At 50.0% G+C, this 53,460-nt stretch overlaps 1 protein-coding gene across 1 annotated transcript; it reads left to right on the top strand.

The window, feature by feature from the left end:
* Window positions 1-14,633: 14,633 nt before the first annotated feature.
* Window positions 14,634-52,634, top strand: abcg1 (ATP-binding cassette, sub-family G (WHITE), member 1). Its single transcript, XM_055645242.1, has 15 exons — window positions 14,634-14,814; window positions 18,208-18,432; window positions 31,315-31,432; window positions 33,488-33,620; window positions 36,421-36,471; window positions 38,029-38,174; window positions 38,947-39,070; window positions 40,429-40,543; window positions 41,171-41,319; window positions 42,129-42,230; window positions 43,579-43,747; window positions 47,638-47,738; window positions 48,357-48,515; window positions 49,603-49,721; window positions 51,083-52,634. The coding sequence occupies exons 2-15, from the start codon at window positions 18,213-18,215 to the stop codon at window positions 51,309-51,311; spliced, it is 1,935 nt and encodes a 644-aa protein (XP_055501217.1). The 5' UTR covers window positions 14,634-14,814; window positions 18,208-18,212; the 3' UTR covers window positions 51,312-52,634.
* The last annotated feature ends 826 nt before the right edge of the window (window positions 52,635-53,460 follow it).

Raw genomic sequence — 53,460 nt, 5'->3', positions numbered from 1 at the left:
AAGAAGAACCAGATGGGAGAGGAGGGATATTGGGAGAAGGCAGGCACGGGTTATTGATTGGGGATGATCAGCCATGATCACAATGAATGGCAGTGCTGGCTCGAAAGGCTGAATGGCCTCCTCCTCTATTATCTATTGTCTATTGAGGCCTGGCAACATCCTCGCGAACACAGGTAACATCCATGGAACCTTCCTATCCACGCACCTCAGTTTCAGTTTAGTCTATTCTCACGTGTACCAATGTACATTGAAAAGCTTTTGTTGCAGAAAGACAAACCATGTTTGCAATCCAGGCATTTACAGTGTATAGATACATGTTAAGGGTATAACATTTAGTGCAAGGTAAAGCCAGCAATGCCCGTTCAAGGATAGTCGGAGGATCACCAATGAGGTAGATAGTAGTTCACAACAACTCTCTGGTTGTGGTGGTTTAGGGATACAGCGTGGAAACAGGCACTTCGACCCACCGGGTCCGCGCCGACCAGCGATCCCCGCACATTAACACCATCCTACACCCACTAGGGACAATTTTTACATTTACACCGAGCCAATTAACCTACAAACCTGCACGTCTTTGGAGTGTGGGAGGAAACCGAAGATCTCGGAGAAAACCCATGCAGGTCACGGGGAGAATGTACAAACTCCATACAGACAGCGCCCGTAGTCGGGATTGAACCCGGGTCCCCGACGCTGCATTCGCTGTAAGGCAGCAACTCTACCGCTGCGCCACCGTGACCGCCCTCAGGATGATTCAACGCCTCAAAGTGTCCTCGTGATTTTCCCAAGATTCTAGCAGCGGCTTTACCTTGCGCTTCCAACCCTCAGATCGCCTGGATTTAGTGAGGACTCACCATTACATTGGGGCTGGTGGATCGCAAGCCATGCGATGGCGATGAGGCCCGCGCACACCGCCAGCTGAATGAGGAAGAGGCTGGCGAGCAGGAGCTCGAACCTGCTGAACGCCCGTCTGTCTGCGGAGGTCCCCATGCCGGCGTTGCACGTGTAGAGAGGCCGCTGGCCGCACTCTGCTGTCGTCCGGTCAGCGCTGGAAGAGCATCAAGCAAGCAGTGGCTTCGCAGGTGAAAGCGGGCCGAGGCGGTGAGCAGTTCCCATCAATTGGACTCTGGTCGTTCACACCCAAGCTCATCAAGGGCACTTTGAACTCGGGTTCTCAGACCAATTGCAGCGTTTACAGGATGCAAGAGGTCAGAGGGTGGAACGATTCAAAGCCTTCCAAAAAGTGAGCTTATCTGTTGCAACGTGCGCGGAAAGCAAGCAGTAAAAATGTTAATCATCAGCTACGCACCGTGGTCATCCGGAGAGGTGAGGTGCGTGCGTGCATCGATGCTAATCCTTCTCCAGTGTCCTGGCGACTTTAAATGTGAGGTTATCCATTTTGGTAGCAAAAACAGGAAGGCTGATTACTACCTAAATGGCGTCAAGTTAGGAAAGGGGGAAGTGCAACACTATCTGGGGGTCTTTGTTCATCAGTCTATGAAAGTAACCAAGCAGGTACAGTAGGCAGTGAAGAAAGCGAATGGCATGTTGGCCTTCATGATGAGAGGCGTCGAGTATAGGAGCAAAGAGGTCCTTCTGCAGTTGTACAGAGGGGCCCCTAGTGAGATCACACCTGGAGTATTGTGTGCAGTTTCGGTCCCCTAATTTGATGAAGGACATTCTTGCTATTGCGGGAGTGCAGTGGAGGTTCACCAGGTTAATTCCGGGGATGGTGGGACTGTCATATGCTGAGAGAATGGAGCGGGTGGGCTTGTACACTCTGGAGTTTAGAAGGATGAGAGGCTATCTCATTGAAACATATAAGATTGTTAAAGGCTTGGACACGCTAGAGGCAAGAAACATGTTCCCGATGTTGGGGGAGTCCAGAACCAGGTGCCACAGTTTAAGAATAAGGAGTAAGCCATTTGGAACGGAGACGAGACAACACTTTTTCTCACAAAGAGTTGTGAGTGTGGAATTCTCTGCCTCAGAGGGCGGCGGAGGCCGGTTCTCTGGATGCTTTCAAGAGTGAGCTAGATAGGCCTCTTAAAGATAGTGGAGTCAGGGGATAAGGCAGGAACAGGGTACTGATTGGGGATGATCAGCCATGTTCAAATTGAATGGCGGTGCTGGCTCGAAGGGCCGAATGGCCTACTCCTGCACCTATTGTCTATTGATGGTGGAGGCAGAGATGACAGTGGTGTTTTGGATCGACACATGCATAATGCAGGGGATGGAGGTGATATGCATCAGGTGCAGGCCGGTATTGGCCGGTATTGCTCCACCAGGAATCGGCCGGTGGAACTGAACGTAGCGGGCAAGTTGGCGACACCCGCCATTCCTGTCCCTCCCATCACCCTGCCCCAAAATGGCTGATGTGGAGGAAGAGCTTCCTTCACAAAGCTCAGCCACTGTCTCCGCCTCCTCAAGCAACCAGACCAGCCTGGTGGGGAAAGGAAACGCAGCGAAAAACCACCGCCACGTAAAGATGCTGATCCCAACCGAGGAACAGCCGCCAGGTGTGACTGGACGATCCGGAAGTCCCTGGATAGGTTTCCTACCGGGATGGGCGGATGCAAGGCCAATATGAACACATGGGGCTGTGCAGATGTGGCAGTCACAGAATCTGAATGTGGAACATCTGTACAACAAGACAATAGACAATAGGTGCAGGAGTAGAGGCCATTTGGCCCTTCGAGCCAGCACCGCCATTCAATGTGATCATGGCTGATCATCCCCAATCGGTTCTCCGTTCAATGCCTTCTTCCCATATCACCTGACTCCGCTATCTTTAAGAACTCCGAGCGTCCATCCAGCCAACTGAGACAAAAACACACTGGACGGCCACCAAGTGGACACAGTAGTGGAGGCAACCTCATCTCCATTACACAGCTACATCTCTTCACCAGATAAAACCTGTCCAGGGTCTGACCTCTTCACCATGGGTGAAGCTCAACAGACTTGGTGCTGGAGTTGGGCGTTTCAACGCCAGCGTGTGGAGATGGGGGCTCCCTCCGCCAGAGCCCAGCCTGCGAATGCGGAGCAGAACGACAGACAGCCAACCATGTCATCTCTGGGTGCCCGCTCTACCACCCACCCAATGGAGCTGTGTCAGGGCCTGGCAGACATTGACGCCAACAGAGACAACAACCTGGCTGCTCAACACCCGGCTTGAGATCCAACTATTCCTTTGGTTTGTTTATGTTTCATTCGCAAGAAGAAGAAGAGGATCTGTACAGTCCATGCCACACCTGCTAAGATGCCCACTTCTTGGTGAACAATGCTGCCTGGAACATCTAGTGGTGGCAAACGAGAAGTCTGTCCACTGTGTATGACCCTGGCCGTACATTTGAAACATAGATGATGGAAACGAAAGAAGAAGATAAGAGTTAGTTGTCTTCATGTTCAACACAGACATCGAAGTTCACTCCGAGGTTCAGTTTCAGTTTAGTTTATTGCCATACATGTACCGAGGTACAGTGAAAAGCTTTTTAGTTGCGTGCTATCCAGTCTGTGGAAAGACAATAACCATATAACCATATAACAATTACAGCACGGAAACAGGCCATCTCGGCCCTACAAGTCCGTGCCGAACAACTTTTTTTCCCTTAGTCCCACCTGCCTGCACTCATACCATAACCCTCCATTCCCTTCTCATCCATATGCCTATCCAATTTATTTTTAAATGATACCAACGAACCTGCCTCCACCACTTCCACTGGAAGCTCTTTCCACACCGCCACCACTCTCTGAGTAAAGAAGTTCCCCCTCATGTTACCCCTAAACCTCTGTCCCTTAATTCTGAAGTCATGTCCTCTTGTTTGAATCTTCCCTATTCTCAAAGGGAAAAGCTTGTCCACATCAGCTCTGTCTATCCCTCTCATCATTTTTTTTTTATACACGATTTTATACAGAATATTACCATCGAGCCATTCAGAGTGTATAGATGCAGGATAAGGGAAGAACATTCAGTGCAAGGTAAAGCCAGTAAAGTCCAATTAATGTTCAAGAAGGAACTGCAGATGCTGGAAAATCGAAGGTAGACAAAAATGTTGGAGAATCTCAGCGGGTGAGGCAGCATCAATGGAGCGAAGGAAATAGGCAACGTTTCGGGCCAAAACCCTTCTTCAGACTGATGCGGGATGTGGGGGGGCAGGAAGAAGAAAGGAAGAGGAGGAGCCAGAGGGCTGAGGGAGAGCTGAGAAGGGGAGGAGACAGCAAGGGCTACCGGAAATTGGAGGTCAATGTTTATGTCGCTAGGGTGCAGGCTGCCCAAGCGGAATATGAGGCGCTGCTCCTCCAATTTCTGGTTGGACTCACTCTGGCCATGGAGGAGGCCCAGGACGGAAAGGTTGGAGTCGGAATGGGACGGGGAGTTGAAGTGCTGAGCCACCGGGAGATCAGGTTGGTTAATGCGGACCGAGCGGAGGATGTTGGGCGAAACGATCGCCAAGCCTGCGCTTGGTCTCACCGATGTAGATCAGCTGACACCTAGAGCAGCGGATGCAATAGATGAGGTCGGAGGAGGTGCAGGTGAACCTCTGTCGCACCTGGAACGACTGCTTGGGTCCTTGAATGGAATCGAGGGGGGAGGTAAAGCGACAAGTGTAGCATTTCCAGCGGTTGCAAGGGAATAAGCCGTGGTAGGGGATAGCAAAAGATGCAAGGGAAAGTGCCCGGGGAGGGGGTGGTGCGGGAGGGAAGGGAAGATTTGACCAGGGAGTTATGGAGGGAGCGGTCTTTGCGGAAAGCAGACACGGGGGTGAGATGGGAAGATGTGGCAAGTGGTGGGGTCGTGTTGGAGGTGGCGAAAATGATGGAGGACTATTTGTTGTATGTGACGGCTAGTGGGGTGGAAGGTGAGGACTAGGGGCGACTGCCCTTGTTCCGAGTGGGGGGGATGGGGAGAGAGAGCAGTGTTGCGGGGTATTGAAGAGAGTCCAATCTAAATTCCAATTCATGATGTGGCCAGTGGTGAGATCCCGTTGGAAGTGGCGTAAAATGTCGGAGGATTATCTGTTGTATCTGTTGGATTAACTGACAACAGATAACCCTCCAACATTTTTGCCACCTGCAATGGGATTCCACCACTGGCCACATCTTCCCATCTCCTCCCCTTTCGGCTTTCCGCAGAGACCGCTCCCTCTGTAACTCCCTGGTCAACTCATCCCATCCCACCCAAACCACCCCCTCTCCTGGCACTATTCCATTGCAACAGCAGGAAGTGCTACACTTAATAATAATAATATTAATAATAATAATATAATCATAATATATTTTATTGTCATTGCATATAAGTACATTCGTATGCAGCTTCCATCCGATGTCATGACATAAATAACTAATAAAATTTAGATTTAGATACCCCGAGAACATGGATTGTAAAAAGAACAGTAAAATAGTGCAGGAAGATTGTTCCCGATGTTAGGGAAGTCCAGGACAAGGGGTCACAGCTTAAGGATAAGGGGGAAATCCTTTAAAACCGAGATGAGAAGAACTTTTTTCACACAGAGAGTGGTGAATCTCTGGAACTCTCTGCCACAGAGGGTAGTTGAGGCCAGTTCATTGGCTATATTTAAGAGGGAGTTATATGTGGCCCTTGTGGCTAAGGGGATCAGGGGGTATGGAGAGAAGGCAGGTACGGGATACTGAGTTGGATGATCAGCCATGATCATATTGAATGGCGGTGCAGGCTCGAAGGGCCGAATGGCCTACTCCTGCACCTAATTTCTATGTTTCTATGTTTCTATAGTCAAAACAGTTCAAACAGACTAAAGTGCAGATCCAATCCAATCCAATCCAACTTTATTTGTTAAGCACTTTAAGACAACCAATGTTGACCAAAGTGCTGTACAAAAGAATAAACAAGACATCATAAACAGACAACATAACAGAACATAACAGTTCACATAAAGCGCAAAAATTACATATGAATTACAACAATAAATTAAAAGACATAAAACATGAGTTAAAAAAATAACCACGCAATAAAGCAATCAAAATAAGAAATTAAATCAAGTAAATAAAGTCGACATCTTACTGGGTATCAAAGGCCACGGAGAAGAGATGGGTTTTAAGAAATGATTTAAAAACAGACAGAGATGCGACGTGACCATCCGAGGGAGACAGTCCAGGGAGGATGGGGGGCACTCAGCAGGGCCTGTTCAGAGCCGCTATAGCTTTGGGAATGAAGCTGTTCCTGAGTCTGGAGGTTTACCTCCCCCCTTCACTCCGTCCAAGGACCTAAGCAGTCGTGCCAGGTGCGGCAGAGGTTCGCCCGCACAACTCTACCGCTGCGCCATCGTGCCGCCCCATGTTACCCTGCTTTCATATCCACTCCTCACACACAGTAGCCAATTTACAGAGGGACAACTAACCCGGTTTAGTTTAGTTTAGAGATATAGCATGGAAACGGGTCCTTTTGCCCACCGAGTCCAGGCTAATCACCTGTCCACACTAGTTCCACATTATCCTACTTTCTCGTCCACTCCCTGTGGGAGGAAAGTGGAACATAGATATATAGGAACATAGAAAATAGGTGCAGGAGGAAGCCATTCGGCCCTTCGAGCCAGCACCGCCATTCATTGTGATCATGGCTGATCGTCCCCTATCGATAACCCGTGCCTGCCTTCTCCCCATACCCCTTGACTCCACTAGCCCCTAGAGGTCCATCTAACTCTCTCTTAAATCCATCCAGTGACTTGGCCACCACTGCCCTCTGTGGCAGGGAATTCTACAAATTCACAACTCTCTGGGTGAAAAAGTTTTTTCTCACCTCAGTCTTAAATGGCCTCCCCTTTATTCTAAGACTGTGTGTGGCCCCTGGTTCTGGACTCGCCCAACATTGGGAACATTTTTCCTGCATCTAGCTTGTCCAGACCTTTTATAATTTTATATATATGTTTCTATAAGATCCCCCCCCTCATCCTTCTAAACTCCAGCACCAAGAGGAAACCCACGCGATCACAGGGAGAACGTGCAAACTCCACACAGACAGCACCCAAGGTCAAGGGCCACATTAGCACACAGAGGGTGGGGGGTTACATGGAAAGACCTGCTGGAAGAGGTACTTGAAGCAGGCACAATAACAATATTTACGGGCCATTTGGGCAGATGCATGGATAGGAAACGTTTAGTGGGATATGGGCCAAACTCAAGCTAATGGGACAACCTTAGATGGAGGCATGTTGGTCGAGATTTACAAGCTGGACTTGAGGACCTGTTTCTGTGCTGTTGTACCCTATGAGAACCAAGGCTCCATTTTGGGGTGAATTCACAGTAGCGCAGCGGTAGAGTCGCTGTTTTATAGTGCCGCAGGCCCAGGTTCGATCCTGACTACGGGTGCTGTCTGTACGGAGTTTGTACGTTCTCCCTGTGACCTGCGTGGGTTTTCTCCGGGTGCTCCGGTTTCCTCCCACACCCTGAAGATGTGCTGGTCTGTCTGCAGGTTATTTGGCTGCTGTAACTTGTAAACTGTATCCCCCTAGTGCGTGTGTGTGTGTGTGTGTGTGTGTGTGTGTGTGTGTGTGTGTGTGTGTGTGTGTGTGTGTGTGTGTGTGTGTGTGTGTGTGTGTGTGTGTGTGCGTGTGTGTGTGTGTGTGTGTGTGTGCGTGCGTGCGTGCGTGTGTGCGTGCGTGTGTGCGTGTGTGTGTGTGTGTGTGTGTGTGTGTGTGTGTGTGTGCGTGTGCGTGTGTGTGTGTGTGTAGGATAGTGCTAGTGTGCGGTGTGCTGGCTGGTCGGCCATCTCTAAAATCTAACGGGAAGTAAAACAAGGGGAACCCTTTGAGCCAATTCGTGGGAGAATGCATTATTGTTTCAAACGGGAAGTGAAAGTGAAGGGAGCTTGGAGTAGTGGGGACCAGTGGATTCGCATTTTAGCAAAAGGAAGGGCAACTTCCCGTTTAAAAATGCAATCTCACACCGCACAGAACCAGTGTATCTCCACAGCTTTTTGCTTGCGGAGATAGACCAACGTCAGGCTTTTTGCATTCCCGTACTTTACTTTAGAGGTACCGTGCAGAAACAGGCCCTTCGGCCCACCTAGCCCATGCTGGCCAGCGATCAACATGTGCACTAGGGGAACAGTTTAAAATTTTTACCGAAGCCAATTAACTGACAAACCTGCACGTCTTTGGAGTGTGGGAGGAAACCGGAGCACCCGGAGAAAACCCACGCAGGTCACGGGGAGAAGGTACAAACTCCGTACAGACAGCACCCATAGTCGGGATCGAACCCAGGTCTCCGGCGCTGCATTCGCTGTAAGGCAGCGACTCTACCACTGTGCCACCATGACCGCCCCCAAACAAGTATTTCTCTGTAGATAGACACAAAATGCTGGAGTAACTCAGTGGGACAGGCAGCACCTCTGGAGAAAAGGAATAGGTGACGTTTCGGGTCGAGACCCTTCTTCAGACCCTTGGTGCATGGGATAATAAATAAACTATTGAGCAACACCTAGGTACACAAAAATGCTGGAGAAACTCAGCGGGTGCAGCAGCATCTATGGAGCGAATTTCCTTCGCTCCATAGATGCTGCTGCACCCGCTGACTTTCTCCAGCATTTTTGTGTACCTTCGATTTTCCAGCATCTGCAGTTCCTTCTTAAAAACATTGGGCAACCCCTTGGCTGCTTGCTATCGTTTCACAACCTGTGACCTCAATAACGCAAGCCGATAAGCCCCAAAGCACTTATAAATGATGTAAACATTTGTGGAACCAAGACGGAATGCAGTGCCACCCAGTTAATGAGATCTTGTCACGTTCACCATGTCTCCACTTTGCATCTCCACCCGGAACGTCACCCATCCCTTTTCTCCAGAGAAGCTGCCTGTCCCGCTGTGTTACTCCAGCTTTTAGTGTCTATCTTCGATATAAACCAGCGTCTGCAGTTCCTTCCTGCATTCTCCACTTTGCATTCTGTGGGAAAGTCAGTGTTAATGCATTTAGTGTTAATGCATTCAGTGTTAGTACTTGCCTCCCACACCATTCCTTGAAATACCTTTGGTTAAAATGCCATTGCTTCAACCACCTCCATTCTCAGTGCTGGAATTCCCATCCAAAGCCTCTCCACCCATCTTCCTCTCTCCCTCCAGCATCACATTCCTCGAGCCGACTGCTCTAACTGCCGGACACAAGGAACTGCAGATGCTGGTTTACAAAAAAAAGCGGCACAGATGTGCTGGAGTAACTCGGCGGGTCAGGCAACAACTCTGGAGAACATGTTAGAAGAAGGGTCCAGACCCATAACGTTGCCCATTCCATGTTCTCCATAGATTAGTTTAGTTTAGGAAGGAACTGCAGATGCTGGTTTGACAATAGACAATAGACAATAGACAATAGGTGCCGGAGTAGGCCATATTTGAGGAAAACATTTTTCACGCAGAGAGTGGTGAATCTCTGGAATTCTCTGCCACAGAAGGTAGTTGAGGCCAGTTCATTGGCTATATTTAAGAGGGAGTTACATGTGGCCCTTGTGGCTACAGGGATCAGGGGGTATGGAGAGAAGGCAGGTACAGGATACTGAGTTGGATGATCAGCCATGATCTTTTTGAATGGCGGTGCAGGCTCGAAGGGCCGAATGGCCTACTCCTGCACCTATTTTCTATGTTTCTATGTCTATGTTTCTATTTGGCCCTTCGAGCCAGCACCGACATTCAATGTGATCATGGCTGATTTTCCCCAATCAGTACCCTGTTCCTGCCTTCTCCCCATATCCCCTGACTCCACTATCTTTACGAGCCCTATCTAGTTCTCTCTTGAAAGCATCCAGAGAACCGGCCTCCACCGCCCTCTGAGGCAGAGAATTCCACAGTCTCACCACTCTCTGTGAGAAAAAGTGTTTCCTCATCCCTGTTCTAAATGGCTTACCACTTATTCTTAAACTGTGGCCACTGGTTCTGGACTCCCCCCCAACATCGAGAACATGTTTCCTGCCTCTAGTGTGTCCAAGCCCTTAACAATCTTATATGTTTGAATGAGACCCCTCTCATCCTTCTAAAATCCAGAGTGTACAAGCCCAGCTGCTCCATTCCATCAGCATATGACAGTCCCGCCATCCCGGGAATTAACCTTGTAAACCTATGCTGCACTCCCTCAATAGCAAGAATGTGCCAAAGATTGACTCAATCTTGCAGCAAATGCAGCGCCGGAGACCCGGGTTCGATCCCGACTACGGCTGCTGTCTGTACGGAGTTTGCACGTTCTCCCCATGACAGTGTGGGTTTTATCCGAGATATTCGTTTTCCTCCAACACTCCAGGTTCGTAGGTTGATTGGCTTGGTACAAGTGTAAAGTGTCACTCGTGCGTGTAGGATAGTGTTAATGTCCCGGGGATCGCAGGTCGGTACGGACTCGGTGGGCCGAAGGGCCTGTTTCCGCGCTGGGTCTCTGAACTAAAATACTGGAGTAACTCAGCGGGGCAGGCAGCATCTCTGGGGAGAAGGAATGGGCGACGTTTCAGGTCGGGACCCTTCTTTAAAGTTGGAGTATGAATCTGAGGAAGGGTCTCGACCCGAAACGTCACCCATTAGTTACGGGCGATCATTGGTCTATGCGGTCTCAGTGATCCGGAATTCCGGTTTCTGGGGTGTATCTCCGAACGAAACCAAACCAAACTAAATTAAACTTAAACAAACTAAACTGTAAACGGAACTTAAATGTAAATTGCTGACTACCATGTGATTTTAATTTGCATTCTTTGTGGTATTAGTTTAGATTACTTGTCATCTAATCCAAATCTCACAGGGCTTGAGGCCAATCAGCCCTTTGCAACTATCCCAGATCCTTGAAGCAATCAGATTAGTCCCAGTGTCCCGATCCCCCGGTGCAGCAGGTGTTTCAATAGACAATAGATGCAGGAGTAGGCCATTCGGCCCTTCGAGCCAGCACCGCTATTCAATGTGATCATGGCCGATCGTCCACAATCAGTACCCCGTTCCTGCCTTCTCCCCATATCCCGTGACTCTGCTAATTTTAAGAGCCCTATCTAGCTCTCTCTTGAAAGCATCCAGAGAATCCACCTCCACCGCCCTCTGAGGCAGAGAATTCCACAGACACACCACTCCCTGTAAGAAAAAGTGTTTCCTCGTCTCCATTCCAAATGGCTAACTCCTTATTCTTAAACTGTGGCCCCTGGTTCTGGACTCCCCCAACATTGGGAACATGTTTCCTGCCTCTAGCGTGTCCAAACCTGTAACAATCTTATATGTTTCAATAAGATGCCCTCTCATCCTCCTAAACTCCAGAGTGTACAAGCCCAGCTGCTCCATTCTCTCAGCATATGACAGTCCCGCCATCCCGGGAATTAACCTTGTAAACCTACGCTGCACTCCCTCAATAGCAAGAATGTCCTTCCTCAAACTAGGGGACCAAAACTGCACACAATACTCCAGGTGTGGTCTCACTAGGGCTCTGTACAACTGCAGAAGGACCTCTTTGCTCCTATATTCGATTCCTCGTGTTATAAAGGCCAGCGTGCCATTCGCTTTCTTCACTGCCTGCTGTACCTGCATGCTTACTTTCCATTTCATTTTTTGCCACATGTGTGGTTTACTGTGCTATCTGCTGCCATCACATGACATGGAGCACCTGTAGCACAGCGGTAGAGTCGCTGCCTTACAGTGAATGCAGCGGCAGAGACCCGGGTTCGATCCTGACTACGGGAGCTGTCTGTACGGAGTTTGTACGTTCTCCCCATGACCTGAGTGGGCTTTCTCCGAGATCTTCGGTTTCCTCCCACACTCCAAAGACGTGCAGGTTTGTAGCTTCGGTGGCACTGTAAATTGTCCCTGGCGTGTGTAGCAATAGTATTAGTGTGCGCTGGTCGGCATGGACTCAGTGGGCCGAAGGGCCTGTTTCCGTGCTGTATCTCTAAAGTAAAAACTAAACTTAATATAGAACTCCATAGATGCTGCTGCACCCGCTGAGTTTCTCCAGCATTTTTGTGTACCTTCGATTTTCCAGCATCTGCAGTTCCGTCTTAAACACATAGAACAACATCCGTTCCTTCCCTCCAGAGATGCTGCCTGTCCTGCTGAGTCACTCCAGCTTTTTGTGTCTATCTTCGGTTTAAACCCAGCATCTGCAGTTCCTACATATTCATTGGGGTACTGATTGGGGATGATCAGCCATGATCACATTGAATGGCGGTGCTGGCTCCAAGGGCCGAATGGCCTACTCCTGCACCTACTGTCTATTGTGCATTGTCTACGTACATAGTACGATACGATACGATACAGGAACACCACCTCATATTTCACTCGGGCAGCTTTCAACCCAGCCGTGCGAATATTAATTTTTCTCATTTCCGGGTGCTCCGGTTTCCTCCCACATTCCAAAGGCGTGCGGGTTTGTAGGTTACTCGGCTCTCTGTAAATTGCCCCTGATGTGTGGGGAGTGGATGCAAAAGGTGGGATAACTTAAGATGAATGAATGGATGAATAAGTTTATTGGCCAAGTAGTCACATACAAGGAATTTGCCTTGGTGCTCCGCCCGCAAGCGACAACATGACATACAGTCTGAAGAAGGGTCTCGGCCTGAAAAGCCACCCATTCCTTCGCTCCATAGATGCTGCCTCACCCGCTGAGTTTCTCCAGCATTTTTGTCTACCTTCAATTTTTCCAGCATCTGCAGTTCTTTCTTAAACACATGACACACAGTGACAGGAATGACACTTAAAATATTAAACATTAATAATAAAACATTATCGATTAAATATGTGAATTAAATAAACTACCAGAGCAAACGGAGGCTACAGATTTTTGGTTGTTGAGTAGAGCTACTACTCGTGGATAAAAACTGTTTTTATGTCTGGCTGTGGCAGCTTTGACAGTCCGGAGTCGCCTTCCAGAGGGAAGTGATTCAAAGAGTTAGTGGCCAGGGTGAGAGGGGTCAGAGATGATCTTGCCCGCTCGCTTCCTGGCCCTTGCAGTGTACAGTTCGTCAATGGAGGGAAGATTGCACTGGTGTGAACGGGTGATTTCACACACTAGTGTGAAACTAGTGTGAACGGGTGATCGATGGTCAGTGTGGACTCGGTGGGCCGAAGGGCCTGTATGCACGCTGTCTCGAAACTGAACTAAATAATCACCAGTAGCACACAGCTAATCTGGCATCACCATAGACCCAGGAGATAAGACACAAAATGCTGGTGTTACTCAGCAGATCAGGCAGCATCTCTGGAGAGAAGGAAATTGCTAACGTAGGGATTCCAAGAGTGAAACTATTCACTTGCACAACCTACAACCCAGCGGGTATGAATATCGATTTCTCTAATTTCAAGAAACCCCTCTCTCTCTCTCGACCCCTCCCTCACCCTAGTCGTCGAACTAGTTTCAGTACCTATCTCTTCGTTGTCACCTCTTCCACAGCCAACAATGGACCATTGTGGGCTCCTTGGTCATCGGTGCTGGCTCTGATTTGTTCTGTACTTTTTCATACCTCTAGTTTCTCTCTCCACGACTTTCACTCTGAAGAAGGGTCTCGAGCAGAAACGTCACCCATTCCTTCTCTCCAGAGTTGATGCCGGTCCCGTTGAGTTACTCCAGCATTGTGTATCTATTTTCGGAAATCAGTATCTGCAGTTCCTCCTTACACGGGAACAGGCACTTTGGCCTCTAAACTCCATGCCAAAAACTAATCTTCTCTGGAAAAGAGGGGACAGAGGGTGGGGCGAAGAAAAGGGGGAAGGGAGTCGGGGAGGGGAAGGGTGAGGGGGAAGAGAGAGGGGGAGGGTGGAAGAAAGGGGGAGGGGGAGCGGGGGGAGGGTAGGGGGGGGGGAAGGGGGGAGGAGGGTGGAAAGGCGGGAAGGGGAAGGGGGGGAGAAGAGGGGGGAGGGGGGGAGAAGAGGGGGAGAAGAGGGGGGGGGGGGAGGGAGAAGAGAGGGAGGGGGAGAAGGGGGGAGGGGGAGAAAGAGGAGGAGAGAAGAGGGGGGAGGGGGAGAAGAGGAGGGGGGGGAGGAGAGAGGGGGAGAGGGGGAGAAGAGGAGAGAGGGGGGAGAAGAGGAGAGAGGGGGGAGAGGGGGGGGGAGAAGAGGGGGGAGAGGGGGAGAGGTAGAAGGGGGAGAGGTAGAAGGGGGGAGAGAGGGGGAGAGAAAGGGGGGGAGGAGGGGGGAGAGGGGGGGAGGGGGAGAGAGGGGGAGAGGAGGGGAGAGAGGAGGGGGAGGGTTTGAGAGGGGGGAGAGGGGAGAGGGGGGGAGGGGGAGAGGGGGAGAGGGGGAGAGGGGGAGAGGGGGAGGAGAGGGGGAGAGGGGGAGAGGGGGGAGAGGGGGAGGAGGGAGAGGAGGGGAGGAGGGAGAGGAGGGGAGGAGGGGCGAGGGGAGAGGGAGGAGAGGAGGGGAGGAGGGGGAGAGGAGGGGGAGGAGGGGGAGAGGAGGGGAGGAGGGGGAGAAGAGGGGGGGGGGGGGGAGAGGAGGGGGGGGAGAGGAAGGGAGAGAAAATGATGGAAATAGAGATGAGGATGAAGGTGAGGAGGGGCAGGGATGAAGGAGAAGCGGGAGGAGGCGGTCATTGAGGTTTGCCTCCGCCCATTGGACATGATGGTTGGTTGGAACAGATGCCAAACAGCCAGCAGCTGCAGAGGGTAAACAGACTGGACGAGAGAGAGATGTGAGACAGAGACACATTCTGTTTATGTTCTTGGTACCAGTCTCACCTGGTGTCCCTGTATCCTGCGCTCTGCTGCCCATTGGTGAAGGCAACCAAGCATCATTTTTGTTTAAAAAAAAAATAATTCCCATATAGTTTTCTTTTCTCTCCCCCAAAATTTCTACCCTCTGCTTAAAAATCCTTCAATTGCCACATTGCTGAGCCTGTGTGCGGGTGAGTTCTGTCATTTCTCTTTACTCTTTAGAGGTCTTTGTGTGAGAAAGGGGTCGATGCGTTGTTACCGACCCAGAGGAACAATCTCTTGGCAAACGTTGCAAGATAAGAAAACGCTGCCTAGCCTTTCATCACCCGTCTCTTCGATAAGCCAACGTTTAAATCAGTGTTGATTGTCTCCTCTTGGACCCAATCTCTGCACATTTGTTGTTTAAAATAAAGTTTCTTGCAAAAAAAAGCTTAAAATTGTATCTTAAAAATCCGAGGCGTCACATCGAGGTGAGTATCATCTTCCAATACAGTTAGCGAGCGCACTTTGTATTAATAGACCTTTGTTCATCTCATCAAAGCGTTGTTAATAATAATATATATTTTTAAAGTCATTACAATTTTGTGCATTGTTTGCAGATTTTTATTTCTCTTGTGTTTTGCATTTTCTGTTTTGATGCAACGTTGAAGTGTTGAATAGTTGGCAGGATTTTGGAAATCGGCTCTGATTATTGTTAGTAGGATAACCGCTCCATCACTGCTGTCGGTTTGGTTTTCATTGACCGAAAGTAACCCCCGCTTGGAGGCAGTGCGTTGCTTATTTTTATTTTAACCGCAAGGGGAGGCAGAACTGAGCAACTGGAAAATGCTGCAAGCGTTGATGTAATAATGTTTACTGTAATCAATATTAAACAAGGAATGATATTGCAAAACAATATTTAATGCTGTATTTATCCCCTTGTAGCTTCATTAAAAAAAAACCCAACCCTATTCTAAAGAGGTTTAGAAGCAAATGTGAGAGATACAAGGAACTGCAGGTGCTGGTTTACATAAATAAAGTGCTGGAGTAACAACCACAGAGGGTTTTTTTTAAAGCAGAGATAGACAGGTTCCTGATAGTACAAAGTAAGAAAGTCTGAAGAAGGGTCTCCACCCGAAACGTCACCCATTCCTTCTCTCCAGAGATGCTGCCTGTCCAGCTGAGTTACTCCAGCATGTTTGCTTTTTTAACCAGCATCTGCAGTTCCTTCCTGCACAGGGTGACAAAGGTTACAGGGGGGGAAGGCAGGAGAATGGGCTTCAGTGAGCGGTAGAATCCCAGAGTTGCAGTAGAGAATTTAAAAAATGGGTATAGTATAGATAGCACATGCTTGGTGGGCCGAAGGGCCAGTTTCTAAGATACGTGACTAATTGAATAATTACCTGATTGATTCCAGCGTGTGGCAAGAAATAAACTGCTGGAGGACACAAAGTGCTGGAGTAACTCAGCGGGTCAGGCAGCATCTCTGGAGAACTTGGATAGGTGACGTTTTGGGTCTTCAGATATCAATGATCCTTGGTCTCTAGAGATGCTCCCTGACCCGCTGAGTTCTTCCAGTATTTTGTGTCCTCTTGTGTCAACCAACATCTGGAGTTCCTTGGTGCTGGGGGAAATTCAGCGGGTCGGGCAGCATCTGCAGAGGGAAATGAAGAGTCAATGTTTCGGGGTCGAGACCCAACCTCTTGATTTTTGCATGCAGTCTCTGAACAAAGTCAATGGGTCACAAGATAGACACACAGTTGGTGGGCCAGGCAGCATCTCTGGAGAAAAAGGATGGGTGACGTTTCAGGTCAGAACCCTTCTTCCTACCGAAGATAGACATTGCAGCTGAGTTACTCCAGCATTTGATGTCTATCTTTGGTACAAACCAGCATCTGCAGTTCCTCCCTGTAGATCAAATGGGTCAAGAGACCATGAGTACTGGGAATGGTTAAGAAATTCTAAACAAACTATGCTATTGTTAGACAGCTGTGGAGGTCAAGTCACAGGGTGATGCTGAGTAGAAACAGGCCCTTCAGCCCAACTTGCCCACACCGGTCAACATGTCCCAGCTGCCCTAGTCCCACCTGCCCACGTTTGGTCCATATCCCTCCAAGCCTGTTCTATCTAGCTGTTTTTTTTTTTCAAATGTTGGGATAGTCCTTGGGTACTGTTTGGGGATGATCAGCCATGATCACATTGAGTGGCGGTGCTGGCTCAAAGGGCCAAATCGCCTACTCCTGCACCTGTTGTCTATTGTCCCTGCTTTGATTACCACCTCAGCCAGCTTGTTCCATGCACTCACCACCCTTTATGTGAAATTGATATTTTTATGGCAGAGTTAGGTAGATTGATGATTAGTACGGGTGTCGGGGGTTATGGGGAGAAGGGGGGAGAATGAGGTTGAAAGGGAAAGTTAGATCCGCCAGGATTGAATGGCGGAGGACAGTTGATGGGCCGAATGGCCTAATTCTACTCCTATAACTTGTGAACTTATAAATTGTCCCGAATAGCCTGATTCTTCTCCTAGAACCTAGGCACCTTTGAATCTTCAGAAGAACGTTGAACCTAATCGAGGGTCAGCTAGAGAGAGGGCTAGATAGGGCTCTTAAGAGATAGTTAGATTGGACTGTTAAGAGAGAGCTGGATAGAGCTCTTAAGAGAGAGCTAGATTGGGTTCTTAAGAGAGCTAGATAGGGCTCTTAAAGATAGGGCTCTTAAGAGAGAGCTAGATAGCGAATGGTATGTTAGCTTTCATAGCAAAAGGATTTGAGTATAGGAGCAGGGAGGTTCTACTGCAGTTGTACAGGGTCTTGGTGAGACCACACCTGGAGTATTGCGTACAGCTTTGGTCTCCAAATCTGAGGAAGGACATTATTGCCATAGAGGGAGTGCAGAGAAGGTTCACCAGACTGATTCCTGGGATGTCAGGACTGTCTTATGAAGAAAGACTGGATAGACTTGGTTTATACTCCCTAGAATTTAGGAGATTGAGAGGGGATCTTATAGAAACTTACAAAATTCTTAAGGGGTTGGACAGGCTAAATGCAGGAAGATTGCTCCCGATGTTGGGGAAGTCCAGGACAAGGGGTCACAGCTTAAGGATAAGGGGGAAATCCTTTAAAACCGAGATGAGAAGAACTTTTTCACACAGAGAGTGGTGAATCTCTGGAACTCTCTGCCGCAGAGGGTAGTCGAGGCCAGTTCATTGGCTATATTTAAGAGGGAGTTAGATGTGGCCCTTGTGGCTAAGGGGATCAGCGGGTATGGAGAGAAGGCAGGTACGGGATACTGAGTTGGATGATCAGCCATGATCATATTGAATGGCGGTGCAGGCTCGAAGGGCCGAATGGCCTACTCCTGCACCTAATTTCTATGTTTCTATGTTTCTATATGGCTCTTAAGAGAGCGAGCTAGATAGGGCTCTTAAGAGAGAGCTAGATAGGGCTCTTAAAGATACCAGAGTCAGGGGATATGGGGAGAAGGCAGGAACGGGGTACTGATTGGGGATGATCAGCCACGATCACATTGAATGGCTGTGCTGGCTCGAAGGGCCGAATGTCCTACTCCTGCACCCATTGTCTATTGTCTTGTTGCCGTTGCAGAAGGGATGGCGGATGGCAAGTCCGTGTGCGTCTCCGTCGACGAGGTGGTCTCCAACGGCACGGCGGCCCGGCAGGTCCCCCTCTTCCAGGGGCACCTGAAGAAAGTGGAGAACAAGGTGATGGACCCACACCGCTTCTCCTACCTGCCCAAGAGGCTGGCCGTTTCCATCGAGTTCCAGGACCTGTCCTACTCCGTCTCCGAGGGCCCCTGGTGGAAGAAGAAAGGTATGGACATTGGGGGAGGGCGCAGAAAAGCTGGAGTAACTCAGCGGGACAGGCAGCATCTCTGGAGAGAAGGAATGGGCACCGCCCATTCCTTCTCTCCAGAGATGCTGCCTGTCCCGCTGAGTTACTCTATCTTCGGTTTTTTTTAAACCAGCATCTGCAGTTCCTTCCGACACAATGGACTGTGGATGTTTAGTGCTGGGGTTGGATTGAGCTGGATGGACGTGGGATGCAACAGTGGGAAGTAGGAATATTGGATTCCCAACCCATTCTCAACTAATTGCTGGTAGTCACAAAATGCTGGAGTAACTCACCGGGACAGGCAGCATCCATGGAGGGAAGGAACGGGTGACGTTTCGGGCCGTGAAAGTGCTGAGTGACTGGGAGATAGAAACATAGAAATTAGGTTGTTCAGCACGGACTTGTAGGGCCGAGATGGCCTGTTTCCGTGCTGTCATTGTTATATGGTTATAAGGTGCAGGAGTAGGCCATTCGGCCCTTCGAGCCTGCATCGCCATTCAATATGATCATGGCAGATCATCCAACTCAGTATCCCGTACCTGCCTTCTCTCCATACCCTCTGATCCCCTTAGCCACAAGGGCCACATCTAACTCCCTCTTAAATATAGCCAATGAACTGTGTGGCCTCAACGACCCTCTGTGGCAGAGAATTCCAGAGATTCACCACTCTCTGTGTGAAAAAAGTTCTTCTCATCTCGGTTTTAAAGGATTTCCCCCTTGTCCTTAAGCTGTGACCCCTTGTCCTGGACTTCGCCAAAACATCGGGAACAATCTTCCTGCATCTAGCCTGTCCAACCCCCTTAAGAATTTTGTAAGTTTCTATAAGATCCCCTCTCAATAGTCTAAATTCTAGAGAGTATAAACCAAGTCTATCCAGTCTTTCTTCATAAGACAGTCCTGACATCCCAGGAATCAGTCTGGTGAACCTTCTCTGCACTCCCTCTATGGCAATAATGTCCTTCCTCAGATTTGGAGACCAAAACTGTACGCAATACTCCAGGTGTGGTCTCACCAAGACCCTGTACAACTGCAGTAGAAACTCCCTGCTCCTCTACTCAAATCCTTTTGCTATGAGATCAGGTAGGATGCTCAGCACTTCAACTCCCCCTCCCATTCCCAACCTGACCTTTCTGTCCTGAGCCTCCTCCATTGTCAGAGTGAGGCCCAACGCAAATTGGAGGAGCAGCACCTCGTATTTCGCTTGGGCAGCTTACACCCCAGCGGTATGAACATCGACTTCTCTAACTTCAAATAGCACCTTGCTTTCCCTCTCTCTCCATCCCCCTCCCCCTCCCCCTTCCCAGTTCTCCCCCACCAGTCTTATGCCCCTGTCCCACTTAGGAAACCTGAACGGAAACCTCTGGAGACTTTGCGCCCCCACCCAAGGTTTCCGTGCGGTTCCCGGAGGTTGCAGGTGGTTGCCGGAGGTTGCAGGGAGTGGAAGCAGGTAGGGAGACTGACAAAAACCTCCGGGAACCGCAATGGAAACATTGGGTGGAGCGCAAAGTCTCCAGAGGTTTCCGTTCAGGTTTCCTAAGTGGGACAGGGGCATTACTGTCACCGACTACAATCTATCTCTGTGTCCCGCCCACTCCCCCGACATCAGTCTGAAGAAAGGTCTCGACCCGAAACGTCACCCATTCCTTCTCTCCAGAGATGCTGCCTGTCCCGCTGAGTTACTCCAGCACTTTGTGTCTGCCTTCGATTTAAACCAGCATCTGCAGTTCTTTCCCACTCAACTAATTACTGATGTTGAGGGATGGGCTCCACAGTGGGTGGACAACATTTGAGAGACCACCTGATTATAAGGAGTCTATTTGTGTTATAGTGTGCACATCTATACATTGCAAAAAGTCTGTATCAATGTTATGCCCCTGTCCCACTTAGGAAACCTGAACGGAAACCTCTGGAGACTTTGCGCCCCCACCCAAGGTTTCCGTACGGTTCCCGGAGGTTTTTGTCAGTCTCCCCACCTGCTTCCACCACCTGCAACCTCCGGCAACCACCTGCAACCTCCGGGAACCGCACGGAAACCTTGGGTGGGGGGGGCGCAAAGTCTCCAGAGGTTTCCTAAGTGGGACAGGGGCATTACTGTGTACATGTTGGAATGTATCAGATAATGGGTTGATACAGATACAAAGACATTGCGGGAACAGGCCCTTCAGCCCTATTTTTGTTTAGAAAAAAAAAAAAAAGACACAAAATGCTGGAGTAACTCAGCGGGACAGGTAACATCTCTGGCTGGAGAGAAGAAATGGGTGACGTTTTGGGTCGAGACCCTTCTTCAGACTGATGTCAGGGGAGTTGGGGGAGGGGGGGATAGAGATAGAATGTAGTCAGAGACAGTAAGACAGCATCTCTGGAGGACATGGATAGGTGACCTTTCCAAAGACTGAAGAAAGGTCCCGACCTGAAATGTCACCCATACGTGTTCTCCAGAGATGCTGCCTGACCTGGTGAGTTACTCCAGCACTTTGTGTCTTTTTATTAGGTAAAGCAGCATTGACTGTTCCTTGTACCTACAGTGTCATTAAAAAAAAAATCAGCCTACATACAGTTCAGGTGGTTTATTGTCACGTGTACCGAGGTACAGTGAAAAGCTTTTGTTGCGTGCTAACCAGTCAGCGGAAAGACAACACATGATTACAATCGAGCCGTCCACAGTGTACAGATGCATGATAAGGGAATAACATTTAGTCCAAGGTAAAGTCCGATCAAAGATAGTCCGAGGGTCACCAATGAGGTAGATAGTAGTTCAGCACTGCTCTCTGGTTGTGGTGGGAGGATTCAGCTGCCTGATAACAGCTGGGAAGAAACTGTTCCTGAATCTGGAGGTGTGTGTTTTCACACTTCTGTACCTTTCTGCGCCGAATAGTGATCCCCGTTACACTAGCGCACGTTACACACTCGGGACAATTTATACAATTTTTACTGAAGCCGATTAAACCTACAAACAATAGACAATAGGTGCAGGAGTAGGCCATTCGGCCATTCGAGCCAGCACCGCCATTCACTGTGATCATGGCTGATCATCCACAATCAGTATCCCGTTCCCACCTTCTCCCCATATCCCCTGACTCCGCTATTTTTAAGAGCCCTATCTAGCTCTCTCTTGAAAGCATCCAGAGAACCTGCCTCCACCGCCCTCTGAGGCAGAGAATTCCACAGACTCAAAACTCTCTGTGAGGAAAAAGTGTTTCCTTGTCTCCGTTCTAAATGGCTTATTCCTTATTCTTAAACTGTGGCCCCTGGTTCTGGACTTCCCCCAACATCGGGAACATGTTTCCTGCCTCTAGTGTGTCCAAGTCCTTAAAAATCTTATATTTTTCAATGAGATATCCTCTCATCCTTCTAAATTCCAGCGTGTACAAGCCCAGCCGCTCCATTCTCTCAGCATATGACAGTCCCGCCATCCCGGGAATTAACCTTGTAAACCTACGCTGCACTCCCTCAATAGCAAGAATGTCCTTCCTCAAATTAGGGGACCAAAACTGCACACAATACTCCAGGTGTGGTCTCACTAGAGCTCTGTACAGCTGCAGAAGGACCTCTTTGCTCCTATATTCGATTCCTCATGTTTCAGTTTCAGTTTAGTTTATTGTCACGTGTACCGAGGTACAGTGAAAAGCTTTTAGTTGCGTCCTGACCAGTCAGCGGAAAGACGAAACACGATGAATGAGAGAGTGGGATAACACAGTGATCGATGGTTGGCATGGACTTGGTGGGCTGAAGGTTCAGTTTCCCTTCACACTCCAAAGACGTAAAGGATTGTTCATTAATTGGCTTCGGTAAAATTGTCCTTGGTGTGTGTAGGATAGTGTTCTCGTGCGGGTATCGTTGGTCGGTGCGGACTCGGTGGTCCAAAGGTCCTGTTTCCGCGTTGTGTCTTTAAAATAAACATATCTGTTTTAGACTGAAGGTAGGCACAAAATGCTGGAGTAACTCAGTGGGGCAGGCAGCATCTCTGGAGAGAAGGAATGGGTGACGTTTCGGGTCGAGACCCTTCTTCATTCTGTTTTAGATTATTGTTCCTGCCAGATTTTGGGGTCTTCTGCTTCTTGCATCATTCTAAAAATAAGAGCTGGTACCAAAGGCATCTTCTATTCTGGGAGGGATCGATGCTGTAATCAGGTGCAGTGCAGCATAAATGCATCACCGCAGCTGCTAGCGAGGTTACAAGCGGGCAGTGTACGATAGTTACCCTCCCGATATGCTCAACAGCAACTGATCAGCTTCATCCCTGTTGCCGGGGCGAAGAGATGCAGCGATGTATTTTGGGAGGAGAGGGGTTTGAGACAAGCGTGTGCGTGTGTCTCTGTGTGTGTGTGTGTCTCTGTGTGTGTGTGTCTCTGTGTGTGTGTGTCTCTGTGTCTGTGTCTGTGTCTGTGTCTGTCTGTGTGTGTTTCTGTGCATGTGTGTTTGTGTGCGTGTGTGTCTCTGTGTGTCTGTGTGTATGTGTGTTTCTGTATGTGTGTTTCTGTATGTGTGTGTGTGTCTGTGTGTGTGTGTGTGTTTCTGTATGTGTGTTTCTGTATGTGTGTTTCTGTATGTGTGTGTGTGCGTGTGTCTCTCTGTCAGTGTGTCTCTCTGTCAGTGTGTCTCTGTCAGTGTGTGTTTCTGTGTGTGTGTGTATGTCTCTGAGTGTGTGTGTGTATCTCTGTCAGTGTGTGTTTCTGTGTGTGTGTGTGTCTCTGAGTGTGTGTGTATCTCTGTCAGTGTGTGTTTCTGTGTGTGTGTGTATCTCTGTGTGTGTGTGTGTGTGTCTCTGTGTGTAAATGTAGGGGGAAGGTGAGGGCGATGTAGGCAGAGGTGGATGGGGAGAGGAATGGGGAGGGGGAGAGAGGGAGAGAGAGCGAGAGAGAGACAGACAGAGAGTGACAGACAGAGACACAGGGACCTGCTGTTATGACCAACAGGATTAATTTAACTGGGTGCCTGCACCTGTCAAACAGTGTACAACACTATTAGCCAGCCTGAAGAAGGGTCTCGACCCCAAACGTCACCCATTCCTTCTCTCCAGAGATGCTGCCTGTCCCGCTGAGTTACACCAGCTTTTTGTGTCTATCTTCGGTTTAAACCAGCAGCTGCAGTTCCTTCCTGCACACATCCAGCATGACAGGGGCTGATTCCAGCCCTGTGTTGCCCCCAGCCCTGTATCTGCTTGTCTCTCACGTACACAGGAGATCCTGCAACACTCTCTCCCATGCTCCTATTTTTAAAAATTATTTAATACAAATTCCGATTTATTTAAATCCCTAATCTGCTCGTCTTTCAAATTACTGGAAAATTAACCCGTATCTCTGGTGTGTACATAAAATACTTAATGGTGATGGAATATAAAACATAAATGTTATTTCTTTTGGTGTCACCCTTGCGGTGAAGGTGAGTTGTGTTATTGCACGGATATCTAAAGGGCAGGTGGTGTTCGGAGAGTGCTGGAGGAACTCAGTGGGTCGGGCAGCATCTGTGATGATGATAATAACACACTTTATTGTCATTGTACATACATACAACAAAGTTTCAATACACAATAGACAATAGGTGCAGGAGTAGGCCATTCGGCCCTTGGAGCCAGCACTGCCTTTCAATGTGATCATAGCTGATCATCCCCAATCAGTACCCCGTTCCTGCCTTCTCCCCATATCCCCGACCCCGCTATTTTTAAGAGCCCTCTCGAGCTCTCTCTGGAAAGTATCCAGCGAACCGGCCTCCACCGCCCTCTGAGGCAGAGAATTCCACAGACTCACCTCAACTCTCTGTGAGAAAAAGTGTTTCCTCGACTCCGTTCTAAATGGCTTGCCCCTTATTCTTAAACTGTGGCCCCCTGGTTCTGGACTCCCCCAACATCGGAAACATGTTTCCTGCCTCTAGCGTGTCCAAACCCTTAACAGTCTTATACGCTTCAATAAGATCCCCCCTCATCCTTCTAAACTCCAGAGTGTACAAGCCCAGCCGCTCCATTCTCTCAGCATATGACAGTCCCGCCATCCCGGGAATTAACCTTGTAAACCTACGCTGCACTCCCTCAATAGCAAGAAAGTTCTTCCTCAAATTAGGGGACCAAAACTGCACCCAATACTCCAGGTGTGGTCTCACTAGGGCCCTGTACAACTGCAGAAGGACCTCTTTGCTCCTATACTCATAGGCTCCAAAGCCACATTCGGCAAAATCAATAACCCCACTCTCACCATCGACGGCACCACTGTCTCCCCATCTCCCCAGGCCCGCAACCTTGGCATGATCTTTGATTCCACCCTCTCCCTTGAGCCTCACATCCGCCATGTCATTAAAACCTCCTTCTTTCATCTCCGCAACATCGCCAAACTCAGACCCTCTCTCACACCGCCCGCTGCTGAAAGACTCATCCATGCCTTCATCTCCTCCCGACTGGACTACTGCAACTAACTTCTCCTTGGCATCAGCTCCACCTACATCAATCGACTCCAACTGGTCCAGAACGCAGCCGCCCGACTCATCACCCACACCAAATCCTGGCATCACATCACTCCAGTCCTCAAACAACTTCACTGGCTTCCCATCTCCCACCGGATCACCTACAAAATCCTGATCCTCACCCACAAAGCCCTCCACCATCTGGCCCCCCCCATATCTCACTGCCCTCCTCTCCCCCTACCAACCCTCACGATCCCTCAGATCCACATCAGCCGGTCTCCTCTCCATCCACAAGTCCAACCTCCGCAGTTTTGGGGACAGAGCCTTCTCCAGGGCAGCTCCCAGGCTCTGGAACTCCCTCCCCCAACTGATCCGCAATTCCATGTCCCTCACCATCTTCCAGTCCCGCCTCAAGACCCATCTCTTCACCTCTGCCTATCCTTAGCCCCACGTCCCCGTCCCTTTTCATCTGTGCATGAATTGCCTCATATTGTGTTTTGTATTGAATTCTGTATTTACTTTGTGTACTAGTCATGTCTCTACTATTTATTTCATTCCCCTTGCATGTTTTTCCTCTACCTGCTAAATTTTTGTAAGGTGTCCTTGAGACTCTTGAAAGGCGCCCATAAATAAAATGTATTATTATTATTATTATACTCAACTCCTCTTTTTACGAAGGCCAACATGCCATTCGCTTTCTTCACTGCCTGCTGTACCTGCATGCTTGCATTCAGTGACTGATGAACAAGGACCCCCCAGATCTTGTTGTACTTCCCCTTTTCCTAACTTGAGTCGTAGACACTAATGGGACTGTCCCACTTGGGCGATTTTTTTTTTTTTAGGCGACAACAGGCGACTGCCGAAAAATGTTCAACCTGTTGTAACGTTTTCGACGACAGTGGGGACAATTTGTGCTGTTGTGGGTTGTCGCCAGGTGACATAGGTTGTCGCTGGTGCTGACTTTGGTGAATTCCATTGTCCTAGTTGCTGGCAGTCAATTAAGAAATCACCTATGTGGGACAGGCCCTTACGACTGGTCGTAGATCGGAGTCAGTAAAAATGTCGCTGTGCAGGACTGAGTGGGGTTGGCTAATCAACAGACAAGCATTATTTCCCTGGGTCTGCGATAAACACATCAGCGAGCTCCACTGAGCCACGAGTCCACGCGCAGTGGGATGGCACGCACAGTCCTTTATAATATAATAATCATCCCTCTCAACTATGCAGTCATAGCAATAATCGAAAACAAACGTTTGCAAAGCAAAGCAGAGGTGCTGTGTGAAGTGGGATGTTAGCCCCCCCCCCCCCCCCCCCCTACTGGGCAAAGGGTGACAGCCCAAGCCTCTGGCTGTCAGCGTCTAATCTCTGAGTCGGGCCGTTGGAGAGCGCGATCTATCCATTATTCTTCATTGCTTTTGTATTGATGAGCAGCTGGCAGTAACCCAGCTCCCAGCTGCTCTCTGGCCATATAACATACAACAGCACTGGAGTAACTCAGCGGGACAGGCAGCATCTCTGGGGAGAAGGAATGGCTGACGTGTTGCGTCGAGACCCTTCTTCAGACTAGTTCCCGTTAAGTTACTCCAGTTTTTTTCCGTCTATCTTCGGTTTAAACCAGCGACTGCAGCTCCTCCCTACACATGACAGTGCAGTGCAGGAATGTGTCCTTCGTCCCGCGATGTTTAGTTGAGAGATACAGGGCGGAAACAGGCCCTTCGGCCCACCGAGTCCGCACTGACCAGCGATCCCCGCACATTAACGCTGTCCTACACACACGATGGTCGGCGCGGACTCGGTGGGCGTTTCCAGGCTGTATCTCTCAACTAAACTCTGCGCGATGAGAGGAACCATTACTAAACTCTTCTGCAGTTGTATCGGGCTGTGTACAGTTTTACTCTCCTAATTTGAGGAAGGACATCCTTGTGATTGAGGCAGTGCAGCGTAGGTTCGCGAGATTGATCCCTGGGATGGCGGGACTGTCAAATGAGGAAAGATTGAAAAGACTAGGCTTGTATTCACTGGAGTTTAGAAGGATGAGGGGGGGGGGTTCTTATAGAAACATGTAAAATTATAAAAGGACTGGACAAGCTAGATGCAGGAAAAATGTTCCCAATGTTGGGCGAGTCCAGAACCAGGGGCCACACAGTCTTAGAATAAAAGGGAGGCCATTTAAGACTGAGGTGAGAAAAAACGTTTTCACCCAGAGAGTTGTGAATTTGTGGAATTCCCTGCCACAGAGGGCAGTGGAGGCCAAATCACTGAATGGATTTAAGAGAGAGTTAGATAGAGCTCTAGGGGCTAGTGGAGTCAAGGGATATGGGGAGAAGGCAGGCACAGGTTATTGATTTGCGATGATCAGTCATGATCACAACGAATTGTGGTGCTGGCTCGAAGGGCTGAATGGCCTCCTCCTGCACCTATTTTGTATGTGATGAGTGTTTGACAGCACTGGGCCTCTACTCACTGGAGTTTAGAAGGTTGAGGGGGGACCTCATTGTAACTTACAGAATAATGAAAGGCATAGATAGAGTGGATGTGGAGAGGGTGTTTCCACTGGTGGGAGAGTCTAGGACCAGAGGTCACAGCCTCAGAATTAAAGGGTGCTCTTTTAGAAAGGTGAGGAGGAATTTCTTTAGAGGGTAGTTAATCTGTGGAACTCATTGCCACAGAGGGCTGTGGAGGCCAAGTCATTGTGCAGTATATTTTTAAGGCAGAGATAGACAAGTTCTTGATTAGAACGGGTGTCAATGGGTTATGGGGAGAAGGCAGGAAAATGGGATTAGGAGGCAGAGATCAGCCATGATTGAATGGCGGAGTGGACTCAATGGGCCGAATGGCCTAACTCTACTCCAAAAACGTGAGCTTTTGAACATAATGAGAAAGGACACAAAATACTGGAGTAACTCAGTGGGTCAGGCAGCATCTCTGGAGAACAATAGACAATAGGTGCAGGGGTAGGCTAATGGGCCCTTCGACCCATTCATGGCTGATCACCCACAATCAGTACCCCATTCCTGCCTTCTCTCCATATCCCCTGACTCCGTTATCTGTAAGAGCCCTATCTAGCTCTCTCTTGAAAGTATCCAGAGAACCGGCCTCCACCGCCCTCTGAGGCAGAGAATTCTATAGACTCGCAACTCAAGAACATGGTTAGGTGCTGCCTCGGGTCGGGAACCTTCTTCAGACTGATTGTGGGGGGGGGGGGGGGGGGGGGGGGGGGGGGGGGGGGGGGGGGGGGGGGGGGGGTAGGACAGAAAGCTGGATGAGAGGAAGGACTGGCAATATACCCGTTACTTGCCAGGCTTTGTCCCGAAGAAGGGTCTCAACCCGAAACATCACCCATCCATGTTCTTCAGAGATGCTGCCAGACCCACTGAGTTACTCCAGCACTTTGTGAATTTTTATTTTGCAAACCAGCATTTGCAGTTCCTTGTATCTCGACTGATCAAGGAAGGGATCATTTCTCATTTACTGTCGAGCCCCCACCATTCTGCTACAAACTGATCCGTGCGAGACGAAATGGGAGATTGAAGAACTGAGTGTTTATAGTTCAGTCTAGTTTGTTGTCACGTGTACCGAGGTACAGTGAAAAGCTTTTGTTGCGTGCTAACCAGTCAGCGGAAAGACAGTACATCGAGTACAGTACATACAATCGAGCCATTTACCATATCATGTACAGATACATGATAAGGGAATGACGTTTAGTGCAAGGTAAAGCCAGCAAAGTCCAATCAAGGATAGTCCGAGGGTCACCAATGAGGTAGATAGTAGTTCAGCACTGCTCTCTGGCTGTGGTGGGATGGTTCAGTTGCCTGATCACAGCTGGGAAGAAACTGTCCCTGAATCTGGAGGTGTGCGTTCGTTTTCACACTTCTGTACCTCTTGTCCGATGGGAGAGGGGAGAAGAGGGAGTGGCCGGGGTGCGGCTGGTCCTTGATGATGCTGCTGGCCTTGCCGAGGCAGCGCGGGGTGGAGATGGAGTCAATGGAAGGGAGGTCGGTCTGTGCGATGGTCTGGGCTGCAACTGTCCACAATTCGCTGTAATTCCTCGCGGTCTTGGATGGAGCTGTTCCCGAACCAGGCTATGGGCGCGAGTTATTAAACTATGCACTCTATGTGCAGTGACAGAGAGTCAACGCCACTGGGTAGGCTTTGGAGAAGTGGGTCAATGACCTGCAGTGACCTCCAGCTGTCTGCCTCGAGCCAAGAGATTATTGGAGTTGGTATTGGTATTGACTTATTCTTGTCACATGTTCAGTTTATTCTCACGTACATGGAAGTAGGGCGAAAAGCTTTTTTTTGCGTGCTAGCCAGTGAAAGAAGGGACTATCCACAAGCCGTCCACAGATGAAGGATACTCGCTAGAATTTAGAATATTGAGGGGGGATCTTATAGAAACTTACAAAATCCTTAAAGGGTTGGACAGGCTAGATGCAGGAAGATTGTTCCCGATGTTGGGGAAGTCCAGAACAAGGGGTCACGCAGTTTAAGGATAAGGGGGAAATCTTTTAGGACCGAGATGAGGAAAACATTTTTTACACCGAGAGTGGTGAATCTGTGGAATTCTCTGCCGCAGAAGGTAGTTGAGGCCACAGTTCATTGGCTATATTTAAGAGGGGGTTAGATTTGGCCCTTGTGGCTAAAGGGATCAGGGGGTATGGAGAGAAGGCAGGAACGGGATACTGAGTTGGATGATCAGCCATGATCATATTGAATGGCGGTGCAGGCTCGAAGGGCCGAATGGCCTAATCCTGCACCTATTTTCTATGTTTCTATGTTTCTATGATACAACATTCAGTGCATGGGGCGGCAAGGTGGCTCAGCGGTAGAGTTGTTGCCTTACAGCGCCAGAGATCCGCGTTCCATCCAAACGGAGTTAGTATGTTCTCCCCGTGACCCGAGTGGGTTTTTTCCAGTTTCCCCCCACATTCCAAGGACGTACATGTTTGTAGATAAAAATGTAAAAGGAAAAGTGTGTGTGTGTGTGTGTGTGTCTCTCTCTCTCTCGTTGGTCGGCGCGGACTCGGTGGGCAATTTACATTTATACCAAGCCAATTAACCTACAAACCTGCGCGTCTTTGGAGTGTGGATCTCGGAGAAAACCCATGCTGGTCACGGGGAGAACGTGCAAACTCCGTACAGACAGCACCCGTAGTCAGGATGGAACCACATGGAATCTAGCGCTGTAAGACAGCAACTACCGCTGCGCCACCGTTCCGCCCATTTCCGTGCTGTATCACTAAAATGAAAACTAAACTAAACCTCAGTAATGAAAAGACTTTGGAATAATACAAATTTCCTTGCACGTGTTGTGAAGTGTCATTCTCAAGGGGAATTTTTTTTTTCTACTGCGGTAATATTCTCCTTCTTGGAGGGCAGTGGAAGCTTTGACATTGATCACCTACGAGGATTTGTCTTGCAAGGGTAGGAACTTTAAACTGAGGTTAGACACAAAAAGCTGGAGCAACTGGGTGGGACAGGCGACATCTCCGGCGAGGAGGAAAGGGTGACGTTTCGGGTCGAGACCCTTCTTCAGACTGAAAGTCACGGGAAAGGGAAGCGAGAGATACAATACAATACAATACAATTTATTTGTCACTTGAACCTCATAGAGGCTCAAGTGAAATGTTGTTTCTGTAGTCATACATACAAGAAAAAAAGACCCAAGACACAACACAATTTACACAGACATCCATCACAGCGAATCTCCTCCTCGCTGTGATGGAAGGCAAAAAAACTTATCTCTCCCCTGCACTTCCCTCTCCCACCGATGTCAGAGTCAAAGTCAGAGCCCTGAGACGCGCAGGTTTGTAGGTTAATTGGCTTGGTATAAATGTAAATTGCCCACCGAGTCCGCGCCGACCAACGAGAGAGAGAGACACACACACACACACACACACACACACACACACTTTTCCTTTTACATTTTTATCAGAGATATAGACAATGATGTAAAAGAACAAGAATGAGAGACGTGCAACAAGGTAACGATGATAAAAGAAACACGGGCTGTTTGTTGGGTGAAAGACTAAAGGGCCTGTCCCACCTGGCGATTTGTTTCGGCAACTGCCGGCGTCATATCAGTGTCGCCAAAAGATTTTGAACGTTTCAAAATCCAGCCGCGACAAAAGAAAAAACACCGCGCGTCCTACGTCATCACGCTGCGCCACGCCACGTATTTTTCGGTCACCTGATGCGTCAGTCAATGATGCCGGCAGTCGCCGATAAAAATCTCCAAGTGGGACAGGCCCTTAACCCTAACCAGTCTGAAGAAGGGTCTCGTCCCGAAACGTCACCCATTCCTTCTCTCCAGAAATAGATGCTGCCTGTCCCGCTGAGTTAGCCCAGCATTTTGCGTCTTCCTTCGAAGTTTTTGTGTTGACTTTGTCACCTGTCACCCTGTAAATGAACGCAGTGACCGATTTTTGTTTAGAAGTTTTCACACTCCCTCTCCTTGCTGTCTGGAAGGTTACAAGACTCTGCTGAAGGGCATCTCGGGCAGGTTTAACAGCGGAGAGCTCATTGCCATCATGGGTCCCTCGGGAGCCGGCAAATCGACGCTGATGAATATTCTGGCTGGCTACAGGTAAGGAGAAACTAGGGCAGCGATCAGCTGGACGTCACAGCTACCGTAATTCCCACAATACACCCGCCTCCCCCCCCGCCGTTACCAAATCTCGGAGAGGAACAATTTCTCTCCTCCTCTGCGAAATCTACTCGATTACGCTTGTATCGAAGACGTTCTCCTCCTCCTCCTCCTCCTCTCTCCGAGAAGAGTTCCACACCGCCCGCTCACGGCTCTGCCATTCATTTGCCCCCAATCGCCATAAGTTATTGAAGCTGAATAAGGCCATTCATAGAAACTTAGAAAATAGGTGCAGGAATAGGCCATTCGGCCCTTGAACCTGCACCGCCATTCAATATGATCATGGCTGATCATCCAAATCAGTATCCTGTTGCTGCCTTCGCTCCATACCCCCTGATCCCTTTAGCCACAAGGGCCACATCTAACTCCCTCTTAAATATAGCCAATGAACTGGCCTCAACTACCTTCTGTGGCAGAGAATTCCAGAGATCTGTGGGGAAAAATGTTTTTCTCATCTCGGTCCTAAAAGATTTCCCCTTTATCCTTAAACTGTGACCCCTTGTCCTGGACTTCATTAACATCGGGAACAATCTTACTGCATCTAGCCTGTCCAACCCCTTAAGAATTTTGTACGTTTCTATAAGGCCCATCAAGTCTACTCCGCCATTCAATCACGGCTGATCTATCTTTCCCTCTCAACCCCATTCTCCTGCCTTCACCCCATAACCCCTGATACCTTTGCTAATCAGGAACCTACCAGTCTCCACCTTACAAATGTCCACTGACTTGGCCTCCACAGATTCAGCACCCTCTGACTAAAGAAATTCCTCCTCATCTCCTGCCTCCCCTTGCCACCTAGCCTACAGCCAACAATGGACCATTGTGGGCTCCAACTTTCCCTGATTACCTTTACTTTATTTGCAAATCTTTCATGTTCTATATCTCTCTCTCTATATCACCGTCTCCATCTCTCGTTTCCCTTTCTACTGACACAGTCCGAAGAAGGGTCCCGCCCTGATATGTCACCTATTTCCTATATTCCAGAGATGCTGCCTGACCCGCAGAGTGACTCCAGCCTTTGTTTCTCTTGGGTGTCACCTGTCACTGTTGGTTGGTGGTGATGCCAATGCTGTAGACGCCAGGTTCGGCAGTGGGCACAATAGACAATAGATGCAGGAGTAGGCCATTCGGCCCTTCGAGCCAGTACCGGCATTCAATGTGATCGTAGCTGATCATCCCCAATCAGTACCCCGTTCCTGCACTGTAGACTGAACCTCACCATTTCTCTTCGCATTTACCTGCAGCAGTTTAGTTTAGTTTAGAGATACAGCGCGGAAAGAGGCCCATCGGCCCGTCGAGTCCGTGCCGACCAGCGATCCCCGCACGCTAACACTGTCCTACAAACACTGCGGTCAATCTGCAATTATACCAAGCCAATTGACCTTCAAACCTGCACGTCTTTGGAGTGTGGGAGGAAACCGGAGATCGCGGGGAAATCCCACGCAGGTCACAGGGAGAACGTGCAAACTCCGTACAGACAGCACCCGTAGTCAGCGAGCGAACCTGCCTCCACCGCCCTCTGAGGCAGAGAATTCCACAGACTCACCACTCTGTGAGAAAAAGCATTTCCTCATCTCCGTTCTAAATGGCTTACTCCTTATTCTTAAACTGTGTGGCCCCTGATTCTGGACTCCCCCAACATCGGGAACACGTTTCTTGCCTCTAGTGTGTCCAAACCCTTGACAATCTTATATGTTTCAATGAGATCTCCTCTCATCCTTCTAAAATCCAGAGTGTACAAGCCCAGCTGCTTCATTCTCTCAGCATATGACAGTCCCGCCATTCCCGGGAATTAACCTTGTAAACCTACGTTGCACTCCCTCAATAGCAAGAAAGTCCTTCCCCAAATTATCACTAAACTAAACTACACTAAACAGTGTTTCTGACTTTTTCTGGTTATATCTGGCAGTATTATTGGAAGTCCATTTGTTAATAATCCTTTAATGTCGGGTTGAGATACTGATCATGCCTTGTTCTTTGTGATCCTTCGTACAGAGAGACGGGAATGAAAGGCCAGGTCTTGATCAATGGCCGTCCTCGCGAGCTCCGATCCTTCCGCAAGGTCTCCTGCTACATCATGCAAGATGACATGTTGCTCCCCCACCTCACCGTCCAAGAGGCCATGATGGTAGGTCAATGCCGCTGCCACCCTGTACCACTGCAACATGTTGCATACGCCTGGCTCCATTCACTTGAGCCTACATCTCAGGAGCACCTTCATAAAAACATAGAAATTAGGTGCAGGAGTAGGCCATTCGGCCCTTCGTGCCTGCACCGCCATTCAATATGATCATGGCTGATCATCCAGCTCAGTATCCCGTACCTGCCTTCTCTCCATACCCTCTGATCCCCTTAGCCACAAGGGCCACATCTAACTCCCTCTTAAATATAGCCAATGAACTGTGGCCTCGACTACCTTCTGTGGCAGAGAGTTCCAGAGATTCACCACTCTCTGTGTGTCATCTCGGTTTTTAAAGGATTTCCCCCTTATCCTTAAGCTGTGACCCCTTGTCCTGGACTTCCCCAACAGCGGGAGCAATCTTCCTGCATCTAGCCTGACCAACCCCTTAAGAATTTTGTAAGTTTCTATAAGATCCCCTCTCATTCTCCTAAATTCTAGAGAGTATAAACCAAGTCTATCCAGTCTTTCTTCATAAGACAGTCCTGACATCCCAGGAATCAGACTGGTGAATCTTCTCTGCACTCCCTCTATGGCAATAATGTCCTTCCTCAGATTTGGAGACCAAAACTGTACGCAATACTCCAGGTGTGGTCTCACCAAGACCATGTACAACTGCAGTAGAACCTCCCTGCTCCTATACTCAAATCCTTTTGCTATGAAAGCTAACATACCATTCGCTTTCTTCACTGCCTGCTGCACCTGCATGCCTACTTTCAATGACTGGTGTACCATGACACCCAGATCTCGCTTCATCTCCCCTTTTCCTAGTCGGCCACCATTTAGATAATAGTCTGCTTTCCAGTTTTTGCCACCAAAATGGATAACCTCACATTCATAAACTCGTACAGCATGGATTTAAGGCATCGCTCTGTTTGGAGATAGCACAGACTTCGATTGATACAGCTTGGAAGCAGGCCCTTCGGCCCAACTTCCCCAACATGTCCCATCTACACTAGTCCCACCTGCCTGCCTTTGGCCCACATCCCTCTCAACCTTTCCCCATCCATATATATCTGAATGTTTCATAAACGTTGCGATAGTACCTGCCTCAATAGACAATAGACATTAGGTGCAGGAGTAGGCCATTCGGTCCTTTGAGCCAACACTGCCATTCAATGTGATCATGGCTGATCATCCCCAATCACTACCCCGTTCCTGCCTTCTCCCCATATTCCCTGACTCCGCTATTTTTAAGAGCCCTATCCAGCTCTGTCTTGAAAGCATCCGGAGAACCTGCCTCCACCACCCTCTGAGGCAGAGAATTCCACAGACTCACAACTTTCTGTGTGGAAAAAGTGTTTCCTCGTCTCCATTCCAAATGGCTTACTCCTTATTCTTAAACTGTGGCCCCTGCTTCTGGACTCCCCCAACATCAGAAACATGTTTTCTGCCTCTAGCGTGTCCAAGCCTTTAACAATCTTACATGTTTCAATGAGATAGCCTCTCATCCTTCTAAACTCCAGGGTGTATAATCCCAGCAGCTCCATTCTCTCAGCATATGACAGTCCCGCCATCCCGGGAATTAACCTTGTAAACCTATGCTGCACTCCCTCAATAGCAAGAATGTCTTTCATCAAATTAGGGGACCAAAACTGCACACAATACTCCAGGTGTGGTCTCACTAGGGCTCTGTACAACTGCAGAAGGACCTCTTTGCTCCTATATTCGATTCCTCTTGTTATAAAGGCCAACATGCCATTCGTTTTCTAAACTCCAGGTGTACAAACTCCAGCTACTCTCAGCATATGACAGTCCCGCCATCCCGGGAATTAACCTTGTAAATCTACCTCAACTACCTTCTCCAACAGCTCCTTCCATACACTCTCCACCCTCTGTATAAAATAGATTACCCCTCAGATTCCTAGTAAATCTTTCCCCCCCCTCTCGCCTTAAACCTATGTCCTCTGGTTCTCGATTGTCCGACGCTGGGCAAAATACTCTGTGCATTTACCTGATCGATTCCTCTCTTGAGCTTATACACGCAGACTGGATAGCACGCAACAAAAAAGCTTTTCATAGTATCTTAGTACACGTGACAATGAACTATAGTCAACCATACTGACATTAGATCTGTGTACAGACGCTGACATTGGAGACATGGAAACATAGACAATAGGTTCAGGAGTAGGCCATTCGGCCCTTCGAGCCTGCACCGCCATTCAATATGATCATGGCTGATCATCCAACTCGGTATCCTGTACCTGCCTTCTCTCCATACCCCCTGATACCTTTAGCCACAAGGGCCACATCTAACTACCTCTTAAATATAGCCAATGAACTGGCCTCAACGACCTTCTGTGGCAGAGAATTCCACAGATTCACCACTCTCTGTGTAAAAAATGATTTTCTCATCTCGGTCCTAAAAGACTTCCCCCTTATCCTTAAACTGTGACCCCTTGTTCTGGACTTCCCCAACATCAGGAACAATCTTCCTGCATCTAGCCTGTCCAATCCCTTAAGAATTTTGTAAGTGTCTATAGGATCCCCCCTCAATCTTCTAAATTCTAGCGAGTCCAAGCCAAGTCTATCCAGTCTTTCTTCATATCAAAGTCCTGCCATCCCAGGAATCAGTCTGGTGAACCTTCTCTGTACTCCCTCTATGGCAAGAATGTCTTTCCTCCGATTTGGAGACCAAAACTGTATGCAATACTCCAGGTGTGGTCTCACCAAGACCCTGTACAACTGCAGTAGAACCTCCCTGCTCCTATAATCAACTTGTGGTGACATGGTCTTCGTTATGTTTCAGGTGTCAGCAAACCTGAAGCTCCAGGAGAAAGATGAAGGCCGGAGGGAAATGGTGAGGCCCATCTTGAACTTGAACCTAGCTCCTCCTGACCCAAAGATGGACACAAAAAGCTGGAGTAACTCAGCGGGACAGGCGGCATCTCTGGAGAGAAGGAATGGGTGTGGCATTTCGGGTCGAGACTCTTCTTCAGAAGGGTCTCAACCCAAAACGTCACACCCATTCCTTCTCTCCAGAGATGCTGCCTGTCCCGCTGAGTTACTCCAGCTTTTTGTGTCTATCTTCGGTTTAAACCAGCATCTGCGGTTCTTTCCTTACATATTCCTCCGGATGCCATCTCCCTTCCCAATATAATGCCCGCCCTACATAATGGCTGCATGTCGAGTGGATAGTTCGCCTGATCCAGAGGGCAGGCAACTTGGGTCCATCAAACACTGGTCCAACCACCAATAAGCAAAAGGATCTGCCGATCATAGGGTGTCACGGTGGCGCAGCGGGTAGAGTTGCTGCCTCACTGCGCCAGAGACCCTGGTTCGATCCTGACTACGGGCGCTGTCTGTACGGAGTTTGTACGTTCTCCCCGTGACCTGCGTGGGTTTTCTCCGGGTGCTCCGGTTTCTTCCCACACTCCAAAGACATACAGGTTTGTAGGTTAATTGGCTCCGGTAAAATTGTAAATTGTCCCCAGTGTGTCTGATAGTGTTAGTGTACGGGAGGGAATCGCTGGTCGGCGCGGACTCAGTGGGCCGAACGGCCTGTTTCCGCGCTGTATCTCTAATGTCTAAAGTCAAGGTTCGTTTTCCTAAATTCCCGGAGATTACAGGCCAAAACTGCTCAGCTTTCCCTTGTGGAACAATCCCTTCATCCGGAGTACCAGCCCCTTGCAGGCACAAGGAACTGCAGATGCTGGTACACAAAAAGAGACAAAGTGCTGGAGTAACTCAGCGTGTCAGGCAGCATCTGTGGAGAACGTGGGTAGATGACATTTTGGGTCGGGAACCATCTTCAGACTAATCGTGGTTGATGCGAGGTGTCACCAAACTTCTGAATTCTCTGGGGTGGAACCCTCTCCAAGACAGACGTGAAGCTCACCGTTTGACCTGTTTTTACAAAATGTTAAATGGTCAGCTTGACATAGACTACAAAACCTACACCAAACCCAAACCAATTAGGAGCAGACGAGGGCATTTGATCCAATTTGTGATCCCAGTTACCAAGACAGCAATTCGTTCTTCCCCCGCACAATTAAAGCATGGACTAGTCTTCACCCTACTATAGTTACCCAACCAGATGCAACTACATTTAAGGTAGCTCTTTCTTCCCAATAACCCTTTCTGGTTTAAGTCCTCCCTCCACCACCTCCAGTTTAAATTCCTTTTGGAATATTTTGGAGGACCAAGAACCAAGGACAAGGGGAGAAAGCTGGAAGAGAGGAAGTGCAGGCAATATCTCACCTGTAGGGGGCGTCTCAAGTCTACTCCGCCATTCGATCATGGCTGATCTAGCTCTCCCTCCGAACCCCATTTTCCCGCCTTCTCCCCATCACGCCCGACACCCGTACTAATCACTTGCGAAGTTGTAAATCTCATAGCCTCTTTGACCTGTGTACAGGTGAAGGAGATTCTCACCGCTCTGGGACTGCTGGAGTGTGCGAACGTCCGCACCGGAAGCCTGTCCGGAGGCCAACGCAAGCGTCTGGCCATTGCCCTCGAGCTGGTGAACAACCCCCCTGTCATGTTTTTCGACGAGCCGACCAGGTAGGTTTTGCTCAGCCTCGGCGCAGAGGGTAAAGCAGTGACCCCCCCCCCCCCCCCCCCCCCCCCGTTCGATCCCGACCTCAGGTGCTGTCTGTGTGGAGTTTGCACATTTGTACAGTGTGGGGAAAACAGTCCCTTCGGCCCAACATGCCGACTACACACATTAGCGACGCAGTGGCGCTGGTTTCCGATGGGAACGGTGACGGATGCACCACACATCTCTGTCCTCCAGTTCCTGCGGACTTCTGGAAGTCTAGGATTTAGGTGTGTGTGTGTCTGTGTCTGTGTCTGTGTCTGTGTGTTTTATCATCATTCCTTACATTGCTCGCAATTCAGACTGAAGAAGAGACTCGACCCGAAACATCATCCATTCCTTCTCTCCAGAGATGTTGCCGGTCCCGCTGAGTTACTCCAGCGTTGTGTGTCCATCTGCAAATGACATCATGCGCTCCAGACGGCCGTGAGGAGGCTTGATGATGCGCGAGACCGTTGCACGTCAGTCACTACCGGCCTGTCGCGTAAATGGCGGCCCAAGTGGGACTGGCCCTGAAGGCTGTGACCTCTAGTCCTAGACTCTCCCACTAGTGAAAACATCCTCTCCACATCCACTCTATCCAAGCCTTTCACTATTCTGTACCTTTCAATGAGGTTCCCCGCGCCCCATTCTTCTAGACTCCAGCGAGTACAGGCCCAGTGCCGACAAACGCTCATCACAGGTCAACCTGTTCATTGGCGAGGACCAATTTCAGCTTGTGTGTGTGTTTGGTTGCAGTGGGCTGGACAGTTCGTCGTGTTACCAGGTTCTGTCTCAGATGAAGTCCCTGGCACAAGGTGGACGGACCGTGATCTGCACCATCCACCAGCCCAGCGCCAAGCTGTTCGAGCTGTTCGACAAGGTAAGGCACAACGCACAAGGCAATGCATTTCGTTGTCTCTGTACTGTACACTGACAATGACACTGACAATTAAAATTGAATCTGAATCTGAACTCTGTTTCTCCTTCCGCTGGCCTTGCCCCAAGTGACGGGCTGCTCCCTGCAGTTCACCACTGCCCCCTCGCCTCCTGTCCGACAGTCCCGCCCCCCCGTAGGTAGTCAAGCTGATGGGGGGGATTCTATCTATCTCTCTCTGGCTGGAGTGAGAAGGCTGGCTGAACAGGTGAGACAGCACCAGGGTGCAGAGGCCCAGCGGTAGAGTTACTGCCTCACAGTGCCAGAGACCCATGTTCGATCCTGACTATTGGTGCCAATAGACAATATGTGCATGGGGGAGGCCATTCAGCCCTTCGAGCCAGCACCGCTATTCATTTTGATTATGGCTGATCATCCCCAATCAGGACCCCGTTCCTGCCTCCTCTCCATATCCTCTGACTCCGCTATCGTTAAGAGCCCCATCTAGCTCTCTCTTGAAAGTATCCAGAGAACCGGCCTCCACCACCCTCTTAGGCAGAGAATTCCACAGACTCGCCACTCTCTGTGAGAAAAAATGTTTCCTCGTCTCCGTTCTAAATGGCTTGCCCCTTATTCTTAAACTGTGGCCCCTGGGTCTGGAGTCCCCCAACATCGGGAACATGTTTCCTGCCTCTAGCGTGTCCAAACCCTTACAAATCTTATATGTTTCAGTAAGATCTCCTCATCCTAAATTCCAGAGTGTACAAGCCCAGCCGCTCCATTCTCTCAGCATATGACAGTCCCGCCATCCCGGGAATTTACCTGATGAACCTACGCTGCACTCCCTCAATAGCAAGAATAGTTCTCTGGATGCTTTCAAGAGAGAGCTAGGTAGGGCTCTTAAAAATAGCGGAGTCGGGGGATGTGGGGAGAAGGCAGGAACGGGGTACTGAATGGCTCGAAGGGTTGAATAGCCTACTCCTGCACCTATTGTCTATTGATTGTGGATGATCAGCCATGATATCACAGTGAATGGCGGTGCTGGCTCGAAGGGCCGAATGGCCTACTCCTGCACCTACTGTCTATTGTCTATGTATCTGTGACCAATTGAATAAAAACTCCAAATACAAAATTCAAATTCAATTTCTCTAAGCTCCAGTTCCAATTGCAGTGCTGTAATTGTTATATGGTTATAAGACAGTCCACCTCCCTTGTTCAGCCCTGAGCCTCCGTAGTCGCTGCTATGTATGGCCTGATGTTCAAGCCCCCTTGTTAAGGAAGAAAAGGAAAGAAAGAAGGTAGGGCGATCGAGGGGTGAAGTAAATTGCCTTTAACTCGAATGTTATCCCTTTCTTTCTACCCAGCTCTATGTCCTGAGCCAGGGACAGTGCATTTACCGGGGAAACGTCTGCAGCCTGGTCCCTTATCTCAAGGAGATTGGTCTACACTGTCCCACCTACCACAACCCTGCTGACTTCGGTGAGATCTCGCGCGGTGAACGGCCTGCGGTTGGTTATAAAGCAACGCAAGGATCTTATAGAAACATATAAAATTATAAAAGGACTGGACAAGCTAGCTGGAGAAAAAAGTTCCCAATGTTGGGCGAGTCTAGAATCAGGGGCCACAGTCTTGGAATAAAGGGGAGGCCATTTAATATTGAGGTGAGAAAAAACTTTTTCACCCATAGTTGTGAATTTGTGGAATTCACGCAATTCACAGAGGGCAGTGGAGGCCAAATCACTGGATGGATTTAAGAGAGAGTTAGATAGAGCTCTAGGGGCTAGTGGAGTAGAGACTCTGGTTTGATCCTGACCTCGGTTACTGTATGCAGGAAGTTCGTACGTTCTCCCCGTGACCTGCGTGGGTTTTCTCCGGGCGCTCTGGTTTCCTCCCACGCTCCAAACGCGTACGGGTATGTGGGCTAGTTGGCTTTCGTCAATTGTAAATTGTCCCTCGTGTGTGTAGGGTAGTGCTAGCGTACGGGGGAGTGGGGGGGGGATGCGCGGACTCAGTGGGCCGAAGGGCTTGTTTCCGCGCCGTGTCTCTGAAGTCCGGAGGCTTAATCGGTCTGGCGCGATGGCTGACGCTTCGTGCTTGCTCCCGCAGTGATGGAGATCGCGTCTGGGGAGCACGGGGAGCAGAACCCCAGGCTGGTCACAGCAGTGCAGGAAGGGAAGTGCGACGCCGACTGCAAGGACAGAGTGAGTGAGGACAAGGATCTGAGTCCCATGCCTTGGCATCGACCATCCATCGAGGTAGGCCCCCCCCCTCCCCCCTCCCCCCCCTCCGCTCCATCCCTCCCCCCCCCTCCACCAACCCCCATCCCCCCTCCCCCTCTCTCCCCCTCGCCCCCCTCTACCCCTTCCCCCCCCCCCTCTACCCCCCCCCCCCTCCCCATCTCCCCCCCCTCCCCTCCACCCCCCCATCAACCCTGTGGACCGGATGGGCCGAAGGGCCTGTTTCCGCGCTGTATCTCTAAACTAAAAAAACACATGAGGGTTTTTCTCCGAGATCTTCGGTTTCCTCCCACACTCCAAAGACGCGCAGGTATGTAGGTTAATTGGCTTTGTAAGTGTAAAAATTGTCCCTGCTGTGTGTGTGTGTGTGTGTAGGATAGTGTTAATACGTGGGGATCGCTGGTCGGCGCGGACCCGGTGGGCCGAAGGGCCTGTTTCCGCGCTGTACCTCTAAACTAAACTACTATCAAGATCCATGACGTGGCCCGTGACTGATCCCGGGATTGGCCAGAGTATCTTCTCAGAGCGTGCTAATTTAAAAAAAATCTTAAATTTTTTTTAGGCAACTAATTTGTCGCCACATGTTCGCCGGTGGTTGCTGCCAAAAGCCATAGTGTCTTTCTGATCGCCGCTAAATTTTCAACATGTTGAAAAATCTTCGGCGAAAGTAGTGGGCTTGACGCCAATGAGCGTAGCTTGACTTCTCCTGTCGCCAGGGTGGCGCAGTTTGCCGCCGGTTTTTCGGCGACCCGCTACGACCATGACAGTCACCGGCAAAAATGGTCAAGTGGGACAGGACCCTAAGTCTCATCTTTTGTCTTTTCCAGGACCCGTCACCGTCGGAAGGCTGCCACAGCTTCTCGGCCAGCTGCCTGACACAATTCTGCATTCTCTTCAAAAGGACGTTCCTCAGCATCATGAGAGACTCGGTAATGGCGGCGACAATGGCGGCATCCACTCACCGTTCAACGCGGCGTCACATAGCACGGAAACTGTCTGTGGTCCAAGTTGTCCATGCAATAGACAATAGATGCAGGAGTAGGCCACTCGGCCCTTTGAGCCAGCACCAACATTCAATGTGATCATGGCTGATCATCCACAATCAGTACCCCGTTCCTGCCTTCTCCCCATATCCCCTGACTCTGCTATCTTTAAGAGGCCTATCTAGCTCTCTCTTGAAAGCATCCAGAGAACCGGCATATAATTCCACAGACTCGCAACTCTCTGTGAGAAAAAGTGTTTCCTTGTCTCCGTTCAAAATGGCTTGCCCCTTATTTTTAAACTGTGTGGCCCCTGGTTCTGGACTCCCCCAACATCGGGAACATGGTTCCTGCTTCTAGCGTGTCTAAACCCTTAATAATCTTATATGTTTCAATAAGATGCCCTCTCATCCTTCTAAATTCCAGAGTGTACAAGCCCAGCCGCTCCATTCTCTCAGCATATGACAGTCCCACCATCCCGGGAATTAACCTTGTAAACCTACGCTGCCAACAAAAATGCCCCATCCACTTTGGCTCCACCTGCCCGCGTTTGGCCCGTATCCCCCTAAACCTTTGCATGCACTTGTTCAAATGTCTCTTAAATGTTGTTAGTCATAAAGCATAGCCTACGCCGACTAACATGCCCCATCTGCACAGGTCCCATCTGCCCCTGTTTGGCCCATATCCCTGTAAACCTTTCCTACCTATGTACCCATCCAAACACCTTTTTAAATGTTGTTATAATATCTTATAGAAACATATAAAATTATAAAAGGACTGGATAAGCTTGTTGCAGGAAACATTTCCCCAATGTTGGTCGAGTCCAGAGCCAGGGGCCACAATCTAAGAATAAAGGGCAGGCCATTTAAAACTGAGATGAGAAAAAAAGTTTTCACCCAGAGAGTTGTCAATTTGTGGAATTCCCTGCCACAGAGGGCAGTGGAGGCCAATTCACTGGATGAATTTAAAAGCGAGTTAGAGCTCTGTGGGGCTAGCAGAATCAAGGGATATGGGGAGAAGGCTGGCACGGGTTACTGAGTGTGCATGATTAGCCATGATCACAAAGGAAGAGGCGGAGACTGGGCTTTGGGAGAGATGGGAAGGGTAGGGGAAGGAGGGAGAAAGCAAGGACTACCTGAAATTGGAGAAGTCCATGTACATACCGCTGGGGTGTAAACCCGTAGTCGGGATCGAACCTGGGTCTCTGGCGCTGTAAGGCAACAATCCCACCGTGCCGCCCCAAATCCCTTCAGCTCCTTCACTACAAGCACCAGAATGGTTTGTGTTGTGTGTTTAGGTGCTGACTCACCTGCGCATCATCTCACACCTTGGCATCGGCCTGTTGATCGGTCTCCTCTACCTGGGCATCGGCAACGAGGCCAAGAAAGTGCTGAGCAACTCTGGCTTCCTCTTCTTCTCCATGCTCTTCCTGATGTTCGCTGCCCTCATGCCCACTGTCCTCACCTGTAAGTATCGTCGCGCACACACACGCGCGCGCCTCGAACAGCCCGTGTAGACGCTGGTTTATTCTGAAGATAGACACAACACGCCGCGGTAACTCAGCGGGTCAGGCAGCATCTCTGGAGAAAAGGAATCGAGTCAAGTCAAGTCTTTTATTTCTATAGCACATTTAACAAAACAACTTATCCTTGAACTGTGACCCCTTGTTCTGGACTTCCCCAACATCGGGAACAATCTTCCTGCATCTAGCCTGTCCAACCCCTTAAGAATTTTGTAAGTTTCTATAAGATCCCCCCTCAATCTTCTAACTTCTAGCGAGTACATAGAAACATAGAAATTAGGTGCAGGAGTAGAGGCCATTCGGCCCTTCAAGCCTGCACCGCCATTCAATATGATCATGGCTGATCATCCAACTCAAAATCCCGTACCTGCCTTCTCTCCATACCCTCTGGTCCGCTTAGCCACAAGGGCCACATCTAACTCCCTCTTAAATATAGCCAATGAACTGGCCTCGACTACCCTCTGTGGCAGAGAGTTCCAGAGATTCACCACTCTCTGTGTGAAAAAAGTTTTTCTCATCTCGGTTTTAAAGGATTTCCCCCTTATCCTTAAGCTGTGACCCCTTGTCCTGGACTTCCCAACATCGGGAACAATCTTCCTGCATCTAGCCTGTCCAACCCCTTAAGAATTTTGTACGTTTCTGTAAGATCCCCTCTCAATGTCCTAAATTCTAGAGAGTATAAACCAAGTCTATCCAGTCTTTCTTCATAAGATAGTCCTGACATCCCAGGAATCAGTCTGGTGAACCTTCTCTGCACTCTCTCTATGGCAATAATGTCCTTCCTCAGATTTGGAGACCAAAACTGTACGCAATACTCCAGGTGTGGTCTCACCAAGATCCTGTACAACTGCAGTAGAACCTCCCTGCTCCTAACGTTATACAGCACTGGTTCATAAATTAAGTACATACATACATATACATACAGCCCTCCCTCAGAGGACGTCAAGAAACGCTTGAGAGTAAAGATGAGTTTTTTAGTGGGCGGGTCACGGTGGCGCAGCGGTAGAGTTGGTGCCTTGCAGCGAATGCAGCGCCGGAGACCCGGGTTCAATCCCGACTACGGGTGCTGTCTGTACGGAGTTTGTACGTTCTCCCCGTGACCTGCGTGGGTTTTATCCGAGATCTTCGGTTTCCTCCCACACTCCAAAGACGTACGGGTTTGTGGGTTAATTGGGCTGGTATAAATGTAAATTGTCCCCAGTGTGTGTAGGATAGTGTTAATATTCGGCGATCGATGGTTGGCATGGACCTGGTGGACTGAAGGGCCTGTTTCTGCGCTGTATCTCTAAACTAAACTAAATATGAGGTTTTGGGTTGCGACACATTTTTAGTTTAGTTTAGAGATGCAGCGTGGAAACAGGCCCTTCGGCCCACCGAGTCCGCTCCTACCAGCGATCCCCGCACACTAACAGCACCCTACACACATATAGGAACAATTTACAATTTTGCCAAGGCAATTAGCCTATAAACCTGTACGTTTTTGGAGGAGACTGGAACTCCCGGAGAAAACCCACGCAGGTCACGGGGAGAACGTACTGACAATGGCCGTGGTCAGGATCGAACCCGGGTCTCTGGCGCTGTAAGGCAGCAACTCTACCGCTGCACCACCGTGTCCTGCCTTACTTCAGACTGAGAGTTTGGGAAGAGGGAAAACAGAGGTAGGAAAAGGTACGGAACAAATCGGAGTCGGCGCCGATGACCAAGGAAAGGTGGAGCCCACAATGGTCCATTGTTGGCTGCGGAAGAGGTGATGGCGAAGGGATACGAACAGTGAAACTAGCAGGACGACTAGGGTGGGGGAGGAACAGAGAGAGAGAGAGAGAGAGAGAATGCAAGGGTTAATTGAAATTGGAGAAATCAATATTCATGCTGCTGGGTTGTAAGTTGCCCAAGTTAATAGTTTCACTATTCGTATCTGTATCTTTTCATACCTCTCGTTTCCCTGTCCCCTGACTCTCAGTCTGAAGAAAGGTCTCGACCCAAAACGTCACCTATCCATGCTCTCCAGAGATGCTGCCTGACCCGCTGAGTTACTCCAGCACTTTGTGTCTATCCCCTGGTTATATGGTGATGTTAGATTAGCCACGTGCTGCTGGTGATTATTTAGTTCAGTTTTGACCCAACATGGAAACAGGCCCTTCGGCCCATCGAGTCCACACTGACCATCGATCACAGTTATCACACATTTTGCATCCACTCCCTACACACTAGGGGCGATTTACAGAGGGCCGATTAACCTACAAACCCACACGTCTTTGGGATGTGGGAGGAAACCAAAGTCGCCCATTGGAAACTGTACGGTCACAGGGAGAATGTACAAACTCCGCACACAGGCAATAGCCGAGATCGGAATCGAACCTGGGCCTCTGGTGTTGCGAGTCAGCGGTGTTGTCTACCAGCTGTCCTAAAGGGGCTGTCCCACTTGGGTGACCTAATCCGCGAGTTCTGGCGAGTTTGCCCTCGACTCGTACTCGCAGCAAGGTCGACTCGAGGTCCTAGGAGGTCTTCGTAACTCTCCTTCATGCTCGAGAGCAGTCCCCGCGTACTCGAGACCTCTGCTAGGTCGCGGAGTATTTTTCAATAGGTTACAAAATGCCCACGAGTAAAAAAAGGTCGCCATGGATAAGATCGATACTTTTTTTACTCGTAGCTTTAGTCGAAGTAGGTCGTAGTAGGTCGGCATGTTAGTCGAGGGTAGTCGAAGGTAGTCGTAGATAGTCTTCATCATAGTGGCAGGGAGGTCGAAGGAGATCATCTTCACTCTCCACTATTGGGTGTCCAATTTTCCCGAAGTTAGTCGCATTTTTTTCAAGCTCTTCCAAACTCGCCAGTTAGGTTGCCACAGTGGGACAGCCCCTTAAGATTGATTGGAGCGATCTTGGCTTATGTGCGACCTCAGGGTCATCTCATCGCCCCGAAGGCTGTCGAACTCTTTGTCACGGATGGCTGTGGAAGGCCAAGTCAATGGATATTTTTAAGGCATAGATAGATTCTTGATTAGCACGGGTGTCAGGAGTCATGGGGAGAAGGCAGGAGAATGGTGTTAGGAGGGAGAGATAGATTGATCCACATTATACTACATCTGCCCACTCTCCCGACCGACCCAAGTCACCCTGCAGCCTCATAGCATCCTCCTCACACCTCACACTGCCACCCAGCTTTGTGTCATCCGCAAACTTGGAGATGTCACATTTAATTCCTTTGTCTAAATCGTTAATATATAATTGTAAATAACTGGGGTCCCAGCACTGAGACTTTTGATTGATGGGTATTTGATTAGTCAGGGGTGATGGGGAGAAGACAGGAAACATAGAAAATAGGTGCAGGAGTAGGCCATTCGGCCCTTCGGGCCTGCACCGCCATATGATCACGGCTGATTATCCAACTCTGTATGGGGTTGGGATTTTTTTTAGTTTAGTTTAGAGATACAGAGCGGAAACAGGCCCTTCGGCCCACTGGGTCCGTGCCGACCAGCGATCCCCGCACACTAACACTATCCTGCACCCACTAGGGACAGTTTTTACATTTGCCAGGCCAATTAACCTACAAACCTGTACGTCTTTGGAGTGTGGGAGGAAACTGAAGATCTCGGAGAAAACCCACGCAGGTCACGGGGAGAACGTGCAAACTCCGTACAGACAGCGCCCATAGTCGGGATCGAACCCGGGTCTCCGGCGCAGCTTTCGCTGTAAGGCAGCGACTCTACCGCTGCGCCACCAGAGCTAGATCAGCCATGATTGAATGGCGGAGTGGACTTGATGGGCCGAATGGCCTAATTCTGCTCATGGAACGTGGAAACTTATGGGGTTTGTTCTGTCTCTTTCCTCCTTGCAGTTCCGCTGGAGATGGGAGTGTTTCTGCGGGAACACCTGAATTACTGGTACAGCCTGAAGGCCTACTACATGGCAAAGACAATGGCTGACGTTCCCTTCCAGGTATGGCAACCTGAAAGAACTGCAGATGCTGGTAAGATCGAAGGGAGACACAAAGTGCTGGAGACACTCAGCGGGTGAGGCATCATCTATGGAGAGAAGGAATGGGCGCCGTTTCGGGTCGAGACCCTTCTTCGTAGATGCCGCCTTACCTGCTGAGTTTCTCCAGCGTTTTGTGTCTAACTGCAACCTGATGCTAATTTTAGAGATACAGCACAGAAACAGGCCCTTCGGCCCCACCGAGTCCGCACCGGCCAGCGATCCCCGCACACTAACACTATCCTACACATACAAGGGGCAATTTACACGTACACCAAGCCAATTAACCTACAAACCTGTACGTCTTTGGAGTGTGGGAGGAAACCGAAGGTCTCGCAGAAATCCCACGGGGAGAACAAACGTACAAACTCCGCACAGACAGCGCCCGTAGTCGGGATCGAACCCGGGTCTCCGGCGCTGAAAACGCTGTAAGGCGGCAACTCTATCGCTGCGCCACCGTGTTCCCAACGGCAAAAGTGTCCCTGAATTAGCAGAAGGATTACACAACTGCAGCGCTGATGTACTCCTCCATTCCAAATTGTTTCATGTTCTGGCCCGTTGTGTGTGTGTGTGTGTGCGCAGGTGATGTTCCCCGTGGCGTACTGCAGCATCGTCTACTGGATGACCGCTCAGCCCTGCGAGGCTCACCGATTCATTCTCTTTGCGGCCCTGGGCACAATGACATCCCTCGTGGCCCAGTCCCTGGGCCTCCTGATAGGGGCAGCCTCCACATCGCTTCAGGTCAGTGGTCAAAGGCTGATCTTGCATCGTCAACCCTCTTCATCTCTCTCCCGCTCCCTCCCTCTCCCTCTTCCTCTCCCTCCCTCTCCCCTCCCTCCCTGTCCCTCTCTATCCCCCTCCCCCCTCCATCCCTCTCCCTCTCCCCTCTCCCCCCTCCCTCTGCCCTTCCCTATGCCCCCCTCCCTCTCCCCCCCTCTCTCTCCCCCCTCCCTCCCCCCCCTCCCCTCCCCCCCCCCTCCCCTCCCCCCCCCCCCTCCCCTCCCCCCTCCCTCCCCCTCTCCCTCCCCCTCCCCCCCTCCCTCTCCCTCCCCCCCCTCCCTCTCCTTCCCCTTCCCCCTCCCCCTCCCCCTTCCCTCTTCCTCCCCCTTCCCTCCTCCTCCCCCTTCCCTCTTCCTCCCCCTTCCCTCTTCCCTCCCCCTTCCCTCTTCCTCCCCCTTCCCTCTCCCTCCCCCCCCTCCCCTTCCCTCCCTCTCCCCCCCCTTCCCTCTCCCTCCCTCCCCTCTCCCCGCCCCCCTTCCCTCTCCCTCCCCCTCCCTCCTCCCCCCTTCCCTCTCCCTCCCTCCCCCCCTCCCTCTTCTTTCCCCCTTCCCTCTCCCTCCCCCCTCTCCCTCCCCCTTCCCCTCTCCCTCCCCCCTCCCTCTTCCCCCCCTTCCCTCTCCCTCCCCCCCCTCTCCCTCCCCCCCCTCTCCCTCCCCCTTCCCTCTCCCTCCCCCCTCCCCTCCCCTCCCCCTCCCTCCTCTCTCCCTCCCCTCCCCCTCCCCCTCCCCTCCCCCTCCCCCTCCGCCCCCCTCCCTCCCCCTCTCCCTCTCCCTCTCCCTCCCCCTCTCCCCCCTCCCTCCTCCCTCTCCCCTCCCTCTCTCGTTCCCTCTCCCTCCCTCTCACCCTTCGTCCCTCTTCCCCTCCCTCTCCCCACCCCTCCCATCCCTCTCCCTCTCCCTCTCTCACCCTCCCTCCTCTCCCTCTCCCTCATCCCTCTCCCTCTCCCTCTCCCTCTCCCTCTCCCTCTCCCTCTCCCTCCGCCCCTCTCCATCCCCCCCCTTCCCCTTTGTTCATCAGGTTGCATTAACCCTTTACTTGCCGTCCGCAGGTGGCTACGTTTGTGGGACCGGTGACGGCCATCCCAGTGTTACTCTTCTCCGGATTCTTTGTCAGTTTTGACACCATCCCCAAATACCTTCAGTGGATGTCCTACATATCGTATGTCAGGTAGATGCAAGCACGCAAACATCGCGGGACTTCCCCCAATAACAGGAGCTGGCACGCACAGGGTCTCTTGCCCAGAGTAGGGGAATTGTGAACCAGAAGGCATAGAAACATAGAAAATCGGGGCAGGAGTAGGCCATTCGGCCCCTCGAGCCAGCACCGCCATTCAATATGACCGTGGCTGATCATCCAAAATCCCCCAGTACCCCATTCCTGCTTTCTCCCCATATCCCTCGATTCTTTTAGCCCCAAGAGCTAAATCTAACTCTCTCTTGAAAACATCCAGTGAATCGGCCTCCACTGCCTTCTGTGGCAGAGAATCCCACAGATTCACAACTCTCTGGGTGAAAAGGTCTTTCCTCCACTCAGTCCAAAATGGCCGACCCCTTACTCTTAACCTGTGACCCCTGGTTCTGGACTCCCCCAACTTGGGGAACATTTTTCCTGCATCTAGCCTGTCCAATCCCTGAAGAATTTTCGATGTTTCTATACGAATCCCTCTCATCCGTCTAAATTCAATTTCTAAAGGACATGAGTTTAAGGTGAGGGGACAGAGAAAGATTTAATAGGAACCTGAGGGGCAACTTTTTCACACTTAGGGTGGTGGCTGTATGTATGGTATGAGCTGCTGGAGGAGGTCGTTGAGGAAAAATTGAGAGACATTTGGTGTCAGATGCTGGTTTAAACCGAAGATAGACACACAAAGCTGGAATAACAGCGGGTCAGACAGCATCTCTGGAGAGAAGGAAGTGGCGTTTCAGTCTGAAGAAGGGTCTCGACCCAAAACATCACCCATTCCTTTTCTCCAGAGATGCTGCATGACCCGCTGAATTACATTAGACAATAGGTGCAGGAGTAGGCCATTCAGCCCTTCATCCACCCGTTCCTGCCTTCTCCCCATATCCCCCGACCCCGCTATCTTTAAGAGCCCTATCCAGCTCTCTCTTGAAAGTATCCAGAGAACCGACCTCCACCGCCCTCTGAGGCAGAGAATTCCACAGACTCACAACTCTCTGTGAGAAAAAGTGTTTCCTTGTCTCTGTTCTAAATGGCTTGCCCCTTATTCTTAAACTGTGGGGCCCCTGGTTCCGGACTCCCCCAACATCGGGAACACGTTTCCTGCCTCTAGCGTGTCCAAACCCTTATTAAAAGTATATGTTTCAATGAGATCCCCTCTCATCCTTCTAAACTCCAGAGTTGGGACCATTTTCCAAGGAATAGGGGACGTCCTCAGACTGGCGAGACGAGGTTACTCCAGTCTTGGCCGTCGTGTGGGCACGGAAGGTGGGCCGAAGGGCCCGCCGCCGTGCTGTTCCAGGCTCCGCGCTCCGTGAGTGATTGACCGCGTTGTGTCTCCCGCGCAGGTACGGCTTTGAAGGCGTCATCCTGTCCATCTACGGGCTGGACCGCGAGGACCTCCACTGCGAGGAGGCCGCCACCTGTCACTTCCAGAAGTCGAAGGCCATTTTGAAAGAGCTTGACGTGGAGCACGCCAAACTTTACGTCGATTTTATTGTCCTCGGCATCTTCTTTGTCTCCCTCCGCCTCATCGCCTACTTCGTTCTGAGGTACAAGATCCGAGCCGAGAGGTAATAAAACAACGAAGAAAAAAAATCGTCCGCCCGACTTCACGGGCGGAAAACAGGCGAATCCGCTTGGCTCACTGCCGTGACTGTTGACCTCAGGACTGAACTTTGCCCTCAGGATCAAATGGCGCAAAAAAACAAAAAAAAACTCCCTCTGGCTTGAGTGTGGGACTTGGCTACTTGTTCACCTTCCACCATCACCCACAAGACATCGTCACCCTGCTGGAAGACAACCCCTTCCCTAAATGTTTTCACGTGCCAAATATTATCGTCTCAAGACGGGCTCCGCCAATTCTCTCCTCCGTTTCGTTCAGGCCATCCGACTTCCTGGGGTGATATCGCCATGTTAAACAGCAGACCATCTTGTCCCTACTGCTGTATAGTCAGGGGAAGTTTAGTATTCATGCGAACAGTCGCTGGTGGGGGGGGGGGGGGTCAGATAAGGTGGGTGTAGAGCAGGAAAATTGGATTATCGGGAATAGCCAATAGGTGCAGGAGTAGGCCATTCGGCCCTCCGAGCCAGCACCGCCATTCAATGTGATCATGGCTGATCATCCCCAATCAGTACCCCATTCCTGCCTTTTCCCCATATCCCCTGACTCCGCTATCTTTAAGAGCCCTCTCTTGAAATTATCCAGAGAACCGCCCTCTGAGGCAGAGAATTCCACAGACTCGCAACTCTCTGTGAGAAAAAGTGTTTCCTTGTCTCTGTTCTAAATGGGTTACCCCTTTATTCTTGAACTGTGGCCCGTGGTTCAGGACTCCTCCCAACATCAGGAACATGTTTCCCGCCTCTAACGTGTCCAAACCCTTAATAATCTTATGTTTCAATAAGATGCCCTCTCATCCTTCTAAACTCCAGAGCATTCAAAACCATTCTCTCAGCATATGACAGTCCCGCCATCCCGGGAATTAACCTTGTAAACCTACGCTGCACTCCCTCAACAGCAAGAATGTCCTTCCTCAAATTAGGGGACCAAAACTGCACACAATACTCCAGGTGTGGTCTCACTAGGGCTCTGGTGTACAACTGCAGAAGGACCTCTTTGCTCCTATACTCAACTCAACAGTTGTTCCCGACCCAATATCGCAACTCCTGTGTCTCTCCCAACTCAATTGGGTCCCGTCTTCTCCAGACGAGGCCTAGTGCTTGCTCAAAAGAACATTTTGAAAAAAAAAAAATCCTGAATGGAATTGAAAAGGCCGTTTTCGTAAATCGATGAGCGGTTGGATTGGGGACGTCTCAGCTGGAAGAAGGTCGGACAGCTTCCACCTTCTTCTCTCATCTCGGTCGTGTCGGTGGTTGGACCAAGGCAACTGGACGTTTTGTGGGGGGGGGGGGGGTGCAGAGCAGTGCGCGCCCCCAGAGTTTTGTAGTCATCATTATCATCATCATCTTCCATCTCTAACAGTAGCCCAAGTTGCTTCAACCCATCGCCAGGAACCTTGTCTGAGAATACTTGCCAGTCAGTAACCTACAAGCAACAATCAATGCAAACCGAACCTTACGATGAAACCTACTTTCAGTTCTGCCATGTGGCAGAAATAGTTGTTTTTTTTTGTCACGCCCTCCACCTCTGTAGGTGACGAGAAGGCATTTTTAAGTTATTGTAAATAATTTAGATACCTAGAATTCAATGCACTTGAATTTCTTGCACGCTTTAATGCAGTTATGTCAATGTGGGCAGAATATTGTCTCGTCTGATGTTGATATGGGTCACGGTGATGTCGTCGCAGTTTGGAGCAGGGTCTCGAAACAAAACGCCACCCATCCTTTTTTTCCTCCAGAGATGCTGCTCGCCTGACCTGCTGAGTTACCCCATCACTTTGGGTCTATCGATCTTGTACCTACTTGGGGAGGTCAAACTTTGAAGGGTTGAAGGTCGTCTGGCGGCACGGTGGCGTGGCGCAGCGGTAGAGTTGCTGCCGTACATCACCGGAGACGCCCAGGTTCGATTCCGGTTACGGAGTTTGCACGTTCTCCCCGTGACCCGCGTGGGTTTTCTCCGGGCACTCCGGTTTCGTCCCACACTCCAAACATGTGCAGGTCAAATTGTACAAATTGTCCCGAGTGTTACTGTGCGGGGATCGCTGGTCGGCGCGGGGATCGCTGGTCGGCGCGGGGATCGCTGGTCGGTGCGCCGAAGGGCCTGTTT

The sequence above is a fragment of the Leucoraja erinacea genome, chromosome 13, assembly GCF_028641065.1.
Source record: "Leucoraja erinacea ecotype New England chromosome 13, Leri_hhj_1, whole genome shotgun sequence".
NCBI classification, from domain to species: domain Eukaryota; kingdom Metazoa; phylum Chordata; class Chondrichthyes; order Rajiformes; family Rajidae; genus Leucoraja; species Leucoraja erinaceus.
The sequence above is the reverse complement of the archived record's forward strand: the minus strand, read 5'-3'. Positions and strand labels throughout refer to the sequence as shown.

Excerpts from the sequence above, each read along its gene's own strand:
- abcg1 (XM_055645242.1), top strand. The coding sequence starts at position 18,213 with ATGGCGGATGGCAAGTCCGTGTGCGTCTCCGTCGACGAGGTGGTCTCC. Across the intron at positions 39,071-40,428 it reads TGTTCGAGCTGTTCGACAAG|CTCTATGTCCTGAGCCAGGG; the intron begins GTAAGGCACAAC and ends CTTTCTACCCAG. Across the intron at positions 41,320-42,128 it reads GGCATCGACCATCCATCGAG|GACCCGTCACCGTCGGAAGG; the intron begins GTAGGCCCCCCC and ends TGTCTTTTCCAG.